The 72,089-nt window shown below is 37.2% G+C and overlaps 2 protein-coding genes and 3 pseudogenes across 2 annotated transcripts; all 5 read left to right on the top strand.

Moving 5' to 3' along the window:
• The first annotated feature begins 25,084 nt into the window (after positions 1–25,084).
• On the top strand, positions 25,085–26,023 carry LOC128103750 (olfactory receptor 150-like). Its single transcript, XM_052728379.1, has one exon. It carries the CDS (start codon positions 25,088–25,090, stop codon positions 26,021–26,023), a length of 936 nt encoding a protein of 311 aa, XP_052584339.1. The 5' UTR covers positions 25,085–25,087.
• A 6,342-nt stretch (positions 26,024–32,365) lies between these two features.
• Positions 32,366–33,203, top strand: LOC128102639 (olfactory receptor 150-like; annotated as a pseudogene).
• Positions 33,204–39,060: 5,857 nt separating this feature from the next.
• On the top strand, positions 39,061–39,587 carry LOC128102632 (olfactory receptor 150-like; annotated as a pseudogene).
• Positions 39,588–46,954: 7,367 nt separating this feature from the next.
• Positions 46,955–47,911, top strand: LOC128102629 (olfactory receptor 150-like). The gene has a single exon (XM_052726573.1). It carries the CDS (start codon positions 46,955–46,957, stop codon positions 47,909–47,911), a length of 957 nt encoding a protein of 318 aa, XP_052582533.1.
• Positions 47,912–64,747: 16,836 nt separating this feature from the next.
• LOC128102626 (olfactory receptor 1537-like) lies at positions 64,748–65,684 on the top strand (annotated as a pseudogene).
• Positions 65,685–72,089: the final 6,405 nt, after the last annotated feature.

Raw genomic sequence — 72,089 nt, 5'->3', positions numbered from 1 at the left:
TGTTTGAGAGCATTGAAGTCTTTTAGATTCCATAATTGGTGTTCCATATTTAGTATCTGTTTTCTAACCTGGCGTTTGTCACTCCACTGTCATCCACATGGACTCCTATGATTCCTTAGTTATCTCACATCTTGCTTTGTAAGGTTGAGTAATACTTCATTATGCATATGAGACATATTTTCATTACCCATTCATCTGTTGATGGACACTTAAGTTGATCCCAGAGTCTGTTACAAATAATGATAAAGTGATCATAGGCATACAGACATCCTTTTGGCACTTCCTTTATATAGTCTTACAAATCTGATAGTGGGATTTAGTGGGATTATTGGATCACATGGTAAATTTACTTTTGAAGAAACTTAACACCGTTTTCAGAACTGGATGCATCTTTTAATTTGCACTCCTACTTGCAGATGTTGCTTTTCCTCACCACATGTGCTACGGTTTGTTGTTTTACCTTTGTCATAATAGCTATTCTTATAGATGGAACATTCATTCATTGTGATTTTTACTTGCATTTCTCACTGTTATCAGACTAAATGCTAGCACTAGAAAAAAAAAGTGGTTGTCCCTTTCCCTCAACTCCCTGGAAAGAAAATAATTTTCAATGACAGTTTCTTTCTCTTTCCCATGTTTGACCCCACATTTAACTTCTTTGCTTGAAAATCCCTATACAAATAAATGATATTAGCACCAACCTTATGAAAAATGAAATGCATTGTGACTAGTATTTTCTACTTGGTCCCATTCCCATTAGACTGCCATTTCATGTCACATGTCTTCCAAACTTCATGTCTTGTTTTCAGCTTAAAAAACATAACTCAGTAGTCCAGGTAGTGCTGCCCAGGGCCATCCACTAGAACAGAGGAAACTGTAGCTTGAGTTTTCCTGCCTGGCCCACAGTCAGGACAAATCTCTGTCACCACAAATCTCTGTCACCTGCCAGTCCCACAGCTGCTCAGACCCAACCAAGTAAACACAGAGACTTATATTGCTTACAAACTGTATGGCCATAACAGGCTTCTTGCTAACTGTTCTTATATCTTAAATTAATCCATTTTTATAAATCTATACCTTGCCAGTGGCTCATGGCTTACCGGCATCTTCACATGCTGCTTGTCATGGCGGCAGCTGGCAGTGTCTCCCTTCACCTTCCTGTTCTCTCAATTCTCCTCTCTGTTAATCCCGCCTATACTTCCTGCCTGGCCACTGGCCAATCAGTGTTTTATTTATTGACCAATCAGAGCAATACAGACCATCACACAGCAGGAAACCTACTAGTGATTGTATCCTCAATAAAGAATGATTCCCCCCAACACACCAAAACAACAACACTCTAACCATTGCTAGTATGAATTGGGCCCTGGAGATCATCTACGCAATCAGTGCTAGAATTTAGAATGACTTGGACTTGTGCAAGTCTTAGGCATGTAACCACAACATTTCACAGCATTCTTCTTTGTCTTCATGCTCTTACAGTCTTTCTATCTCTTCCTTCTGCAAACTTCCCTGATCCTTGGTTGTGGTTGGTTAAGTATAGATGCCTCATTTGGGAGTGAGTTCTGAGTCTCTTCTTTTGAGCACCTGTGCATCTCTCTATTGACAACTGCTGTTCACTACAAAAAAAGAAGCTTTGCAAAACAAGATTGAGAGCAACTCAGGTCTCTGGGTATAAATACAAATATTTAGAGGACACTTGGACAGCATTAGTAGTTAGCAAAATAACAATAGCAGGTTTCTACCCTAGGTAGGTGTCCCTTAGACCTCTTTCTATTCTTTTGACTTCTACATTTGCTCTAAGTTAAATACACAAACAAAACATTTGAAGCTAGTATTACATGTGAGAGAGAACACATGGCGTTTGTCTTTCTAAACCTGAGTTACCTTCTCACCCAGCATAGCTTTCTGGTTCTATCCCTTTAATTTCAAATTTCATTTTTCTTTACAACTGTACAATATTCTATTGTGTATACATGCAACATTTTTTCTAGTCCATTCTTCTGTTAATGGACACCTGTGTTGATTCTATTTCATATCTATTGTCAATAGAACAATGGTGGGTATGGCTATGCAAATGTCTCTGTGTTAGTAATCTACCCACATCACTGTTCTCTTGAGAATACTGAGTTAGGAAATACTAGTAAGACACTCACCAGAGTCCCTGTTACATATTAAAAACTTAAGCAATACCATATGAGTTTTGTTTTGTTTTCGAGACTCTAATAATCTTCAATTACATCTGATAAATCCCATTCCTTTTTAAATAAAGAATTAAAAACCGGAGGCAAGGATTTAAAAACTCAAGAAATTATCATATAAAATTTATCTATTGAAACTATTTTTGAACTATTTTACAAAGTATAATTTTAACTTATGAATCAAAGAATCACTATAAATTGTAAATTAAAACTTTAGTGATTTAGCTGTCTTTTAATAATATGTATCCTTAATTTAGGCATTTATCAAAAAAGCACTACAATATTTAAAGAAAATTCTAAATCCAGGTATAGAGGCTTATGACTATAATCCCAGCCGTCAGAAAGCCATGATAGGATTGCTGTGTATTAAGTTCAGCTTGAGATATATAGTAAGTTCCACAACAGCCTGGGCTACAGTGGGAAACTCTGTCTCAAAAAAAAGAAGAAAAAGAAGAAGGAGAAGGAGAAGAGAAAGAAGAAGAAGAAGAAGAAGAAGAAGAAGAAGAAGAAGAAGAAGAAGAAGAAGAAGAAGAAGAAGAAGAGATATTAGTTCAGCTTCTGTGACATAAAAAAGTGGATATTTATTAATATATATGGGTAAAGGAGAAGAAAAATCCAAGATTCAAGAACAATTATGCATTGTATTTGTATAGGACATTTAAAATTATGAAACATAGGATTAACAAGAGCTAACTTTATTAAATGCTAATGGGCAGATAAATTAAGAGACATAATGATGAAAATTGCCTAGAACCAAGCAAATACAAGAGGCAAGTAATACCTTCTCCTATAATTTATTTCTTTTGCATTATTTTGAGGTAGAGTTTAAGTCATTTTTATTTCAGACAGTAAATGTTCTGGGGTTTGTAGTAACATATTTGTTGCTGAGTATCCTGAAAAAAAAAAATAAATTAAGGAGAAAGTTGGGCTCAAAATTTCTGGGAGGTATAGTTTATCATGGTGAGGAAACCATGATAGCAAATAAGAAAGACATGGTAGCAGGGACAGGAATTTAGATGGTCACATAGCACCTGAACACAGGAAGCAAAAAGTGAATAGAAAGTAGGGCTGGTCCCAGTGATCCATTTCTTCCAGTGAGGCTCAACCTCCTACATGTTCCATAATCTTCAGTGAGGCTCAACCTCCTACATGTTCCATAATCTTTCCAAAAAGTGTCACTAACTGGGCCTAAGCGTTGGAACATCTGAGCATACAGAATGTTCCCCCATTTAAATCTACAACACTGGTAAACTCATAAATCACTGGGAATAATGAAACCTTCATCATTTTGTGTTCATCTATGTAATTGTATGATCAGGAAAAACAAAACACAGACATATGTATACATATAATGTATATTCATGGACCTGCTGACACTTAATTTTAGGAGAACATTAAGATGTACTACAGGTGGAAGTCACAGACATTTTCTTAGCTTTTCCAGTTTGTCCCTGAACTCAACATGTGGAAAGTTCTAGAAATGGAGATTCCAAACCAACCCCTGTTCCTTGTTGGACCATCTATTTATGTTTTTCCTCCCCGTGTCTCTTTGTTCTCTATCAGCAAATTCTTTCCTGTTTATTGTGATATGAAATGCTGTTAACACAAAAATAACATATGGTGCTTCCCCAAAACACACATGAATAAATTTAGAGGAAGTAGGAGGTAGACTTGGAACAACAGTAGAAAAGCTGCTAGACTACCAGACAAAACCAATCTGCTTGTCTCACGATTTCCCTTGAAACAAGAAAATGCCCATCGCTGCTATCTACAGCCCTGACTACAAACGATAATGCTTTTTTGCACACACAGAATTGTTTGTGGTTTCCAAAGTTCTTAAACTCAAATCATTTGGCTTTATTCTTAGGGTGTCAGGTTGGTAAAGTTAAAAAAAAAGATCTTATTACATCATTTTAAATACAGATATTACAGCAAAGTGTTTCCAAATAACTTGGGGAATTTGCTCTGAGATTGTTATTTTATAGTAAATGCACTGTGTACTAGAGAAACAGACACAGTAACTTTAAGAGACCCTCTAGATTCTGATCCTGCAGGAGTTAATGATAATCAGAGGAAATGCATACATTTGTGCAAACTGTAAGATGTCAATCAGAAAGTTTGTAGAGGGTGTGTGTAGGCTGTTCAATTTTGGAACCATATAAAAAAGAGAAAAAATTAAGATAAATATTTACAATTAAGTGTACTATATGCAGTAAGAAAGTTAAGCAAATAAACTGGCAAATGAAAACATTAAATTCTCAAAATAAAGCTTACCTGGATGTAGAGAGGAATGAGAGTTGTTGAAATGTACTTTGTATGTTTTCAGAACTTGGGAATTTATTTATACTGAAATCCAAGTAATAAATGCAGCCACAAATTAAAGCACTGTGTGTAGTGAGTCCCTGACTCTGGTCCAGAGAGTGGGGTGAATGTGACAAAATTTTCACAGATCAGAAACCTGGTGTTTTCTTTGAATGGGAAAAGGAATTTTATGTCCTGGGAATTTTGTGTCTCTAGTTCTGTCTATTTATTGTAGTCCTATTGTTAACTGCATTATTCACATTTTTATTCATCAAAACAACAAATGGTTAATTGGATATAGCTCATCCTAATTTAATGTTTTTCCTTAATTTACTTAAAAATGCAAAATCATAAAAAATCGGGAACCTATTAAATTCTCTATCATTTTTATTATTATTTTTAAATTTGGCTTCTTTAGTCTCTCTGAAAAGAACTGCAATTTGAAGATTTTTTTCCATTTGTGTGATAAATTGAAATTTTGCTCTTCAGACTTACTATATGTAACCAGAATATTTCTTGAACATATATATATCTCCTAGATTAAGAGTAAAGTAACAAAATGGGACTACTATATGCCTCAAGGCAGCACGTTTGATTACTGTTAAATCCACATTTCAGGGGTGGATTTTCTGTGTGCAGAGAAAATTTGGTTTCCAAGACAACAGAGCTGAAGGTCAGATGTCTAGACAGACTAATTCACTGACTTCATTAGTACCGCCTTGTCATCCTTTGGAGCCGCTGCTGGGTTTCTGCTGGCAATGTACCAACATTGGGGGATGAAGGATGAGCCATTATTATGCTGATACTACCGATGAAAAAAATAACTCAAGTATATTAAAGCTGAAAGGACCTGGACTAATTTGTAAGAACCAAATCCAAGCTAAGGTTCCTTATTCCAATTGTATCTCATTAGCAACTAAAGTGCTTTGTGGGCAGAGAATAGACAATGCTGAGTAAAGTTGGAAGCAGCAAACAGAGGCTAGAGAGGATAATTAACTTGAAACAACCTGCAGTAGCAATCTTAAACATTTCCTATACTCCTATTTTATATTAAAGACTAAATGGAATAATGTATCTTTTGTATTAAATTCCACAACAAATCCATTTTATTGTTTTAAAATATTTTCTCTCTAATAACTCTGAGTTACTTCAGACAGATAAACTATGTTAATTCTGCTGCATCAACAATCCCACATACCCCCGGGGCTAAGCATTACTGACATAATATTTTGGAAAATGTATCTGTAGACTCTATTGTTTCCTTTTAATTTAGTGGTTTTGGTTTCTCCTCTTCCTCTAGCTCCCATTCTCCATTTTTAGGAAATCCAGCATTTAGATAGAAGAAGCAGAATTATTTAGGAGTACATGGAGACCAGCAGGAGGGCATGAAGGCACCAGGGAAAGTAATGGTAGAAGAGGTATGGGGAGTAATTACACCATGACAATGTCACAATGAAACCCGTTGTTTTATATATCAACTTAAAATCAATTAACAAAACAAACTAACCATCATGGCAGCAGCAGCAACAACAGCACACCCTTGTCATTTAAAGATGAGTTAGTGCCTGGGATTGTCTTAGATGGTAATGATTGTCTCTGACCCAAAAGTTATAAAGAACCATACAGCTAGGCTGACATCAATCCCAAACACAGGTTTGCTATTTGCTTATTTGTGTCTTTTTCACTCCTGACTTTTGGAGCAGAAAAGGTCCATGCCAGCTTCTGTCTTCAGCACTGAGCCTAACTCTGTGTGTTTCATATGGGACACACACAACCTTCATGATAGAGCTTATCAGAATGGCTACTGCGGACTTTCAAACCCCTGGCCCAAATGTCCCATGTCACACTGAGGTTCCAATCTTTGTCACCCCTCTCCCCAAACACTGCTATAGTTTTAATTTTTCCTAGTAAATTTTTTTTATTTAGTTTTGTTTTGTCCTTCAATTGACTTATTTTATGTCCCACCTCAAATGGATCCCTTCTAATGCTCAGTCAGATTTGTCAATTTGCCCCAAACCTTGTTTCTTGATGCCTCGGAGCCACTTAAGCGCTGTGCATGCTTTGGCATTCTGAAAGCTCCATGGCAATGCTTTAAAAAGTGTGGTGCTCTAATTGACTGCCATGGGGCGGGGGCGTGTGGAAACTATGGTCAGCTGAAGCAACTCACCAGAGTTCTCTTAGAATTGAAGTGGATTCTGACAGTTCTGTTCTTCGAAGAAATGTGAATTCACACCTGGAATGGTGAGCTTACCCATAATGTCTGTAAACCCCTGGTGCGCTCAAAGTCTCACATGTGTAATATGAGATAATTCTTCACAATCCATCCACAGGAGAAGGTAGGTGTTTATGGAAGGAAGTGGTTGGACTGTGGCAAGCCTGACAACCCCAATGCTGCATCCTGGGCGGGGTCATAGGCAGATGTCCACTCTACTGTTGCTTAGAATGCAGCACGAGTCCAGGAAGTAATGAACTAGGGTCTCAGTTTAAGTGAGTGTCCTTTTTTTCTAGTCTTTGTTCACATGGCTGTGGACACAATTATTTAATGTGAGCCATTTACATTTTTGCATAAGTATATGGAAAATTCTTTTTAGGTTAATACTGTATTTTATACAACTTCTATATTTTCTATTTGTCATGAACATTTTCCTGGAGTACCTTGCAAAGGTAAGCTTCTGTATATCAGAATCAGAATTTCAGCATGAGGTTTTTTTTAATCAGTTTGATAGATGCATAGCCTGTTCTAAACAACACCACCCACATGTTGCTCAGGAAAAGAGAAACAATAAAGAAAATGCAATATTGATAAATAGTATTTTAATTAAAATTTAAGTGTCTCCAATTTGCATCCTGCTTAGAAAGAATGAGATGCTTTTCTTATTTTTTTACAAGCCAAATCCTCCATTATCAGAAAGGTGATCCCAGGGCTACTGACGTATGAGTGACAAGGGAAAGTAAAAGGAAGCAGATAAAAGCTCTGGGAAGAAGTGTTGGTTAGTTAATCTGCTCAGTAAAGCTAATTGTGTATCAAGAGTTTCTGTCCAAAGGGAGTTATGGCAAGTATTCAATTTAATTTTAAGCAGTGCTGTGAGATGTATAAGAAAAAATACTTTTCAGTAAAGCAAGTAAGGTGAAATAATTTAAAAGGCCTATTCAAGTTTGCTCAGCATAGGAATAATTAGGATTTAGACACATTCCACTTTCAATTAAATTAAAAATGATAATTATGAGACATGAGAAAGAAACAGGGCATTTTCTAATGTTAATGAAAGAATTAACAAGTCAATGTAGTAGAATAAAAGAAGAAAATATAAATGATTAAATATTAGGTAGAGCAAAAAATACCATATATTTCTCTAAGCTTAGAATAGGTCAATGTTCTTGCTAAGAGCATCTAGAAAATTTATTCACAAAGTTTTAATTTTTGTTGCCATCAGAGATCTGTCAAGATATCTAGGAAGCAAAACTGCCCAACACCAATTAGGTTGCTGTTCTCTGATTCATAATTCCACAATAGGCAAAATTCTCATGATCTCACAAAAGAAGCTAAGGAAACAAGAAAAGTAGAATAGGGTTTTAAAGTTATTTTACTAAAAGTGATAAAATTAAGTATTTATAATCTGCCAAGGATGAAGAATTCAAGAAAATGCAGAATGTTGACAGCCGTGATCTCTGAAGGGATAGAGCATAGAGATGGTTATAAGGTCAGGAGAGAGAATCAGCTTTAGAAAGAATGAATTCAAGACCCATGTCCGCTCATCCTCTGACAGAGTTTGCGTCTACTGTCCTAATGTAACACCAATAAAGAATTGGGTCATTTGTGTTAGAAGAATAATGATGACATTAAGAAAAAGCATAATGGTTTTCCATGACATAATCCAGCATTTATATTACTATTGGAATAAAAAGCAGTATAAGCAAGGCAGAGACAATAAGAGACTATATAGTACTCTATCCTAAATGGATATCTATGTCACATGCCTCTTTTCAAGGCTCAGGGATACTCATGGAAGAGGGAATAAAAAGATGAGGGCCACAGGTTGTGAAGGACTGCCGTGAAAGACTTTTCCAGACATGACAAGGATGTCGAACCTGTGAACCTACAGTGGCTTTGACTGCATACACATGGCCTGCCCCAAACCAGGAAGGCCTAAGTTTCTTTTTTTTCTTTTTCTTTTCTTTTCTTTTTTTCTTTATTAAGAAATTTTCTGCTCACTCCACATGCTATCCACAGACCCTCTCCTCCCTCCTCCCACCCCTCAGCCCTCTTTCCCAAGCCACCCCACATCCCCACATCCCCAAAATTGTGGTCTCCCTTGGGGAGTCAGCAGAGAAGCTCACTGAGCCTAGGCAGTCAGCAAAGCCCAGTACACTGAGCCTAGGCAAGTCCAAGCCCCTTCCCACTGCACCAAGGCTGTGCAAGGTGTCACACCACAGGCACCAGATTCCAGAAGCCTATCCATAGTCCAGGGACAGATCCCGATCCCCCTGCCTAGGTGCCCCCCAAACAGTTTGAGTCAAACAACCATCTTCCGTATCTAGAGGGCCTGGTCCAGTCCCATGGGGGCCCCACAGCCACCAGTCCACAGTTCATGGGCTTCCACTAGTGTGGCCAGTCATCTCTGCACATCCTCCCATCATGATCTCAACGTCCCTCTCCTGCAGTATCTCTCCTCTCTCTCATCAATTTGATTCCCGGAGCTCAGCCTAGTGCCTGGCCATGGATCTCTGTATCTGCCGCCATCAGTCACTGAACAAAGGCTCTATGATGACAGCTAGGTTATTTGCTAGTCTGGACACCAGAGTAGACTGGTCCAGGCCCTCTCTGAACCACTGCCAGGAGACCAAGGTGGAGTCAACCTTGTGGATTCCTGAGAGCCTCACCAGCACCCTGCCTCTTCCTATTCCCATGATGTCCTCATCTATCATGGTATCTTCCTCCCTGCCCTCCCACTCTGTCCCTGTTCCAGCTTGACCCTCCCATTTCCCTATGTTCTCATCCCCCACTCCTTGCCCTCTGCCATTCCCCCCCCCCCCCCAGTTCACTCATGTAGATTTCATCCACTTCTCCTTCACAGGATCATCCATGTGTCCCTCCTAGGGTCTTTTCCTGTTAGGTAGCCTCTCTGGAGTTGTGGGTTGTAGTCTGGCTATCCCTTCCCTCCCATTTAGTATCCACTTATGAGTGAGTACATACTATGTTTGTCCTTCTGAGTCTAGGTTACCTCACTCAAGATGATATTTTCTAGATCCATCCATTTGCCTGCCAATTTCATGATATCATTGTTTTTTACTGCTGAGTAGTACTCCATTATGTATATGTGCCATATTTTCTTTATTCATTTTTCAGTTGAGGGACATCTAGGTTGTTTCCAGGTTCTTGCTATTACGAATAATGCTGATATGAACATACTTGAGCATGTGTTCTTGTGGTAAGATTGAGCATTCCTTGGGTATATGCCCAAGAGTGGTATAACTGGGTCTTGAGGAAGACTTATTCCCAATTTTATGAGAAACCACCATACTGATTTCCAGAGTGGCTGTACAAGTTTTCATTCCCACCAACAGTGGAGGAGCGTTTCCCTTGCTCCACATCCTCTCCAACATAATCTGTCTTCAGTGTTTTTTTTTTTTTAATTTATTTTAATTTATTTTGCAATACAATTCAGTTCTACATATCAGTCACGGATTCCCTTGTTCTCCCCCCTCCCGTCCCCCTCACCATCCCCCCAACGCCCCCCCCCCCCATTCCCATCTCCTCCAGGGCAAAGCCTTCCCCACAGACTGAGGTCAACCTGGTAGACTCAGTCCAGGTAGGTCTAGTACCCTCCTCCCAGGCCAAGCCAAACAATCCTGCATAGGCCCCAGGTTTCAAACAGCCAACTCATGCAATGAGCACAAGATCTGGTCCCACTGCCTGGATGCCTCCCAAACAGATCAAGCCAATCAACTGTCTCACCCATTCAGAGGGCCTGATCCAGTGTGGACCCCTCAGCCATTGGTTCATAGTTCATGTGTTTCCATTCATTTGGCTATTTGTCCCTGTGCTTTATTCAACCTTGGTCTCAACAATTCTCGCTCATATAAACCCTCCTCATTCTCGTTGATTGGACTCCCAGAGATCCACCCCGGGCCTAGTCATGGATCTCTGCATCCAGATCCCTCAGTAGTTGGATGAGGTGCTGTCTTCAGTGTTTTTGATCTTAGCCATTCTGACAGGTGTAAGATGGTATCCCAGAGTTGTTTTGATTTGCATTTCCCTGATGTCTAAGGATGTTGAACAATTCCTTAAATGCCTTTCAGTCATTTGAGATTGTTGAGAATTCTCCGTTAAGCTCTGTAGCCCATTTTTTTAATTGGATTGTTCAGTATTTTGATGTCTAAAAGCCTAAATTTCAATGTGGATCAGGGACTATCTTACCAAGTCCTTCTACCTTAGGAACTACTGTTAGTTTGAAGGCTACTTGGGCAGAGACAAGAAGTTTGACTTTGGGATGCAGGCCCTAGTAGATTGCCCATGCTTCACTGGATGATTCTACAGCCATGGACATACTGTCAGTACTAGGTGGACTCAACAGCTTAATAATCCAATACATGGAGTTGGAAGGGGAAAGTGAAGAGAGTGGTATGGGGGGATTTGAAGGGGAGGGAGTAAGGGGCTATTTTCATCTAACCATATTATATTCATGCATGAAATTCTCAAACAAAAGTTTTACATATCTGAAAAAAGCAGGACCAAATACAAAAATAAATAACTTCAATAGATGCAAATGCAAACAAATCATACATCTATCTGACACAGATTTTAAATAAAATATATTAATATCATTAAATTGAATGACAAAAAAGAGGACATGACTGCTTCCAGGTATGAGTGAAGAGGTTTATTGCAGATATGAGGGAGAAAACAGCCAGTGGCATCTAAAGTGATTCAGAATAAACTTGGCCTTGAGAGCCAGGGGTGGTGGGAAATGAGAGAGGAAGAGAAGAGCGTGGGAACAAGGAGAGAACCTGGGAACCCAGAGATCAAGAAGGCATTTAGCCAAAACCTCTGAGGTTATGTAGGGATCAGAGGCTATGCTAAGGGAAGCCCAGACCCTGGGCTGGAGAGTTTAGGGTAGGGGGAAGGGTGAGAAATGTTGTTTGGAAGAGTCAAAGGAACTGAGTGAGATTTGTCTTGCGTGTCTTTGAGACCTAACATAAATCATAGAAGGCAAAATTTTATTGAAGAACTAATCTTCAAACATACAATATCAACACAAGTTATATATGATTGCTATGGGTGACCACCATAAATTTTTGTTTCCTATTTTATGTTTCAATTTCTTATATTAACTTTTTTCTTAGGTAAGTTCATATACATACATAGTGTATAGTGGCCACTGTCACGCACTATTCTTTCCCATCTCCCAACAACCTCTGACTCTGCCCCTCCTCCTCCAAAATCTTTCTGTCATGTTCCTGTCTAATTGTTTTCATTCCTTAGCTTTAAGCCTGAAAGCTCGAGGTCAAGCACCAGAACCCACTAAAGGTAGAGAGAACCAACAGGGTGTGAGTAGTGCTGCCCACATTCACTCAGATGTGGGGCTGACCTCTGGGGTGTGGGAACTACCAGAGACTATCCTGCTAAGGAAAAGTGACTCTGTCTACCTCAGCAGCCACTAACGACTGTATAACACTAACTATACAGCCCCTCTGCTAAGGGTAGGGCCTCAGGACCCCTCCCTCCTTCCAGGACAGACTTTTAAATTGGTTGATCTTGTGCAGGTCTTATGCATGTAACCATAGCTCCATGGATAATTGTGTACAACAGCCATGCCATCGCCAGAAGACGGCATTAAAAAAAAAAAAAAAAGAAGTCTGAAGGTAAATTTGATAGAAAATAGAAAACACTTCATGAATCTGTGTTATTCTGAAGCACCTTTTCTATAATAGCCTAACTAAACAGCCATCATATTTCCAATCTACATAGCTCCATTCTTGAAATTTCTGTTTCGGCATTTTGCTTAGTTAGTTCATGCACATATTTCTGCCGCATAAATATGTCTGGGTGTTGTCACTCACACTTAAGCGTGGCTTTCTCACTGAGGGCCTCAACAAGCAAGCAGTGGCATGCTGTTGGCACATGTCCTAGGCCCATTCCTTCTTGCTGCAGCACAGCTCATCTTCTATTCTCACTGCCTTGTTTGAGACTTTTAACTTTTACCACTTACTAATGGTAAATAATAACCCTGACTTAGGGTTGCCTTGATCCTTTGCTGATCTCCCAGCCTGATGATCTTGATTTATACTGTTCTCACTGGTTGTTTCTTTAAACTCTTACTAGGTCTTAGAAAACAATTGCCTATCCGAAGTATACCCAGCCCTCTGCTAGGTTCAAAACCATATATAAAAGGAGAAACTTAGCTAGTTTTAAAAGTCATTGTCCTCAGGGCTTGGAATAGGACTCCTTATGGACTAGGTACTCAAAGTAAGTTGACGTTTGCTAGGTAAATGCAGAGTTTTGTTTAATTTTGTTTCACAGAATCCCTTTTCTGGAAAGATATCTGTTGGAAAAATAAACAGTTTATCATGACAACATGTTCAGACATAGATTTTCCATAATATATTTTCTGAGGGAAAGGTCTTATGTATTTCAACCTGGTTTCAAACTCAATATACGATCTTAGATGACACTCTCAGTGCTAAATTACACCATGCTCAGTTTATACAGTATGGAATCTTGAACTCAAGGCTTTGTGCATGCTAGGCAGGTAATCTGGGCTGAGCCACATCTTCAGCCTAATTTCCTACAGATACAAAGCAGAAATATTTGTCTGGTATTAAACTCAAAGACAGCATGACACACCCAGGCCCAGTGCTGCCAAACCCCTACTTCATCTCAGGCAACAACTAAAGTGTCAGTTACTAAAGGAAACTGCTTGGGCAGATTGCCTGAGAGCCTGCTGATGAGCTCTCTGAGAACGTTCAACATGTTTTCCCTGGAGAAATCTAGTAATCCTGGAATCAGATAGCACATCAGGCAAGAAGCCTGCCGGTTGGCGTAGTAGGCTGAATAGATCTTTTCAATGATGTAATGTTCTAATCCTGGAACCAGTGAATGTATTAGGTTACATGGCCAGGGAGAATTAATGATGACTATGGAGTTGAAATTGCCAACCAGTTCAATAAAGAGGTTATCCCAGGTTAGGTTGGGTGCCTCATTTTAATCACAAATATTTTTTCTAAGTAGAATAGGTAGACAAAGGCCATAGAGAAACCAGCTGAGATCCCATTGTCAACAGTAATATTTAGTGTAATGAGGCCCATTGGACTACTAATCTCCTGAACTCTAAGATAATAAGTAGGTAAGTATGAAAGTCTTCATATACATGACAATTTGTTACAGCAGTAAGAAGAAATTAACAAAGTTTCCCTTCTAATCTGTAACTCTTTGGGAACCTTCTCCTTTTCCCCCTCCTCAGCAGAGGTCTGAGCAGCAGGTCTCTATGGGTGAGCTCAGTGCCTTTGGGCATCTAAGCGTTATGAAATAGATTGACATCTCTGACTAGAGATTTTAAGAGGACAGCAGGTGCTCACAGGGACATAGCATGCCCTGGAAAGACATCAGGATTACTGCCCTGTTCCCGTCTGCTGTACATGGGCCTCAGGCAGATGTACCTTCCCCTCATGAATCAATAAATAATTAATGCCAGTGCTCCCAGCTCTCTGAAAATAAGATAATATTTTAGCTAAAAATTCATATCATTAACGTGTTTAGAAGATCCCAAATATTAAGCATAAAAATGAAGATAATAAATGAGCTGTTTAATGAAAATTAGCATGAGAAATCACTTAAAAAAGATCCACAACTGCTCATCACACACATACTCATCACACACACACACACACACACACACACACACACACACACACACACACACACACAAACACACACACACAAACACACACACACACACACACACACACTCAAAATTAGTACGCAGACTACTTTCTTAATAAAGAATTCTGCAACATTTCTAGAATGGGTTTATTTGGTTAATATATAAAACAGTTATAAAGCCACATGTCTATTTTGGGGAAATATAATTGAAGTTAAGATTTGTGGAGAAGTTGGAAAACTTTAATGTCTGACATGATATTTCCTATAAATTTATGAAAAAATAAAAATACTAGGTCTAATATTTGGAAATGGATTTTGTAGGGAAATTTTTAAAACTAAAAATATGTACCAAAGTAAGTGTTCAATAGAGTTCAATCATTGCAAAACAAAAGATAACACAAAACCAGTGGCCCAGCTGAGTAAACTCATCTGTATAAATATACTAATTAATTGTACTAGAAAAGAAAAAGCTGAAGTTGTAGAAAATTATTAACAACCAATTATTTTAGCAACCAAATATTCTACACTTTGTTTTGTGAGCATCTCTGATGGAGGAATATGTTTATCTATGTAACTGACACAGTTTATAACGCACAACCCAAAATAACACTCTTGACGCCTTTTAGAAAATAGGAAGATTAGTGTATGGGGAATGTTTTATGTATGTCTGCATTAGCTTCAAATTTCCTTTCATAAAGATATTCACAGTGGCCGGGCTGTGGTGGCACACACCTTTAATCCCAGCACTCAGAAGGCAGAGGCAGGTAGATCTCTGTGAGTTCGAGGTCAGCCTGGGCCACAGAGTGAGTTCCCAGAAAGTCTCCAAAGCTACACAGAGAAACCCTGTCTCAAAAAACCAAAAAAAAAAAAAAAAAAAAAATCCCAGCACTCGGGAGGCAGAGCCAGGCAGATCTCTGTGAGTTCGAGGCCAGCCTGGACTACCAAGTGAGTCCCAGGAAAGGCGCAAAGCTACACAGAGAAACCCTGTCTTGAAAAACCAAAAAAAAAAAAAGAAGACATTCACAGTGAGGTCCAGGGGTGCTGTTGATGTCACTGGTGGCTGGTGGCTGGTGTACAGAGCACCAATGCAGTTCACTCATCCCATCCAGAGCACTTTCCCAATAGAGAGCTTTCTGCCACTTCTAGAATGCATCCATTTGTTTGAACTTTATAAAAGCATAAAAATTATTCACTCCATATCTGTTTGAGAAACACAATTAAAGCTAAAGGCTATGAAAACGTTGGACTGCTTCTGTGCACCTTATTATTTTAAAAACAGGTTTTTTCCTACCTAGACCCGTCCAGACTTTCCTCACACTCATGGTCTTCCTAGTCTCCTACCTTAGCCTCTCAAGTGAGGAGACTGCAGATGTACAGTCACACCTACCTTCAAATCTCCTTTTCTTTGGAAGAATGGACTACTCCTAACAACTAAAACTTAGAAGAAGAAAAAATGAATACGAGTTTATGAAACTAGGATGACAAAGGATAATATTTATCTATCTGTCATCTATCTATCTATCTATCTATCATCTATCATCTATCTATCTATCTATCTATCATCTATCTATCATCTATCTATCTATCTATCTATCTATCTATCTATCTATCTATCTATCATCTATCTATCTATCTATCTATCTATCTATCTATCTATCATCTATCATCTATCTATCATCTATCATCTATCTGTCTATCTATCATCTATCTATCATCTATCTATCATCTATCTATCTATCTATCTATCATCTATCTATCTATCTATCTATCATCTATCTATCTATCTATCTATCTATCTATCATCTATCTATCTATCTGTCTATTTATTTGCTTATATTTTGTGTGTGTGCTTGTGTGAATGTATGGCTCGTGTGCAGTTGCCCACAGAGACCAGAAGGGTGCATTGGATTATGAGCAGGTGTGAGCCGCCACATACAGGTGCTAGGAATAGAACTTGGGTCTTCTGCAAGCCTAGGAATTGTTCTTACCCACCTAACCATCTCTCCAGCCCCATGGCAAAAACTTCTAACTGAAGGTATTTAAAATGGGACCTCATGGAAATTTATATAAGACTAGAAAATCAGAAAGAATGTTCAAAATAGCTACTGTTTGTTTTCAACAAAACTCAAAAAGTGTTTGATGTCTGCTTAAATCTCTGATAATCAGTTGTATTTGCAATGCAATGGGAACTAAGTATTTTATTGGTTACTCACTCAAAGTGGTCATGATAACTATGAAACCAGGAAGTAGTTCCTACTAGAATGTAGTTGTGTTCATTATGGTTTAAATGAATGCCTCATTTTAGAGAGCAGCAATCCCTTATATTTTTCCTAAGTTCTACTTATATTTATTCTTAGGTCAAAGAAAGTAACAAGCATATAGACTCTACAGATGGAATATAGTCCACTTTTAGCTTGCAATAAAACAGACATTTATTCATGTTTGCAATCCTTGGTCATAAGATGTTTTGGTGCTTTGAGTCTTAGCAACATGGAGAGCAGAGGAACTTGGACATTCCCTAAACAGGCATGCCAGCATGTAATCCTTTCTACTTTAGAGTTCCGTTCCTGTAATGTGAGAAGAGGCATGCTTGCACTTGGCTCTGTCTCATGCAAGCTTTTCCATAGCTCATTTTATCATGACAAAGGAATGTAAAAGCCAAAAGGACAGCTGTCCAGTGGCTAGAGTAACTCCCATGTGTGACCTTCCTAACTAAACCAAATCAAGTCAATGCTTCACTGTTCACATTCTTCCTTGACAGCCCAAAGGGTTTGGGAGGAGGTCTGAGGGAGAACGGACATCTTGGTTTCCCCTTTCCTTCCCCTTTGTGTTGTATTTAGAAAGAATAGGCTCCCTGTCCCTTCAAATCATCCCTGGGTCCTCTGACCTATTTTCTGCTATCTGTCTCTGTCTGCAATAGGAGAGTAACTATGGTGGCCCTCCTCTCTGTGGCTTGCTTTAACAAATAGTGGGCTTTCTCTCTACCTATGTGAGCTATGATGCAGCCTATTAAATCAGTAACCCACAACAAGCTAAGCTTCATCCCAGATTCTGCTCTAGGATATGTGTTCTGTAAATCATGCTTTATTCTCCCCGAGTGGATGTAGAAACAGATCCCATCTCAACACATCAAAGGAACAACTCACACATTTATGTACAAATGTTTTCCTCTGCTATATTATTTATAAGATTTGGGTTCAGTGAAAATTGAATGATTGAAAATAGTTATATTTACTTAGTGGATGAGCATTTTCTAATTTAATTTTTTAAATAAATTAGATGAATGAGTGCTCTTCTATTCATGTAAGAAAATATGTTTAAAATAGGTGATTAAGCTGCTGAAAAAAATTAAATATTTTAAAAATAATTTTTAACTACTGTAAATATCTGATACTTGTTGAATGCTTTAGAATTTGAGTCTACCAATTGACTATAGAGTAAAAATCAAAATTTTACATGCAGTAGACAATTATTTCTACAATGTGGCAAAGTCTTATGCCCAGTCACATCTACTTATTCTATCAATTTTAATACTCTATCATCGTCAAGATGCCTGTTAGCTTACAAAATCAATTATGAAATTTCAATAATATGCTGCTGTGCTAGGGTGCAATTTCATTGTCTGTCAAAATCTCCCTGACTACCTGACTGTACCCCTATAGGAGGATACAGACTATGATCTATGTGTTCCAACTTCAGATGGTGGAAGGGTTAATCTTCAATGTCAACTCAAGCAGGTTAGGAATCAGTCAGAATACAATCTCTGGGTGTATCTGACGGTGTTTCGGAAAGCTTTAAGTGAGGGAAAAGACCACTTTGAGTGTGGGCAGCACTACTTCATGAATGGGAGTCTCAGACTGAATAAACAGTGAGACTGAGGGAGTCAATCTGAACACTAGTGTTCATCTCTCTCTGCATGCTGAATGCCGGCAGGATGTGACCCACTGCTTCTCACGCCTGCTGCACTGCTTCTCACGCCTGCTGCACTGCTTCTCCTGGCAAGATGGATTCTATGCTCTCCAACCATGAGCCAAGCGAACAACCCATCCTCCTTAAGTTCTTCCTTCCAAGAATTCTGTCACTAACAGAAAAACAACTAACGCAGGTGGTAAATATGATGCCACTACAGGCTATACAGTACACTCAGGTACTTAGAGTGGAGGCTGTGTTTCTGATTTCCACACTTACTATATACTAAAGAGACACCATAGATGAAAAAAGCCAGAATCCTTAAATATCCCATGACATTGGTGTATATAATATAAAACAATTAACTATAATAATCATTTATCACGGGTCTTTAGATGCATACAGCCACATTGTATTTTTTTGACCTTTATTTTCCTACTCCTAAGAACTGTTAATTTTTTTCTCTCCTGCTTTTATATATTTAGGTTGGTAGTTATAACAGAAAGTAAGAGCAGATAGTGATTTGTTTTCTTGACCTCCACACTAAGGGATGATTAACAAATAAGGACCAGTACTATGGCTGCATATAGAATTAAAGCAACTATCTCATGGAGTGTATGTGCACATCAGAACTTTACTCCTTGATGAGCAGTCATGACTCTCACTTAAAATGTGGTTTAGATATTTAAGCCATACAGTAACCTGCTGAAGTCTCCAACTTGTCCAAGTTTGCCCACACAGAGGGAATTCTATTATGCAGACACTTCCAAAACTGAACTAATATTAGGACCAATATTAGCTATTGTAGGGAAATTTGTTTACACAATGCAAAAACTCTAAATAGTGGGAAGAAACACACAATCTAATAGCACACACATATAAAAATAAAGGGAAGAAAGAGAATCAAAAAGCCTGATGACAAGGATTGCTTTCTGAGAAATGTTTGATTCTGTCATTGTGTGACTATCATGAAATGTATTTTCGCAAGCTAAGATTCCTACTAACTCACTAGGCATACAATCTTACAAGATCATAATGGAGTGTACTTGTAGGATGCATAAGTATATGCACTGTTTATGTTGTTACAGGATTCACTTTTCTCCAGCAGGGCCTATTCAAATATAGTTTTTTAATGTGAAAGTGTGCTGAGAGATTGGCCCATATGTAGCTGATGTGAGGTGAAAGGTCAGCTCTGACGTTCACAACCTGGATGACCACCTAAGACAAATAATGTCAAGAATCTGCCTTTCTATCAATAACAGGGAAGCAAACAGAGCATGGGCAAGATGCTGAATTCGCTGTATTAATAGATTGATGTGCTGACATTTATTAACACTGTCTAAAATTGAAACTGATTCAAGAACTATAAAAGAATCAAAATAAAGTTAGCATTACTATGTCTTAGGTATTAAAATAAATTAGGCTAAGTATAAATGGACTCTCCTAATTCAATCATAACCCTGGACAATTTAGATTCCATAATTAATATTTTCCCAGTTTCAAAATGTCTATACCTTGAGGTAAATAAAATCTAAGATGTTTATTACTAAATATGACTCAGAGTTATTTTTCCTTAACAACAAACAGCATCCACTAAGAATTCATTTTATAAATGTATGAACATGTCAAGCAATAAGCATTTCAAAAACTGAGCAGTAAAAACGAAAAACAAACACTATTAGTCACCTCTATACGAAGCTTTGGTTGCCTTTACAAAATAACGATATTATAAACCCAAAATACCTGTGGGAGCTGGGTATGTATGTTCCTACTTGAATGTTTTTGTTTCTTATTCATTTGTTTAGCAAACTATAATTATAAGTATATGCTAATAAATGTATTTCTAACTACCTGTCTATGATGTATAAGCACATACTATCCTTTATACATTAGTATATATATATATATATATATATATATATATATATATATATATATATAATATGCATGTACAAACACATCAGTTTATAGGGAGCTTCCTAGTCTCATTTAGTGACCTAAAATTCACCTCTTGTTGTTTATACTTAATTTTTAACTTCCAGACCTGGATCTAACTACCACAACTTCAGGAAAAAAAACTGAGCCAATAACATCACCAACTATTACATTGTCTACATGGTTCACACAGGCTTTAGTCCTAAGATTTCTTCACTTTTTTCTAACTTCTGCAAGTCACTATGTATACCAACAGCCCCTTCACTGAAGTTGTCCTAAATGTATTGAAAGCCAGAAAATGATCAAAATGGAGAAACTGCTAATTTTAGGACAAGACATTAATTCTCCAAGTATATGGAAAAGAATAGAAAGAACAGCTTTAAACTTCAGATTTTTTTAATAGGAAGTTGTTATCATAAAGATATTTAAGAACCGCACTTGATAGCCTTAATTGCTAGTTTTAACGTAAGTATTGCCACAATTTACAACAGAGAGACTATTATACACAAGGGAGTTAAAGATTGTCAAAAGCAACTTTTAATTGCTTTACTTCCCAACAATTCATCACAGATGAAAGTATTTCTCCAGGGAGTTGCCTTCTATAAATAAGTATGGCATTGCTTATATATCAATACTTTTTGTAAAAATAATGTCATTTTGGTGGGTTCTTTGGGTTGAAGCATGAGGAAGCTATTAGATGAATCACATTCGTTTTGTAATATACATGTGAGCAACACAGAAACTGAGATCTGGATTCTGATGCTGAAAACAGAGGGAGCCAGAAGTCTGTTTTGAATTACCAGCACCAGGTTCATCTTGAGCTCTTTGCTTTACAAAGTACTTAGTCTAGCTTATATCTGATCTGGACAGAGTTTTACAAGTAGAGAAAGAGTGAGTATCTTCCTTCCATTTGTCCTATTACTTTCTAACCTCAGTATGTTGAAATACCCTCATGTAGACTAGTGTCCCTACAACCTTGGGGGATTTCCTGACATCACCTGAAAGCCATCACTCACATGCTGCAGGGACCACATAACAATGTGTTCTCTGATTATCTGACCATTTCTGCTTGGCATATCAGTTCTTTCAGTTTTTAATATGCAAGAGCACTTTATAATGTAGTGGCTACAAATCCTTCCTCTGGCACAGTGCATGAAAATACTTTATCCTATTCTGTGTATAGTCTGTTTCACTTGCTGGATGATGTTGCTAAAAATCTAGACCTAGATCTACACTGTTTTCTTCTTTTAAACATATTTTCAACTTGACGCATGACTTTGGACTCTTGTAACTATATGCAATTTGGCAAAGTTTTGTCTGTATTAGGGATTCAACCCAGAACTTCGTCAGTGTTAGGCAAGCACTTTTGCCCAGCTATTCTCAGTCTGGTAAATGTATGTATGTATGTATGCATGTATGTGTGTATGTATAAATCTTATTGATGTCTAGGTTTGAAGAACTTCGGCATATTTGTGCCCTTTTTTTTGAGGTCCATGTGGTGTGTATGTGAAAATTATTGCCTAGGGTGTACAAGGCCCTGTTCCTTTTCCCAGGTCCGTATAAACCACAAGTGGTACTTGCTTGTGCCTGTAATCACTGTAAGATCACACCATAGGTTCAAGGCCAGACTTGATTACAGAACTCATTTCTATTCTATAAATGTGATATGCCTGACAAAACTGATGTTAACATTTGTGTGAATTAAAGGAAAAAAATTTGAAAAAATATTTTCATTAATTCAAAATCCATTACTATGGTCTATCTATCCTGACAGTTTTGACATCTTGTCCAAGATACCATTATCAAAGGTTAAAACCATATAGATTTTCAATAATACTATATTATGCTAGCATTTTCAGGTGGTCTGTTACATGTTTGAGTGAAATTTTATGGTTGTTTTGAGAAAGTGATCTAAAATAATTATTTCCTATGCAGCTATTCAATTAGTCCAGGACTATCTGTTTAAAAAAAAGTTTTTTTTCATTGAATTTTATGATCCACTTTTAAAGCACAATTAATCATTGGGATAACACAATGAATCCTGAAAGTTCTAGTTTCTTAATCTATGTTGCTATAATTATGAAAATGGCTTATAGTATTGATTATTATAACTATAAATTTTATGATGTGGAAATATGAGACTTCCAACTTTATTCTTCGCTTTCAAACTTGAGTTGATTATTCCAGATTTACTGCATTATGATGAGCATTTTAGAATCATCCTGTCAACATATGCAATTACAGGAGCAGGGTTCTTCTAGACAACACATTGGACCAGAAAATCAATTTGAAAAGGACTACGGCCATTTACATGAAGTTGGTACATTTGGTACCTGAACATAGAATTTATGTAAAAAAGCCTCTTCTTCTGTTAACAACATCTTACAGAATTTTTCCTCCTCAATTCTTCCCAGATCTTCCCCACTTCCTCCTCCTCCAAAATCTATACCCTTTCTCTCACTCTTTCATTAGAATACAAAAAGTCATCTAAAAACAATAATAAGATAAAATAAAATAAAACAAACCAGAATAGGACAGAACAAATGAACAGGAAAAAAAGAGCCAAAGGTAAGTTCAAGGAACACATAAACACACAGAGACACACACATTTGTACAAACAAAAACCCTATAAAAACAAAATAGGAAACTGTAATTTTAAGTGAAAGATTTGTACAGGAAAGGGGGTAAATGCCCAGACAAAGCACAGTGAAACAAAATAAACAAATAAAATAAAACAACTCAAAACTCAAAATATAGCATTGTGTTCATTTTCTCTTGGCCATCTCCTGCAGGGCATTGGGCCTGCCCTTAAGTGTAATTTGTACACCCAGTGAGAGTCCATTGGACAAAATTAATTTTTCCTCTGCAAATAGTTATTACTTATAAACAAGTTCTGGATTAGGGATGGGAACTTGTGTCTACCTCCCTATTTAAGGCTCGAGCCCCTTACGTAATAGACTTATGCAGTCCTTGTGAATGATGAGTCTCTGTGAATTCACGTGTGCATTGGTCCTAATGTGTTTAAATGACCTAGTTTCCTTGATATTCTCCATTTCCCACTGGCTCTTATACTCTTTCTGCCTCCTCTTCTGCAGAGTTCCCTGAACACTGAGGAGAGGAATTTTATAGAGAAGTCCCATTTAGGGTTGAGTGTTCCAAGGTCTCTCACCTCTGCACATTGCCCACTTGTGGGTCTCTGTTTTTGTTTCCATCTACTGCAGGAAGAAACTTCTCTGGTGATGACTGAGCAAGACACTGATATATGAGTACAACAGAATGTCATTAGGAGTTATTTTATTGCTTTAGCATAACAGTAATATATGGTTTTCCCTAGGTCCCTGGCCTATCTAGTCTCAGGTTCTTGTCCACCCAGGCAGTGTTGGGCATGGATTCCCTCTCATGGAGTGGGCCAAGTAGATCGTGGTTAGTTACTTCCACAACTTTTGTGTTACTATTGCACCTATGTATCATGTAGTCAGGTAACCATTGTAGTTCACAGAGTTATAGCTGGGTTGGTGTGCGCGTTTCTCTTTTGATAGTACGCAGAGTTCCTTCCAGTACCATGGTAATTCGCAGAGTTTGCAGCTGGGTTGGTGTGTGCATTTCCTTTTGGTAGTATGCAGAGTTCCCTCCGGTACCATGAGTACTAGACAGTAGGAGTGAAGGCTCTAGGTAGGCACCATCTTGGCTTGTCTTTGTTCAATGAGTTGTGTAGGTGTTGTCTTTAGTAATAAGGCCATACCATCAGCTTATGCTGTGAAACCTATAGCCTTGGCAACAGCCTGGGTTGATTGAAGGTTTCCATGGGATCCCTTTGGCCAATAACTTGTTTAGACATAACCTGTCCCTGGCACTGGAGGTTTTGTTTGGTGGCAAGAGCTGTCAAGTTGGGACTTTGTCTTCCCTGTTATTTTCTTATTTCAATTTAGATTTCTTTCATATATGTATATATTTTAAGATGCTTCTACTATGTCATGTTTCCATATGACCTTACATGAAGATCAAACAGGGAGGGCAAGCAAAGAGGGGGCAAGGGGCAGCTAAAACGTCTTACAATTGTAAGTGCACAGCCTTTCATCCAATTCCTTAATTGTTTTTCTATGTAGGTCACTGCTTTCATGTTATTTCAGTTGGGTTGCTTTGTTATTTGTTGCAAGTTTGTAGAAACACCATTTACTTTCAGATTGTTTTGTATTTTGTGACCTTATATAACTCTAATTGTAGGTAATAGTTATTGCTTGTAGATTTGTTGGGATTTAATATATACAAGATATATCATTTACTGAGAGACAATTTTATTTTTCTGTCCTATCAAGTTGCTTATAATTACACCTCATTTCTCCATTGTCTAAACTAGCTCCTATAGTATGAAACTGAAGAAATATGAATAGGGTAGAAAATCTTTTTTAAAAAAACCTAGGGGAGGGGTTAGGCCTTTTAGACTTTCACCATTAATAAGTATGATATTGATCACTGATTTTTATCAATACTGTCATTATCTCAACATGTCAAAAAGCACTTTCTTTCTGCAGTTCTAATATGATTACAAATTGGGCATGGAAATCTACTGAAACACTCCAGTCAAGTTATCAGAGTAATTTTTCTGTGATTTATACTTGGATATTATAAGCCCTCACATAGTCTAGAGCATAAATGATGATTGTCCTGTCTGATATTGGATTACATGCTTCATGTATTTGGGATCCAGGACTCTGACTAAAAATACTGACTAGGATCTTGCAGAGAACTGGAGATATCTGCTTGAGAAGACTCAAATTCTTTTATAAACTTTATTATGTAAAAATACATTAAGTATCTGTCTTAAAAACTTACTTTTCTTTCAGTAGGATCCCAGAAGAAAATGGCAGAAGGAAATTATTCCATTGTGAAAGAATTTACCCTTGCTGGATTAACAGAGAATATGGGACTCCATCTGCCCCTGTTCTTCCTCTTCTTAGGAATCTACGTAATCACAGTCCTAGGGAACCTGGGCATGGTTGTGCTAATCCTGTTCAGTCGTCACCTGCACACCCCCATGTACTTCTTCCTCAGTCATCTGTCTTTTGTTGACCTCTGCCAGTCCAGTGTCATCACACCTAAAATGCTGGAAAACTTTGTAGTGAAGAAGAGTATCATCTCTTATGCAGGATGCATGGCTCAGTTTTACCTCTTCGATGTTTTTGCTGTTTCAGAATGTCACATGCTGGCTGCCATGGCATATGATCGCTATGTGGCCATCTGTAACCCCTTGCTGTATAACGTTACCATGTCCTACAAGGTGTGTTCCTGGATGGTAGTGGGGGTGTATAGTGTAGGCTTAGTTTGTGCCACAGGTGAAACAGTCTGCCTGCTTAGACTGCTTTTTTGCAAAGCTGATTATATAAACCACTACTTCTGTGATCTTTTACCACTACTGGAACAATCCTGCTCCAGTACATTTGTCAATGAAATACTAGGACTGTCCTTCAGTTCATTTAATATTCTTTTCCCAGCTCTGACCATTCTCACCTCCTACTTCTTCATCATTTCCAGAATCCTAGGCATTGCTTCTACTGAGGGCAGGTCCAAAGCCTTCAGCACTTGCAGTTCCCACATCCTGGCTGTTGCTCTCTTTTATGGATCTTTAGCATTCATGTACTTTCAGCCGTCATCAGTTAGCTCCATGGACCAAGGAAAAGTGTCGTCTGTATTCTATACTATTATCATACCCATGCTGAACCCTCTGATTTACAGTCTGAGGAATAAGGATGTCAAAGTTGCCCTGTGTAAGTTTGTAGAAAGAAGACAATTCCTGTGAAATGGAGAACTTTGTTAAACAAAACTTTACAACTGAGGAGGCTTTGGTAAGGATACAGAAGAGACTCAGGGCATCCTTGAGAGTCCTAAAGGATGCAGTGCAGAGATGCATTGTCATGTGTCACAAAGGATATAATGCAGAGATGCAGGGCATCTTCATGAGTCATGAGCTTTACTAGTGTTTGATTATTTTAAATAAAAGTTACCAGGGTGATATTGGACTCTGAGGATGGAGTTTTTCACCTGTCTGGGGTACCCCATATTCTGCCTGCCTAGAAGTAGCTATATCACTTCTAAATATTTCTTAAAGTGTAAATAAATCCATATAGTTGCTTTGCTTTATAAGTGTGGAACACTGTTCTTTTCAGGTGAAATTTATTTTTGTTAAATCAGAGACTAATACTTTTGTCAGTAACATTTAACTTGTTTAATATTTGGGCTTCTTGAAATTTTAAAGTATTATCTTGAAACTATGGCTCTTAAATAAATAATTTTAACCATTTGATATATAAAATGCATAATCTTATTTTTACTGCATTCAAAGAAATATGGTAGACAATATACATGTATATCAATCTATATGAATAATTTAGGTGAGATGTACTGAAAATATATAGACTTTGTATTGAAAGAGAATGAATCCCTTATGCACATAAGGGCAGGAGTTGATGTAGCATTCCCTCTGTTACAGTTTTGGGATTACATCACCATCTCTGTGTCCTAACCATTTTTTAACTTCCCATAACCCAAGGAAAGATTTACTTCTTTTTGTTTTTTTATAATCGTGACATTTATAAAAAGTTTAGATTCAAAAGAGGCATTCTTGTGCTGAAGACATGGGTCAGAGCTTGAGAGCAAATTGTTCTTGCAGAGGACCCCGTGGTGATTCCTGACAGCCACGTTGGGCAAAAAAGTACAATAGGAAAATTATTTTCTGACTAACGACCCCCAAACTTACTGTCCATTCTGAAAACAAAAAGTGTTGATATTTTGAGGAACACGGAAAGAAAATCCCAAATCCTCCCACTCTCCCAAATGAAGCTCTTAGGATGTGCTAGGTGACACCAAGCAGGCTCAGAGATGTGCACCCGGGAAGAACCGTCCCCATCACCATGACCTAGAAGCTGTGGTACCATCCATAGGCCGCTCAGTTGCAAGACCTCCCTTGGTGTAGCAAATCCAAGGTGAATTCTTCAGTCTGTCCATAGAAATACTTCTCAGACTCTTGCATACTATGAACTTCTGTTTTGTTTCTGGGGTATTCTACATAGCTTTTGGTATCTGTGCCCAAAGAATGGACCACATGGTATGGAGTCTTGTCTTCTTGGCTAAATCATCCCTGGATTTTCTGCTTTGTCTGTTGTCTGCCCCTTCGCTAAGACGGCTGCCTTGATTTCCCAGTTCTTATATTTTCAGGTAGTACGTATTTAGTGAGTGGTTTCGAGGTATGATTTTATCTCTTAACAATAAACTGCTGCGCACAGGTCCTGCTGTAGCAATTGTATTTCGCTTACTGTACTCTATCACCCCCTGGTGGACATTAAAACATTTTTCCACCTGAGCACAAGGTAAATAAAAACTGGCATATGGGAGGGGTAGAGGGAAGGAGAGTAAGGGGAAAATGTTGTAATTATATTTTAATTAAATAAAAATAAATAAATTCAGGAGCAACAGAAGGTGAGTTTTAGAACGACACATTTTATCATGGGGAGATTTCGAGAAAGAACAAAGAAACTCTGAGGAGTAGACAGCCTCCAGGAGTGGAAGACTGTTGAGCCTCACTGTCTTGGGTTAATAAGGCTTTACAGGACAAAGGAAGGGAGGGGGAAACGGCCTAGTCAATCAGTCCCCATTCCAGATGGCCTGCGGACTGTTCACCCAGTGGTAACCTGGCAAATTTTGTTCCCCGATGCTTCCAATGTCTGGTCCTGTGACCTTCACCTCTCTATCGCTCTGATTCAGTTTTCAGTGTAGGCGACAGCTAAGATCAGTGACATGCTGTCCTTTTCTCTCCAAACAGCAGCCTCGTGTCCCAAATCTCAGAGTCTGGTCTATAAGGTCTGACCCAGTGCAGAGGGAGTTGGTGGTGAAGTCATGTGTCAAGTGCCCCTAGCTCTTGATAGTTCTTCCTGAGGATGATTTTCACCTCGGTTTCCATCTCTCCCCTGTCTCATTGTCCTGTACTTTTAACCTTCCACTCCATAGAGCCCTCCCATGTGAGTTACAGATTGATACCCTCTCTTTCTCTCCTTGGTATAGAGTAGTCGTTTCTTATCTTCTATCTCCTGCTTCACTAGGTTATACAAAGGCAGCTTCGCATACAAAGGATGCAGTCTCTCGTCTTTAAACTCAGTCCCTCACAAAGCAGAGAACATGGACAAATTTTAGTCAAGTTCTTTCCAGAATATAATATAAATGGCTTGTAGCATAATTACCAATAGAACTAAAGTTTTTTAGCACAGTCGTCCCAATCCACACTTCCATTGGCATCCTGGCATTCTGAGAACATGTCATAATTGCCCTTTAAGCTCTGCTTACAGACTCCTGTGTTTCTGGCCCACATCTACTAACTCCTGTAAATTCCTATTTCAAATCCATTTCAGTGCTCAACAATCATCTGGTAAGGAACTCAGGACGGTTGACCTGCTCTTGATATCTATTTCTTTGTTTTAATTTTATCCCTGTGACTAGAATACCAAACAAACACCCACCCACCACAGGGCATATTCCTTTTTCTTCTCCCAGTTTGAGAAGACATAGTGCATTATGCTCGGCTGCAGTGTTCCTAGGCTCACAATGAAACAAAGTATCATATGGGGACTAATCATCTTGTGTTAGTTAGGGAGTAGAAAGTAAACAACAGAAGAGGATCCAGTGTAATCATCAAAGGAATGTCCCGAATGACACACTTCCTCCAGATATGCCCCACTTCCAAAGGTTTCTACCATCTCACAGAATAGTGAGTATGTCTGTCACAAGCATTTAATACATGAGTCCATGAGGAACAATTCATATTCAAACTGCAATAAATCTTTCTCTATATCTATATTTATAGGAACTTGACCCACATTATGAACTTACTAATGTATAACACAGACACACACATACACACATGCACATATATGGAGGTATTGCATGTATATTGTTCTGAGATGCTTTGCAAGGCTATATGTATTAATAATCATATTGTCCCAAGCATTAAAACAATTTTTAAAAAGCAAAATGATGGGCAATAGACAGAAATTAGTATTCATAAATTTTTAATTTTCTAAGGATTTGTGCATGCATAAAACATTAAAAGTGTTTAGATGAGTATATATGTCAAAACTTTGTAGTCATTATGGGAACTGGAAGATATTACACTGTGAAGATATTAGCACAAACAGCAAATTGATCCTAAAATGCAGATGGACCTCTACCACAAACAGTAACAAAGAAAATAAAGGAGAATAAAAAGTACAAATATATACAGTTATTAAACTCAGTTACAGAAGAAAACAGGCACTCAAAGGTTTTAGTAATCTAGAAAAATGTGATATAGAGATGTATTTTACCAGGTGGCTAATTTTCTCATATAGTGTTTATCTTTCATTTCTCCATACAGACATAAATTTCCAAAATAAAGAAGTCTCTCAATTATAATGAGCACATTTGGGGACCATCAGTAGGTGATTGAGGAAGACTTGGAAAAATAATTTTCTTTCTTTTTTTTTTTTTTTTGGTTTTTCAAGACAGGGTTTCTCTTTGTAATTTTGGTTCCTGTCCTGGATCTCACACTCTAGACCAGGCCGGCCTCAAACTCACAGAGATCTGCCTAGCTCTGCCTCCTGAATGCTGGAATTAAAGGCATGTGCCACCACTGCCCGGCTGGTAAAATAATTTTTATTTATATTTGTTATAATTAGATATAATTGTAAACACATATGAGGATATACAAATACATACTGCATATTGTCTTCAATTAGAAAATAATTCATGTGTTCTATAGTGACTCATAACATATATAATCTCTCTCTAATTTTGTATTATACCTGGCTTGGGTCTTTGGTCTCAAATAATGGCTCCAGATTCAACCTGCATCTGCTACACTTGCTCAAATACAGAAAATAATACTAGTGTTGAACAAAATAGTATTTGCTATATGTCTAAAATAGACAATATTCCTGTAACTACAAAGGTATAGCAGAAATGATTATATCATGCTCTTTTTTTTTTTTTTTTGGTTTTTCGAGACAGGGTTTCTCTGTGTAGCTTTGCGCCTTTCCTGGGACTCACTTGGTAGCCCAGGCTGGCCTCGAACTCACAGAGTTCCGCCTGGCTCTGTCTCCCGAGTGCTGGGATTAAAGGCGTGCGCCACCACCGCCCGGCTATATCATGCTCTTTGAGGAAACAGTAAGTCAATATAATTTTAGATTCACACTTACAGGTTATCTTCATGTCCTATGCCTCTTCATCTAATAGAAAATAATAATAGTGTTGAATAAAATAGTATTTGCTATATATGTAAAATAGACAATATTCCTTTAACTACAAAGGTATAGCACAAATGATTATATCATGCTCTTTGAGGAAACAGTAAATCAATATAATTTTAGATTCACAGTTATAGGCTTATCTTCATGTCCTATACTGCTTCATCTAGAACAGTGGGTCTCTACCTTCCTGATGCTATGACCCTTAAATACTGTTCCTCACGTTGTGGTGACTGACCCCTCAACCATAAAATAAATTTGTTTCCAGTTCATAACTGTAATTTTGCTACTGCTATGAATCATAATATAAATATCTGATTCATGATGCACAGTTGGAGAACTGTTAATCTAGAAGCAATTTCTTGACTTCATCTTGTCTTTCCAACTTTTGCACACACTTTAGTGACTAAATTTTATCTATTTCTCACTAATTCATGTTATAATCAAGGTACATTTTCTGGTTCATTACCTAACTCATCTGATATGAGTTTCAATTTTTGTCCATAGACACTGGACATGTTCTTATTTTCAAAACATGTTAAATTCTGTAAGGGAAAATAGCATATTTCAAACATTGTCCCATAGTTCAGACCTATGTTTTGATATTTGCTCATGGAAAACATCATTCGTGAGGTATATGAATTATTCATTTGCTAAGTATACATTCTTTTAAAACTTAACGTGTAGGTATCAGTGATTTTTAAAAGGCTCTTAAAATGTGTTTAAAGCTATGTGTCTAACAAAAATTTAAGACATTCCAAAAATTTTATTTAAAATTATTATAATTACTATGTCTAAATTTATAGTTCCATTCATAAATATGGAGAAAATGTTAGATTTATCTCAACCCCAAGAAAAAGTTCATATGAAAAATACTTCTGAAACACATTGTTCTTCAATTTTTTTTTTTTAATTTTGAAGGGAACCATGTCTTTGCTTTCCCTTGCTAGTCTGGTTAGGCAGATCTTGTATGTTATTTATTAGCATGGGGGGCAAAAGCAAGCTGCTTTTATTAAACTCTCATGTAAAAACTTTCAAATAATATGAATTTATGAAAATCTCATACTATATAAATACATTTTTGAGTGCAATAAAATTAAAATACTGAAAGATGTAAACATTCACAGTTTCCTTTTTTTTAGATTTTTTCCTTTATGATAAACCAATGTATAATATTCTTTTAGTGTATATTGTTTAAATTTTGAGTGTTTTAGTTTCTTGGTCTTGACATGTCTCACATACATGTATCAAATCCTATTACTACCAAGAACCAGGAATGCTCCCTCTTGACTGTACAAATAAGAGACAGTTTCCCTCCCCACTTTCCAATCTGTCTACCTTTTCAATTTATTTTCATGAATGATTGTCTTAGTGGATATTTTAGTTTAATATAGAATTAAAGTGAACTGATGGCGATCATCTCTTATTCATCATCTTAACTGATCACTATTTTATTCTTTTACAATTTAGTGCGAGTTTTGTAATGAATTTCTTGTGGATATTATTTAACTTTTAACACAAAAATCATTTTTTTAGTAGAAAGAAGAGAGTACTACACATAGGATGTAAAAGTTCTCAGAACAATGAATCATCTGTGTCAGAACTGCTCAAGGCTGGAATAGGTAGTACCAAGAGACTGGGTACTAGTTAAACTCACTGCTATAGCAAAGTCATAAAGGGGAATGCTCTTTGTGATGATTTCTTTGAATGTCTCCTGTATTCAAAGTCTTTGAAAGCAGAAAAAGAAGTTTGCAGATAACTGGAGATGCCCAAGATAACTTCTGTCTCAGACTTCATTGTGGATATGACAACAAATATTAAAATTTTTTCTTCTACATAAAATTATCTTCCCCATATCTTTCCATAAGAAAATGGAAAAAAATCATACCCAAGAGGCTGAGTTTATTCTCGTTAGTTTCACAGGGAACCCAGAGCTCCAATTGCACCTGCTTCTCATCATCCCAGCAGTCTGTATGGCTACAGTTGTAAGAAACCTGGACATGAACATCTTGATTCTGTTTAGTTCTCAACTGCACACACCCATGTATTATTTTCTTAGCAGCCTGTCCTTTACTAACCTATGTCAGCCCACTGTCATTACTCTCAAAATTCTGGAAAGATTTGTAATAAAAAAAAAAGAGCATTTCCTTTACTGAGAATGCATAGTTCAGTTCTACTTCTACTGTGCTTTTGTTGTTGTGGAATGCCACCTGTTGGCTACAATGGCATATGATCCGGATGTGGTTCTCTTTGCTTTACAATGTAACCATGTCCTGTCAAGTCTGTTCTTGGATGATAGCTGGAGTGTATGGTATGGGCTTACCCAGTGCCACAGCTCACACTGTTTTTCTGATAAGAGTGCTTTTATGTAAGACTGATATAACAAGCCATTACTTCTATGATCTTTTTCCATAACTGGAAACAATGATTGTCCCTGATCTGACCATCCTTAGTGTTTACATCTTCATCATTGCTAGCATTCTCTATATTCAGTCCACTGGGGACAGATCCAAGGCCTTCAGCACCTTCAACTCCCACATCTTGGCTGTTGTTGTCTTCTTTGGGACATTAGCATTCATGTACCTTCAGCCATCATCAGTCAGCTCCATGAGCAAAATTAAGGTGCCATTGACTGTTTATACCAATGTTATGTCCATGCAGAACCCCTTGATCCACAGTCTGAGAAGTAAGAATGTCAAACTTCCCTGAATAAGTACCTTGAAAAAAAAGTTTGCAGTGAATGAAAAATAGTGTTCTTTGACAAAGTCTTTTAAGTTATGGAGGACTGGAAAGGTAGCAGCCTAGAGGAAGCCTGAGATTATTCCTAGTTCACTGTTATATGGAAAAAGTGTAATAAAGACAAGGCTGGAGTCTCAGTTTCACACACACAAAGAGCAGGTCCTGACTGGATGCCTGAGTCTAGTAACCAATAATAACCCATGTCTCCTTTTGGAAATGTTTTAAAGGCTTCCCCAGTTGATAATATAAATGTATATAATATATGCATATACATATATACATAAATACATGTACATATGCCTGGCTTTCAAAAGACAAGACTCATTTATGTTATATCAGATAATAAACACATTTATTTCTATATCTTTGGTCTGATCAACATTTCTAAAACTATGATCTCTGAAACAAGTAAGTAAGCATTTGGGATATACAATATGTATCCATAATTCTGGCTAATTATATAAAACTACATTAGAGTACATGAAAGCACAGAATAGATTATATCAAAGTCTGACCCATTAGGATGTAACAATACATGATAAAGAAAGATGATTATAAAATTGTAAAGGAATGGACATGAGGAAAATTGATTCCTAGGAAGAGGAGGAAGAGGGGCACCTGGAGTTCTGGCTTCTCTGAGAGCCCAGCCAAGGAGAACTCAGTCACTGTGCAGTGATTTCCTGCTGCCATGTTTTCTTTTTCTTTCTTTTCTTTTCTTTTCTTTTTTTTTCCGAGACAGGGTTTCTCTGTGTAGCTTTTTGCCTTTCCTGGATCTCGCTCTGTAGACCAGGCTGGCCTTGAACTCACAGAGATCTGCCTGCCTCTGCATCCCAAGTGCTGGGATTAAAGGTGTGCACCATCACCGCCTGGCTTTTTGTTATTTTGTCTTTTTTTTTTTTTTTTCAGAGCTGAGGACCGAACCCAGTGCCTTGCTCTTGATAGGCAAACAGCTCTACCACTGAGCTAAATCCCCAACCCTCTGCTGCCATGTTTTCATTCAGGTTCTGAAGGAGTAAAAGAAGTATAAGTTTGTCAGAGTGACATTATTATTCTTTTCCATGTACACAAAGTCCCCATATAAATTATTTCTGCCTTGGAATGACTTAGAACTCTATGTATTTACTTTAACTGGATCATCTTAGACAAATAAAATTTATCTTGTCATTACTTTTTTTTGGTTTTTTTGAGACAAGGTTTCTCTGTGTAGTTTTGGTGTCTGTCCTGGACCTCGCTCTGTAGACCAGGCTGGCCTCAAACTCATAGAGATCTGCCTGGCTCTGCCTCCTGAGTGCTGGGATTAAAGGTGTGTTTCTTTCCACCTCCCCAATTAAAGTGCCCTCAAGTTATTTTATTTCCCCCTTCATTTCACCTGTACCCTCTTCTTCCCCTCTCTAGAGTAGATGGCCACCCAAGCATCCTTATTTTTCTGGTTTCTGTAGTAACTCTGGATTATATATTCACACCCAAAGATTTGAATCTAGTATCTGCAACAAGAGAGAGCATGTGGTGTTTGTCTTTCTGGCTCTGAGTTACCTCATTCAATATTTTCTAGTTCCATCTATTCACATCCACATTTCAGGATCTTATTTTCTTTACACCTGACCAGAATTCTGTGCATGGGTACTATGTTTTCCTTATTAATTCATGACTCAAAGTTCATTTAGGTCATTTCTATTTCCTAGCTTTTGTGAATAAAGGTGCACACAACATGGCTGAACAGTAATCAGTGGTGTAGAATGTGAACTCCCTCGGGAAAAGGATGGTATTGCATGGTCAAATGTCAATTTATTTACTTTATTTATTTATTTGTTTGTTTGTTTGTCTACTTGCTTGCTTAGAATTCACCACTCTGACTTACAAAGTGGCTGCACCAGTTTGCAATTCCATCAACAGTGAATGAGGTTTTCCCTTTTCCCACATCCTCTCCAAATACGTTGCCTTTTGTATCCTTGATTTTATTCAGACTGGGGTAAACTGGAATCTCAAAGTTGTGTTTTTATTCTTGTTGCTTTCTTCCTTGTTTCTTTTTCTAATTTGATATCTGGACCAACATAGGATGTTCCCAATCACATTCAGAACTAAGAGATAAGAACTTAAGTCTTTATACTGTAGGATAAGAATTGAGATATTCACTGAGTTCATGTCACTGAGATACAATCATTGATATTCACCTATAATGTTCAACTATATCATACAATAAATTATTCAATAAAATCAGGTTACTTTAATACTCTATTTTTTTGTTCTATTAGCCTAGAAAATATTGAGTGGTACCAAAATTCCATGTGTGATTGCTAAAGGTCTTCACTGTTTTCTTTCCATAAAAGCTCAACTTCCCTATAAAGGAATAATGCTGATTAAAAAAGCATTTTAAAATAAGTGTCTACTTTTTCTCTGCATGCTAAGGGCCATGGCAGTATATAGCAGGTGACAACCAGTGTTTGACCAGTCGACCCACCAGACATATAACTCTCTGGTGAGTACCCCCACCTGGCAAAGTCATGGGGTCACTGGCTGTGGAAACCAGTTGCTTTCTGTCTGTAACTTTTTCGGGTGCCACTGCTATGCCTCCCTAATAAGAACAGCTGTGGGGTGCTTTCCACAGCCCTTTGGTAGTGTGTTTTTCATCTCTGGGCACACATTTAGCTGTAGATTTCTGTTTAAGCTGTATAATTCTGATGAACAGAAATATTACCAGAATACTCTTCTTTTACTGACACAGGAAAGTAACAGAATTCTCAGTCTCAAAGACAGTCTTTTACACATTTTGCAAAGACCTTAGAACTAGTCTAAAAAAGACTAAGCTACCCCTATAGAATATACACAAAGACTAATTACCAGGTGTTGTTTATTGCTAAATCAAGGCCAGGGTGTTTACATCTATAGATTAAGAATTTGTATTTGTAAGGATTATGTTTTTCCTATTATGTTTCAGGTAGAGAAAGTCAATGTAATAAAAAGTAAAGGTTTTTCAGTCAAATAGTATAGTTTTCCTTCTTTGTTTCTTGCAGAGACAGAAATGCCACACTTTGTAGAAGAATCTTAATATTTGGTATAAATATAGAGGCACACAGCAGGTGTAAACTTTATGAAAAGGCTCTTTAGAAGCTGTCAATATAATATTTGTGATGAAAACTCTAATGTGGTAAGAATAGCATAATTATTAATTGGTTGAAGTTTTAATTATATAGCACATTTATATAAGTAAAACTGATATATTAAATATCATTTCTCAAGTGCACAATTCATTAATTTTTAGTGTGCCTACAATGCTCATTAGCAAGCTCCATATTCTAAATGTAGAATATTTTAACCACCATTTCAAGAAAAGCCCTGAACCCATTACCAATGGTGCACTAGGACTTCATTTTCCTTAGCAGCTGGCAGGCACTAGCTACTCTATGTTTCTATGAATTTTCTTGTTAGAGATGCTTCATATCATTGGAGCCTACAATGTGTGTTCTCTTCTGTGTGATTTGTTTTCCTTGGCATGGATCATGTTCTTTCAGGCTGTAGCATGTCTCTGTGCTTCATTTCTCATTGTAGTATAACACTCCTTTTCAGGGATATGTGAAGTGGAGCTTTTTATTTACCACTACATGCATGGACAGCTGGTATGTTTCTACTGTAACTATTTCAAGTATTTCTGCCTTGATCATAACTTTACAATTTTTTGTGCGTGTGTGTGTGTGTGTGTGTGTGTTCATGCCTGTATGTCTTTCATTCTTGTGCATATGTACCTAGCATCAAAGATTCTAGGTTATTTGTTAAACCTATGTTTCACAATTTAAAGAACTGTAAAACCATTTTCTTAAAAATTCCTTCCTCTAGGGTGCCCAGCCTCACCTGATAAGTCTACAACACTCATGACTCAGAGAGCGTTGAGGAAGAAGGGAAAGAAAAAGTGTAAGAGCCAGGGGACCAGAGTGTTTGCTGTATGACAGTGTCTTCTATATTCAACAGAGAAGATGCACCTGTGAAATCTCCATAGCACGTGACCTACACCAGAACTTCCCAGTGACAACAGCATCTTACATGCCTATATGGGTGAGGGATATTTCACAGGGCCTCATACCTACATGAAAAGCTATAGGTAATTAATGACTAATTGACTGCTGAGACCTGAGACCTGTGCATACACACACACACACACACACACACACACACACACACACACACACACACACGTATGGACAAACACTGCTGAGACCTGAGACCTGTGCATACACACACACACATACACACACACACACACACACACACACACACACACACACACACACACACGTATGGACACACACATATGTATGTGTTTGTGTAGTGTATCCCAAATACAAAAAAATAGGCCATATATTTTAGGGGAAGTGGAGGACTATAGAAAGAGTTGACGTGTGGTGAGAGAAGGCTGAAATTGACGCAAATGTAGTATTATAGAATGAAATTATCAAAAAAAGTACTTTAAAAAATAGTAAGATTGGATGGTGGTCTACTGTCTCCAGTATTTCCAATGTATTTTGTCAGGTCTTAGCTGGAGCAATTAAAGACACGAAGAAAGTAAAAGAGATACAAACGAATTAAAATTTATTTTTGTTTGCAGACAATAAGATATTATACAAAAAAGGTCATAACCACTCCACAAGAACATTTCTAGAATTGATGAACATTCTAAACAAAGTGGCAGGATAAAAAAAAATAACTAACAAAATTTCAAACATTTTAATATACCAATAGGAAACACACTGAAAATTAATTATGGAAAGACTCCTGTTCACTACAACCTTAAAAAAAAGAAAAAGGAAGAGAAAGAAATCAAACAACAATCCCCACTACTGGAAGTGAAAGATTTCTATAGTGAAATATTTACATCTATGAATAAAGAAATCAAAGAAGTCATCACAAATTGGAAGACCTTTGATGGTCATGAACTGCTAAAGTTCATTTTGTGAATGAGAATCTATCAAAAACCATTTACAGATTTAATGCAGTACCAATCACCATGACATTTGTCACAGAAATAGAAATCAATTTTAAAATTTATTGGTAAGAAAAAAGATTAGCCAAAATAACCCTTAATAAAAATAATAATTCTAGGGTGATTACCAGGCCTGGCTTTAAATTACACCACAGACCCACAGAAAAAGGAAAGCTTTCCTGTTTGTGTAAAGTTTATAAAAATTCAATTGAGCTATTGTGAGAATCTTGTATTCTATTATTTCCTTTTTATTATTTATTCCTAATAGATATTATTAACAGATTCTATATTTTCTATAGACTTAACTATGTTTATTGTATTTATTCATAAGTAAAGATAGTCTACCTTTTCGCTTTCTAATATAGTGCCTTTAAATTTTATTCAACTTTCTAATTGCCTAATCTAAAATTCTAGGATAAAAGAACTAAAGTGAAGAGACACAAAACGGTGCTGTTCATTACCTTAAGTGGAAACTCTTTCCTTGTGGATACTGTTTACATTTTAGCATAAAAACCGTTTTTGCTTCAATGGAGAAAATATTACAATCAGGGCACAAGATGTTATAACATAAAATCACTTGCATTAGTGATATCTGAATTTGTGAATGTGTGGGTAGAATCAATGAACACTCTTGAAGCAGAGGTAAAACATATGTTAACCACTATGAGATGGTTTCTTTTTACAACTCATTTTTTTAGGATTGAAAATTATCTAAAAAAAGAAGGCGATGGCTCCATAGCTCCAGTTGCCCATGATCCTTGTCTTCCTAACAGTCTATGTGATTAGAATGATGGCAAACATGGGAATGATCATCTTGATTCTGTTTAATTCTTGGCTACACACAACTTTGTATTAATTCCTCATATCTGCAACCATTTGCTTTACAATGCAACCATATCTTATCAAGTCTCTTCCTGGATGGTTGCTGGAGTGTATGGTATGGGCTTACCCAGAACCACAGCTCACACTGTCTTCTTGCTAAGAGTGCTTTTCTGTAAGGATGATATAATAAACCATTTCTTCTGTGATCTTTTCCCATTACTGGAGCTCTCTTGCTACACTACTTTTATCAGTGATTTATTAGCGCTGTCTAGTGCATTTAATACCATTGTCCCACATCTGACCACAGTTCACTCTTAGATCTTCATCATTGTCAGCATTCTCCACAGTCATTTTACCGAGGGAGGACTGATCCAAAACCTTCAGCACCTGTAGCTGCCACATTTTGGCTCTCGCTGTCTTTTTTTGGGTTGTTAGCATTTATGTATCTGCAGCCATCTCCCATCATCTCCATAGACCAAGGGAAAGTGTCACCTGTGTTTTATAGCATCTGTGTACCCATGCTGAAGACTATGATTGATAGCCTGAGAAAGCTGTCCTGAAGAAGTTGCTGGAAGAGAAATTTCTTCTGAATATAGTAATATTTTCTATATTCAGAAGAAATTTTTCTATATTAAATATAAATATCTAAATATTTCTATATTAAATAATTCTGGAGTACAGGAAAGGACTATAAGCATGAGTGTCACCAGTCAAGAAGTTATTGCCAGTATATTATCATTTGAAATACATAAAATAAAGGCAGGCAGATGAGTATTTTTAGATTCAACCTGAAAATCACTCCTTTCTGGGATGCCCCAGAGTTCATTCACCCATCATAACTTTTATCACCTCTTAAAAATTCTTCAGCATGCCCTTTTAGGTGGTCATATTCATGTTATTTACCTGGCCTTTAAAAAAATTTGGTCAATTATGCTTATCAATGAGTAAATCATTTAAGTACTTTGATACAGTTTTTGATACTTTATATAGCTGGTCTTCTTTATTAATTTTATTAAGAAGCAAATTTCCATGTATTAATCTGAGGTGACTAAAATAAGCATTTAGAACATACAAATTACACCCCATTCTTCCTAAGTATGTACAACTATATTAGGCAATATGGAAACACAGGATGAGCTCTAAAATCGTTCTCAATCACTAGAAGTTAAAAACATTTTGAATGGTAATGAAAAGAATAAACAGGTTTGAAAGCAATGCATTGCTTGTATTTGCTGGATATATATATAATTTTTCTCTCTTCAATTTATTTCCTGACAAGTATAAACATTTTACCAAGCAGAGAGCATACCAAATGTCTTTTACTTTACTTTCCCAATTAACTTGTTTTTCAAAAACAAATTAATTAATTATTTTGCATCCCTGCCAGTTTCCCCTCCCTCCTCTCCACCCAGTCCCTCCACCTCCATGACCCCTCCATTCCCTACCACCCCCAAATCCACTCCTGTGTTTCTGTTTAGAAAGGGCAGGTGTCCCATAAGTATCAACTAAACATGGCACACCAAGTTGCAGTAAGACTAAACACCTTCCCATGGATTAAGTCTGGACAAAGCGACCCATTGTAAGGAGTAGGGTTCTAAAAACTAGTAAAATATTCTGAGACAGCCCCTGTTCCCACTGCTAGGAGTTCAACAAGAGGACCAAGCAACATAACTGTAACATATATGCAGAGTGCCTAGGTCAGTCCCACACAGACTCCCTGGATGTTGGTTCCGACTCTGTGAGCCTGTTAGCCCAGGTTAGCTGATTTTGTGAGTTTTCTTGTGGTGTCCTTGACTCCTCTGCCTCCAACAGTCCTTTCTCCCCTCTTCTGTATGATTCCCTGAACTGGCCTAACGTTTGGCTCCAGGGCTGCATCTGTTTCCATCAGTTGTTGGGTGAAGCCTCTCTGATGACAATTAGGCTAGGCACCATTCTGATCACAGGAGATGGCCAGTTCAGGCTACGTATCCACTGTTGCTGGGAGTCTTAGCTGCAGTCATTCTTGTAGATTCCTGGGAGATTCCCTTGTACCAGGTTTTCACCTGACCCCAAATGCCATTCCTTCTCCAGTCATCTCTCCCTATCATTCTCTGCAACCTGATCCCTCATGTTCCCATCCCCACCTGCCCTCAGAATTTCTTAATGTTGTTCTTGAAAACAGGGAGGAGTGAACACATATTCCTCCTTTTAGGATCTGATCAGTTTCTTTAGTAAGACGCAGTCGCTCTTGATGTCATCTGCCTTAACTGACACCCTCGTTCCCAAGTCTTCTTCCAGTTCTCCCTTATTAGTCCTATTTGCCACTTCGTGTGCATTGGTTAAAATATCTAAATTTTTATAGCTTGGGTGGGAAGAAAATGGGTAAAATCTTCCAAGTAAGCTGATTTTTCCGGCTCCCTCATACTATCATTTGTCAACGAGAGTTACAAAGTACAAAGAGTTTCAGTTGCTTTCCTTGATATTTAATTTTTTTTTCCTTTTGAAGACAATATTTTTAGAAAATCCCTTTAGTGTATATCTTTGAAGTTTCAGGAATAGTTTAGTGTTTCTTACAGACTTTTATGAAACCTATACTTTAAAAAAATCCTGCCATCGGACTACATTACACACTGAAGAACCACTGGGAAATATATGTTAATTCTGATTGTTGATTTCCCTGAGATGAAACTTGAGGGATGAGACTCTAGAGGGAGATAACTCCCACTGTTCTTTTCTTAATCAATCTCTTGTTGTCTGTTCCCAGCATATAAAATGTTTATACCAACCAACCTTAGTAGAACAACAAATGACTTTGAAATCCAGTTTTGAGGAATAGTGGCTTAACAGATAATTCTGTGTAATCTGCCCCTCACATATTCAAATCCATTTTTTCTTCACGTGTAAAGGAGAAGAAAAGCTTTCAACATTGAGCTGTCTGGGAAGGAGGAGAGGTATGCCCAGATACAAGTCCTTAGCTCCTAAATATCTTAGACTCCCCTACTCTGTTCTATGTTCTTTTGTTATTACACAAGTTTGAGTTTTATCTCTCAAGACCCATTTTCATTCCAAGATCCTCACTCCCTTTTTAAAATAAGTTTGATAATACTGTTTTATTAATGCTTGTTTTAATTTAAAATTATTTTGGGAATTTCACAGATGAATACTCTTTATTTCATTTTCCAAACATTCCCTCTCTCTCCTTAGTTTTTCCTGTTCTCTCTTCCAACAGCTTTCAAATGACTGACTTCTTAAATTGCTGTTATATATACATACATGTATGCTATATATCATATATATATATGTATGCATATACACAAAGAACATGGTGAGTCCATTCAGTGTTACTCATGTGTGTATGTGTTTAGGACTAACCAGTTAGGATTGGATAGCTGTTGTGAACTGAATGTGAATGGCAAAGATAGAGTCATATACTTGAATATTTGGATCCCTGTTAGTGGAACGTTTAGGAAGGATTATGAGCCATGATCTTTTTGAAAGAGATATGGTCTAGTTGGAGATGTGTCATTGGGGATGCACTTTGAGGTTTCAAAAGCCAATGTCAGGCCTAGTCTCACTCTCTCTGCCCCTGTTTGTGTAATAGGATGTAGCTCTCTGCTACTGCCCAAGTGGCATGCCTGCCTGCCTGCCTGATGCCACATTACTGACCATGATGAGGAAAGATTAAACCTCTGGAACTCTAACAAAGCCCTTGCTTTGTTAAAATCCTTGCTTTTTAAATCCTTGCTTCTGTAAGCCTTTTGGCCACCAGATTTCTTCACAGCAATAGAACAGAAAATTGCTGTTACTCTTCATCTGTGGGTGTGGTCATGTGAGATTTCCCCCACTCCCTTGTCATGACAGCTGGAACCAATTAAGATCCAGACCTTTTCATTTCACCAACTTCCATAAACATTCTCCCATTCCCTATAATATAAAATCATAACAAGCACTAATTTTAACTCAGGCATTTTGATTGTTTTACAGTCATTTTGAAGCTATTTATTTACTTAGCTTGTTGAATAATTTTTAATTCATAAATTTAAGGCATGGTGTTAATTACTACAAATGTAATTTAATATGGAAGAAAGTGTGGTTTATGGCTTATAATAACAAATATATAGTTAAGGAATTTCTGACTCTAAATCCAATAAGCATGAGAAATAAGCACAAAATGTACCTGATCCAGTGCATATACATTATGGCTTCAAATTTAGTATTTTTATGGGATGCCCAAGTGTGTAAATGAATGGATCTCTGATTCTTGTTCCTTCTCTTGGGCTCTTTTACTTCTGTTGGTTTGTCTTGTCCTACTTTGATGTTATAACTTTTGTTTTATCTTACTATATATTATTTTTAAAAAATGAATGAATGAATGACAACCTAGGAAACAGGGTAAAAATTAACAATGGAACCGTCATTTATTCCTGCTGGGAGAGGGAAAATCAGCTTTCTCCAATAGAGTGACATGGAGTATATCAACCCCTCCAGGACAGGCCTCATGTTCAAGAGTAGTTGGCCAACATATATTGGACTCCAGAGATTTTTTTTGTGTGTGTGCTTTTATTTGATTACAGATTGGTGGTTTTATTGAGGAGGTACATGATTTTATTTTGTTTTCATGGTTTGGGGAGGTTTTTAATTCTATTGGTTTGTTGTTGTTATTGTTCTTTATTGAGGAAAAAAATTAATGTGGGTAGGGAGTGGGAAATGACTTTGGGGAGTGGAAGAATGTGATCAAATATGTTTAAATTTTAAAATTCTTTTGGTTAATAAAAATATATTTGTTTGAGTTTGAAGATGGTGCTCATTTGCAAGGCTAATATTGCTTTATTGTATTGGTTTTTATGTTTTTCATTGTTGAAAACTATTGAATAAAACACAAATCTTACCTTTAACAGCAACAAATCATGTTAAATAGAATAAGGAGATAAGAGTGAAGCTCAAAGGAAGAGTGCCACCTATTCTGTGTGCACACTCAATGTACTTTTCTGTATCAATCATGCAATGTGATATTTAGGCCAAAAAGAACGAATGTTTTATTTGTATGATTCTCTAAAATACTTTTGTTGATACCGTCACTGAGTGGTGGACTAGCATCATAGTGGCTGTGGTCCTTCCGGATCTTTGTAAATACTTTATTTATTCCTGTGTCTTGTTTGCCGACTAGACTGTAGAATTCTGAAGAGCAGATTATCTCTATTCATTATCTCCCTATCCTGAAGGCCACAGGAAACCATATACTTAACGCATTTAAATTTGTTTTAACATTAGTCCATGCTAATTCGTAATAATAACTATGTGAATCATTATCAGCACATAAGTATTCAATACTATTTATAATAAATGTCAAATAATTTCTTATTTGGTATCTTCCAAATTATTTATATAATGCTATTTCAAGACAGAATTAAACATGCAGAACTAAAATATAACACATTAAGAACTTGCACATTAAAATTAGATATTGCTTGGATTAATGTTACTGTGAGATGCTGTTCTCTATTTTCACCTGTAATTTATAATTATCTCATGTAACAAATGATCTGCTAAAGCTAGTTACTTTATCTATCTCATTCATATTTTCTATTAGTAACTAATGAATAGTGACGATACAAAATGATACAAAAATTGTGGATGTAAATTTCATAGCTCTCAATCTTCACTGTTTCTTTTCTCTATAAGTGAAATTGCACTGATTGAAAACTATTGATGAATCTGGAAGACACTTTACTGTGAAAAATAATCCAGACATAACAGGAAAAAGACTACATGGACCCACTTATATTAATTATTTGTAGCAGTGAAACTCAGTGAGTTGGAGAATACAATAATGATTGTGAGAACTTGGGTGAAGAACATACATAATACATGTGTTCAAAGAGTTCATAGTCTCAGGTATTTCACACAAAGCAGTTCTTCTGAATATCTTCATAAAGATAATCAGTGTAGCAGTGTTTTGAAAGTTTAAAATATATCGTTGTATAATTCAAACTATTTGGTGGTAAATGTTATACCAAATATTCTTATCAAAATACAAAGACAGACACACATTTCTACAAAAAAACTTGAGGAGGTGATATATACATCAGTTATGTTGTTGTTGGTGCTGGTAAGATGGACATTTACAAAGAATAAACTAATGGAATATATGTGTTTCTTTGCATCTCAACTTACTGGTTAAAAAACAATTCTTTGTCAAAAAAGCCTGGTTTTGTAATTTTGCTTATGATTCATTCATATTTAATAGGCATCTGACATAGGGAGCCCATGACAACTGATACAATGCAGGTACTGAGGAACTCTGTGGCAAGGACAAAGGCATACAAATACTCAGGAGATACAAGTGGAGCCCAACAGAAGGCAATGGTATTAAAAGAGATTGCTAGAACTGGGCTGCAGGAAAAGTTAGTAAACGAAATTGGTCAAAGCCCACATGCATATTTAATTCATAAACAGATAATGAGGATTCTGTGACAGAGACCAATATTTCCTGCAGAAGCTTTGCAAAGCATGAGAAATACAGTAAAACCAGCCAATGAATGGACTCAAAGATGTAGAAGGATGTGTGCCTTGCTGTGTTCTTTTTGGTGAAATAGAATGCCACAGGAAGGCAATATATAGCAATCAGATCTGTATTTATCTTGTTATAAGTTTCTTAAGGTTGAGAAGTTCAAGACCAAAAGCCCATATCAAGGGAAGACCTTTTTGGTACATCATGAAATGGCAGAAGGCTGAAGAACAAAAGGAGTACCAATGGAACATATAAAGAAACATATAAACAGTAATAGCACCATGTTATGATCCCACACCTGTGGTAACTAACCCACCCACATAACAGCATTCTTCAATTTGCGACATGATCTATGCTCCATATAATGATTCAGCTTCTTCAGTGTGTTGTATTGGGGCTTATGTTTCCCACACTCACAATCTCGAAGACACATTCTTTCACCGTATATGGTTCTCAGCTTTTATGGTAGAGGTGTACTTAAGAGAAGCATTAACATAGAAATGGGATTTTCTTTCAATATGTGTAGTTTGGAAAACAAGAGTTCTGGTGTTACCATATAAGCAACATCTTTAAATTAACATGAGTTAAGAGTATCAACCTGTAGTTAATATGAAGTTCTTCCTCACAGTTTAGAATTGACCCCAATTGGGGACAGGTGTCCTTTGTGGGGCATGGTCAACCACAACTGATGAGTCTAGGAAAAACAAGGGTCAAACAAAGAACTACAAGATCTCTCCTGGGTTTGTGGTGATTTTCCTAAAATTTCTTCAACTACCCCATGATTTCTGTTTTCTAACATTGACTTGATATACTGGTAATTACATTTACTAGATCTCTTTAACCAATTCTGAATTTTCTAGATGTTCAATTATCTTTATGTACTAGTAGATGTTTTATCTTCTTGATTTCTAATTTTCCTTTTAAGTGCAATCTTTTAGCATCTGATTTCCCCATCTAAATATCTAGAATTAAACGAAGAGATAGACAATTCTCTTGTTCATTATTTTATTGTAAAAGCCTCAATTCCTTCACCACTAACTGTAATTATGGATCTTTTGTGGATAATGTATCTCCTTTACCACATATAAAACTTTTCCAACAAAAGAAAGATGCCATAAATAAGACATGAGAAATACATGCAACATTTAATAGAGGGTGCTAGAATGGTTTGTATGTGCTATGAAACAGGTCCTAGTAAACGTAATTCTTACGACAAAGTCACAAGTATGTAAACATCTGTGTGATTATTTCTTTGCATATCTCCTGATTCCAGGACTGCAATGTCTCTGACCGCTTAGATAGAAAAAAGGATGACAGAGGATTGGAGATACCTGAAAATATTGGAATTCTGTTTCAAAATTTATTGAGTGATAGGAGAATGGATACATAAATTTTTCTTCTATATAAAAATTTCTTACATAGAATTTCCAGAAGAGAATGGAAGAAGTGAATCAAACCTCAGTGACTGAGTTCATCCTCGCTGGGTTAACTGAGAACCCAGAGCTCCAGTTGCCCCTATTCCTCATCTTCCTAGGAGTCTATTTGTTTACAGTTGTGGGAAACCTGGGCATGATCATCTTGATTCTGTTTAGTTCTCAGCTGCACACACCCATGTATTATTTACTCAGTAGTCTGTCCTTTATTGACTGCTGTCAGTCCACTGTCATTACTCCCAAAATGCTGATGAACTTTGTGACAGAGAAGAATTTCATCCCCTACCCAGAATGCATAGCTCAGTTCTATTTCTTCTGTGTTTTTGCTGTTGCAGAATGTCACATGTTGGCTGCAATGGCATATGACCGCTATGTGGCTCTCTCTAACCCTTTGCTTTACAATGTAACCATGTCCAATCAAGTCTGTTTGTGGATGGTAGCTGGGGTATATGGTATGGGCTTACTAAGTGCCACAGCTCACACTGTCTTCCTGCTGAGGGTGCTTTTCTGTAAGTCTAATACAATAAACCATTACTTCTGTGATCTTTTCCCATTACTGGAGCTCTCTTGTTCTAGTACTTTTATCAATGAAGTACTAGCACTGTCCTTCAGTGCATTTAACATTATTGTACCAGCTGTGACCATCCTTAGCTCTTACATCTTCATCATTGTCAGCATCCTCCACATTCAATCCACTGGGGGAAGATTCAAGGCCTTCAGCACCTGCAGCTCCCACATCTTGGCTGTTGTTGTCTTCTATGGGTCATTAGCATTTATGTACCTTCAGCCATCATCGGTCAGCTCCCTGGGCCAAGAGAAACTGTCGTCTGTGTTTTATACCATTGTTGTGCCTATGTTGAATCCCATGATCTACAGCCTGAGAAACAAAGATGTCAGAGTCGCCCTAAATTCGTTACTAGAAAACATAAGTTTCTTTTCAACAAAAAACAGTTTTCCTTAGCAATGGAGTATACTTTCTGCAATTTGGGGGAGAAAATATTCTACAAGAAGCAATTAAAAACACCAGATATGAGACTATAGTTAATACATGATTATTTGAATGAAATGTACCAAAGAGTTTTGGATTCTCAACTTCGTACCCATGGAGAACTGTGCCTCTGGTAAAACCAGAGTTCCTTCACAGATAGCATCCTATATAACTTCCCTGAAATTCTTCAAAGCACTCTTTATGGTTGGTTATATTTGTTTAATTGACCCAGGTCTGTTTAAGCTAGCTTCACTTACATTAATTTGGAAATGAATGTATTCAATATTGTTTGGTTGTCTCAATGTTTTATAAGTGGCCTTCTTGATTGGAATAAACAATTTGTAACTCTGAGATTTGACAAATACATAGAACTATATTAGTGTGTATGGAAGCAAAGGACAGATCCTGTCAAATTCCTACACACAAGTTGATTGCACTATCTTAAAGTAGAGTTGTAATGATAAAAAGAACAGATGCACTATGCATATTCATTGTTATCTGTGCAACATTCTTTATACTGCTCTTTGACTCCTCCTCTATTTCCTACAATTCTAAACTCATAATTCTTCTACATGTAGAGTTATGATTTTTTTGCCTACCTTTCTGTATTTCAGACTTGGAAGTTACACTGCAGCATATATTTGTATCATTATTCACATGGGAAATGATAAACTGGGAAATTTATTTTCTCACCATTGATAAGTGCCATTCAGGAAATCATAATTAATTGGGAAGGAAAAGAATGGGGCAGGAAAGTAGATCAATTTTAATATAAAAGTATTTGCTATTGTTTTATCCTATTATGTGTTAATTGTTAATGGGCAGGAAAAAAGCTGAACAAGGAGATTAGATTCAGAATTTTTGTTTAAAAAAAGTAAAAGAAAAAAGAGAATATAGATATGAGGTAGATCATTGAATCTACTGAGAAAAATGATAAAGAAATAATAGGATAAATGGGTAGATCATTGAATCTACTCTAAAAAGAAAAAGGGGAAGGTATAAAAATGCCAAAAGGTAGATTATTGAATCTATTATAGAAAGAAAAAAGATAGAATATGGATATGATAAGATAAAAAGGTCAATTATTGAATCTACTTTCAAAAAGGAACTACTTGTTTTAAATAGGATAAGTAATGAAATTTTTTTGTCTGAGTTTATCAAATGTTACTGGACTGGACATTGTTAATATATATAATGGAGTCTTTTGTCTGAATCTGTCAAATGTTAATGGACTAGACATTGTTAATGTAATTCTTGACTCATTGTTAATATATATAATGGAGTCTTTTGTCTGAATCTGTCAAATGTTAATGGACTAGACATTGTTAATGTAATTCTTGACTGTATATATTGTATATACTTATTGGATATAGTTTTTCTTGTATTAGTTATAAGCTTTTAAAATTTTAGACAAAAAAGGGGAAATGTGGTGATATTGTGTTCCCCCAAATATTGTGCATCCTAATAAACTAATCTGGGGTCAGAGAACAGAACAGCAACTAGATATAGAGGCCAGAAATGGTGGCACACACCTTTAATCCTAGCATTCTGCAGGCAGAGATCCATCCGGATCTCTGAGTTTAAAGGCACACTGAAAACAGTCAGGCATGGTGACTCACGTCTTTAATCCCAGGAAGTGAGTCTTTAATCCCAGGTAGTGATAGCAGAAAGCAGGAAGGTATATAAGGCGTGAAACCAGGAGCTAGAGCTGGTTAAGCTTTTAGGTTTTTGAGCAGCACAGTTCAGCTGAGAAGCATCCAGTCTGAGGAAATAGGATCAGCTGAGGAATTAGCAAGGTGAGGTGGCTGTGGCTTGTTCTGTTTCTCTGATCATTCAGTGTTCACCCCAATACCTGGCCCAGGGTTGTTTTTATTAATAAGAACTTTTAAGATTCCTGCTGCATTTTATAATTAGTCAATGGCAATATCTTTCACAGATCTTATGAATTTTCTGTTACAGAGTCCTCACACTTCAAAATTCGATAGGTTATACTTTTGAAATATGGAAAAGTACCATTGAATTACAAAAATTAAAGATCCATCTCTAACATAAATTCACACTTAGTAAATAATGTAACATGTAGCAATATAAATTCCCTTTCCTAAAGTCCATGACACCACTAACCCCAAGAATTTGGTCAGGTTTCCAGTACCAGGCTTGATTTCCATTCAACTTAGTGGGACATAAGTTCAACTAGACAGCTGTGGGTAACCACCAACATACAAATTGCCCCTGTAAGGCCATCTTGGTATGCTGGACACTATGTTTCATGGATGTTGCAGTTGGGTAGGACTGTTTAATTTCTTCCCTCCCTTGGAATATTGCAGAGTATATTCTGACACCATGGAAGTTCAACTATAGGAAGGAGGCATTGAGGCTTGATACAGCTCAGATCATCTGAGTCTGTGTTCTAAATGTGTAGTGACTTCAGCAATAGGGTCTATTCCTCAAACTCTGGGGATTCAGAGGAGGGCACATCAAGAGTATATTGTAACATTGTCAGTCTATATTATATTAGGAGTCTCTTGGATTACCTGGACCAAATCATTTAAAAGAGTTTTGTGCCAATGATTGGGAGGTTTGTTAGTCTCTGGTTCTTGTGGGGAGCATTGTCAGGAAAAGTGGTTTAATTTATACACAGACACACAGATGCGCACATGCATGCACACGTGTTATCTAGCCTTATAGTACATACAGATTTTTCTTTATCATCATTTTGTTTTACAATCTTATATGAGTAAGCCAAAATATATTTTTTTAAGCTAGCCAGCCATACAAGACAAGATCCTTGAGTCTAATCTCATTTGTTCAGCTTTTTTTCTTGACCATTACCAACAACAAATTGTAACCAAACCCCCTAAATGATGGCAAATATCCATAACCCACTGAACAACCAAAAACCACTCATTGCACCTCTTTGGAATATGGGCATCATGTTCTTAAAATTACTTTCTGCTCTCTAGAGGCAATGGCATCTTAGGGGATCCTGAGAAAATTGGGATAATTGTCAAGTATCGGGAGAGCCAGCTGTATCATTTGTTCTCCAGTCTCTGTGTAATGGGCTTATCTCAAGTGCTGGCTAGAGTAGTCCCTGAGGCTAGACCACATCAGCTAGCCACCTTAAAATTGTCCAGAGTAGTTTATAGTCCAAAACCAAACTTGGGTGGTGTTTGTCAGCTTAGTGTTGTTACCACAATTCAGGTGGAATCATTGTTGTGTGATCCATTCTCATTTTGAGGACTTCAAAGGTCACCATTAGGAATGGTAATGGTTCATTGCAGAAAACTTACACTTTTTAATGTCATATGCAGCAGATCTTGAAGAGGTTAAAGGACCACAATTTGTTAAGAACATCCAGAGTACTAAAACTTAATTCTTAGTTACCTGATAGAGAATCAAACCTGAAATCATGTACAGGAAGCCAGATGAAGCCCTTTTCTAGAATTAGTTAGTACTCTATATGACCATTAATATCATGCCAGAAAGCATAAAATATAAATATTATAAATTTTATGTATTTATATAAATTGTTAAGATATATGTATATCCTAAGAAAAGTTTTAAAGAGTCGAAATGAAGTCTAATTATGAGATTAGTGGCAATAGAATGTCCCCTAATTTTGGTTTTTCTTCTGTTCTTCTGTCCTTCCTTTTTCATTAGCATTAAAAAAATTTAAAGTTAATGAATCATTGTGCAATCTATCTCTGGGAGGTCTTTATTACCCCTTTTTGTTTGTTAAGCTTGTGTTTTAGAGTGCAATTAACTCTTTCTATAACGCTTGCTCTGTAGGATTGTGTGATATACAAGTAATATGCTTTATGCTGTAATATGTAAAAAATTGTTTCATTTTACTGGAGTCATATGCTAGATCATTGTCAGTCTTAATTTGTATAGATATGTCCTGATGGCCATAACTTCTAATAAATGTATCATTACAGAATGAGCCTTTTCGGAACTGAAAGAAGTTGCCCATTGAAATTCTGAATATGTATCTATCTTATGGTGTACATATTTTTTTCCAAACACTGCAAAATGAAACACATCCATTTGCCAAATTTTATTTCTTTGAGTAACCTTTGGGTTACTTCCTGCAAGTAGTGGGGTTTTGTAATACAAAGAACAAGTAGGACATTTTCTTATAATTTCCTTGACTTGTTGCCAAGTGATGGAAAAATCTTTTTTCAAACTTTTGCTATTAACATGATGTTTCTTATGAAATTCTGAGGTTTGTAGCACATTCCCTACCAATAGCTGATCAATTTCAGCATTACCTCTTGCTAGAGGGCCTGGTAGACCCATATGGAATTTGATATATGTTATCTACAAGGGATGATTTGTATTTCTGATTATTTCTGGTAATGGAATGAATAAAAATTGAATTTGGAATCATCTGGAATAAGTTCAGCAGTTTCAATATATAAAACAACACTTTCTGCATGTTTAGAGTCAGTGACTTTATTAAGAGGTTCTGGAAAGTCTAATAATATCATGAGGATAACATATAATTCTGACTTTTGAGCAGAATTATAAGGGTTTTGAGCCTCTTCACTTAAATTTCCTGATTTAGAACATAACTTTCATGATTTGCTTGCATCAGTGTAGAATTGAGTTGTTAATCCATTTGTAGGCCATAGCCAGTTATTATCTCCCAGCAATTTTTGAAAATCATTAAGAGTTTGTAATTGATATATATCCTGATTTGTACTTTTGGTGATTGAATTTTTTGTAAACATATCTTATATCCTAGGTAAATAGTAAAATCTCCTCTTTGTATTTTTTCAGAAGCAACTTGTAATCCCCAACAAAGAAGAATTTTCTTTACTTCTTCAAACATTTTCGCTAAGGTATCTGCATCTGAATTAGGTAGTAAGAGATCTGTATAAAGATAAATTATAGATTGAGAAAACGTATTATGAATTATTTCCAATGACTGTTGTACAAAATATTGATGCAAAGAAGGGCTGTTTAACATTCTTTGGGGAAGTACTTTCCACTAACAGGTTGTGAATTATTATAAGTAGGCACTGAGAAGGCAAATTTTTCTCTATCCCATTCTTGCAAAGGTATAGTAAAAAAAACAATCTTTTAAAGCAATGAGAGAGATACCATGATAGAGGGAGATATCATGGGGAAAGAGAGAAACCCAGCGCTAGGGAAGTTGCCAAGAATCCCTAAGGATGACCCCAGCTTGGACTACTAGAAATAGTGGAGAGGGTGCCTGAACTGGCTTACCCCAGTGATCAGATCGGAGAACACCCTAACTGTCGTCACAGATCTTTTCTTCAATGACTGATGGAAGCAGATGCAGAGATCCACAGCCAAACACCAGGCAGTGCTCCAGGAGTCCAGTCAAAGAGAGAGAAGAGGGATGCTATGAGCAAATGCATCAGGATCATGATGAAGGAAGCTGTAGAAACAACCAAAGCAAACTAGTGGGAACTCATGAAAGTTGGATCAATGGTATAGGACTGGACTAGGCCCTCTGCATGGTAAGACAATTATGTAGCTTGATCTGCTTGGGGGTCCCCCTGGAGGTAGGATCAGAATCCATATGTGGTGCATGAGCAGGCTTTTTGGAGCCCACTACCTATGATGGGACACCTTGAGGCAGGGGGAAGGTTTTGGGCTTGCCTCTATTGGATGTGCCTCCCCATGGGAGGCCTTGCCTTCTTATAGTGAGGAGTAGGGAGTGGGTTGGGAGGGGGAAATTGTGGGGTAGGAGGAGGGAAGAGGGGAATCTTTGGTTTGTAAAATGAATTAAAACATTTTCTTAATAAAAAATATATATATATAAAAACCACCCTTTAGGTAATAGAGATGGCAAGGGAATTCCAGGCTGTAAAAAAGCCCATTGGCTGAATTACCTTATTAACAGCTCTTAGATCTGTTTTCATTTTCCATATTTTTTAATGACAAATATAGGAGAATTCCAAGGACTGTTGATTCTTCAATGTGTTGAGCATTTATCTACTCCTGTACCAACTGTTCTAATGCTTGCAATTTTTCTGATGTCAAAGACCATTGTTCACCCAGACATTTTGTCAGTTAACCATTTTAAAGGTAGGGCTGCTGGTACCCTTGAAAGATCAGTAGTTTTTGTGCCCTGTTTATGTACAACATGAATGGTCTGTGACTGTTCTTTATAATACCTTTGAATATTTTTCTCAGAAATATATATTAGTTTATTGTTTGTTTCTAAGATTGGAGGAATGTTAGTCTGGGTATTCCATTGCTGTAACAAATCACATCTCCATAAATTCATTGCTGTATTGCCTGTCTCATGTTGATCTGCATTCATTAGTCCAATGTTGGCCTTTAACAAATCTGTGTACTCCAGCAGGCTGGGGCCTTCTGTTTGAATTCTCTTTAGAAAAAAATTGTTCCTAGGAATGCCTTGCCTACAGTCCCTTTTCAGATGACCTGGTTTACCAAAATTAAAAATCCAATCCTTTATTTTTTCTTAAAATTTTAGAAGTCACTTCTCTATTTCAAGTGCTATGGTAAGTATGAGATCCAGTATCTGCTGTATTTCTAATCTGTTCATCTGTGGGTGATCTAATCTGTTCAACTGTGGGTGCTGATCTTGCCTTTAAGGGCCTGATTACCTTTTTATGCTATGAATTATCATTTTCAAAGGCCAAAGATTTAATTAATATTCATCTAACTTCTGGATCTGATAACATTCATTTAAAGCTAAAGTCAATCTTTGTAAAAAAAAAATTAGTGAAGTCTTCTTTCGGGCCTTGTATAATTTTAGTAATTGGCTCAATCTTCTTTATTAATTCTTCAATCTTTTCCAAATCATTCAAAGATGCTCTACAGCATAGGGCCAAAGTGTGATCATCAAATGTAATCTGTCTTTCCACATCAGAATAATGGACCTCATCAAAGATTGGAGCTTATGAAATCTCATAACCTCTAGCCCTACCTTTCTGTTTGATGGTCTTGCTGGTCTCTTTACCAGGTTCTCTACTGTAACTTAGGACCAGCTTCCAATACCTCTGTAACTAAATCTTTCCTGTCTTATTTTGTCTTTTTTTTTTTTTTCAGAGCTGAGGACCGAACCCAGGGTCTTGTGCTTGCTAGGCAAGCACTCTACTGTTGAGCTAAATCCCCAACCCCAATCTTTCCTGTCTTGTGGAATAATTCTGTTCCGAGTAGCCCATGAATTTAACATCTGCTTCACAAAAGGTAAATGTATTCCATACAAAACTATTGTTTTCTTAAATGTCTTCAAATCTAATATTTCTATAGTATCCCAGTTAACTTCTGAATAGCCTTGGGGGTGTCTACCATCTGGTGGCCATTCTTTAATGATAATTGGGTAAATTAAGGTTGGTTTTCTAATAACTTGCAGCCGCTCCTCTTCAGTTACATAATGCAATGGTGTGGCAACTTCTGCTTTAAACTCCTCTGTCTGTGTGTGAATATTTTTCGTAGTTCCATTAATCTGTCTTCCTAAGAATTTTATCTTATCAGTCAATTTTTCTTATTTGACACTGATATCAAAACAACTTTTAGGGATAAAACATGAATTACCAAAATGATAATTGACATTATGTCAATTCCAGCTAAGTTGATTATCCCTTCATTTAATTGTTCCATTTTCAGATCATTCATTGTGGAACTATATGGAGACCTAACTCTGTGTATCATATTTCCCAATTTTAATATATAATTTTTATTTTAAAATTATCTTTCCTTTTACATACCAACCCCTGTTCCCCTCCCTCCTCTTCTCCTGCCCCCCTCACCTACCCTCATTCCACCCCCATCCCCTCCTCATAGAGGGTAAGGCTTCTCTTGGGTAGTCAACACAGGCTGTCATACCATGTTGGGGATGGACCCAGCCCCTTCCCCCTGCATTAAGGCTGAGTAAGACATCATATCATAGCCCCTTTTTTTTTTTCCTAAAAAGCCAGTTTGATTACCCAAGATAAGTCCTGGTCCCATTGCCAGGGGACGAACAAACACATCAAGCCATGCAACTTTCACTCATATTCAGAGGGCCTAGTTCAGTCCCATGCAGGTCCCCTAGTTGTCAGTCCAGAGTCCATGAGCTCTCATTTGCTTGGGTCAGCTATTTCTGCAGTTTTTCTCATCATGATTCCGAACCTTCCCTTGCTCTTAGAACCCTTTCTTCCCCTCTTCAACTGAACTCCAGGATCTTGGCCAAGTGTTTGGCTATGGGTCTTGGCATCTGCTTCCAACAGTTACTGGATGTAGGTTCTATGATGACAATTAGGATAGATACCATTCTGAGTGCAGGGGAGGGCTAGTTCAAGAACTCCACCATTGGTATGAGTCATAGCTGGGGATGATCTTGTGAGTTCCTGGGGGTTTCCCTGGCTACAACTTTCTCCCTATCCCCTTAATGGTACTCTCTGTCAAGATATCTCTTTCATTGCTCTCCTTCCCCATCTCTCCCTTATGTTCCCACCTCCTGTCCACTCCCCTCTATTCTATCCTCTCAGTTTACCCAGGAGATCTTAACCTTTCCCCTTCTCTGGGTGATCCATGTGTGTCCATCTTAGTGTCCTCCTCTTTACCTAGTTTCTCTGGAGTTGTGGATTTTAGCCTGGTTATCTTTTGCTTTGTGTCTAACATTCACTTATAAGTGAGTATATGCTGTGTTTGTCTTTCTGGGTCTGGGTTACCTCACTCAAGATGATTTTTTTTTCTAGTTCCATCCATTTGCCTACAAATTTCATGATGACATTGGTTTTTTTCCCCGTTGTATAATGCTCCATTGGGTAAATGTACCCCATTTTCTTTATCCATTCTTCTGTTGAAGGGCATCTAGGTTGTTTCCATGTTCTGGCTATTACAAATAATGCTGCTATGAACATGGTTGAGTAAATGTCCTTGTGATATGGTTGAGCATCTTTTGGGTATATGCCCAGGAGTAGTATTGCTGGGTCTTGAGGTAGATTGATTCCCAATTGTCTGAGATACCAACATACTGATTTCCAGAGTGGTTGTGCAATATTGTACTCCCTCCAGCAGTAGAGGAGTGTTCCCCTTTCTCTACATCCTCTCCAAAATAAGCTGTCATTTGTGTTTTTGATCTTAGCCATTCTGACAGGTATGTGATGGTACCTCAGAGTTGTTTTGATTTACATTTCCCAATATTTCCCATTTTTAATGCAGAGAAAAACTTTAGTCAGAAGGTTTCTTTGTCCTGCCTAGCCTCCTCCCCCACACTGCAGTTTAGACAAATCTCTCTCACTTGTGGTCCTGCACCCACTTGGAGCCAAGTAAACACACAGAGACTTATATTATTTAGAAACTGTATGGCCTATGACTGGCTTCTTGCTAGCTATCTCTTATAACTTAACACATTTCTATTCATCTCTAAGTTGCCATGTGGCAGTGGCTTACCGGTATTTTCACATCTTGCTTCTCCTGGTAGTGCTGGTGTCTCTTCTCTGCCTTTCTCTTTCCTGTCTCTCTCCTTGGATTTTCTGCCTGCCTCTAAGCTGCCTTTCCATAAGCCAAAGAAGCTTATTTATTAACCAACAGGAGCAACATATATTCACAGTGTACAGAAAGATATCCCCCAACACTTCCCCTATTTGTCTAATCAAAAAGGAAGGTTTTAGCTTTAATATAGTAAAATTATATATAATAAACAGTTATCAAGCAAGAATTACAATTTTAATATCTAGCCTATTTGAATTTGGCAAAATAAAAGAAAATATTTTATAATCTATCCTATATTTGTGAGTCAAAAGTTTCACATCTAATTTATCTTTAATCACAATCAAGGAAAATTATAATAACTATCTAGTATTCAATTACATCATTTTCAGCCTATAGGCCTAGAGTCTCTCAGTTGCTTCTCCCTGTGGCCTGCAGAAAGTCTGGCAGCCTCCTCTATGAAGCAGGAACATGAAGGACCATCTCACCTTGTTTTCGCATATTTGTCTCCGAGTTTTTATTAATAAGACTGTTTAGTAATTTGTCTTACAAAAAAACTAACTCCCCCCTTTAAGAATTCCCAGTTGTCCCATTTGATCTACTGACACTGACATTGAAGCATGAGGAAGGCTGTTGCTGCATAGCATGCCTGGACAGAGAACACAGGTCTGGTGAAGGTCAAAGGTGGAACATCTATCTACTACACTAGTTCATTATCCCATTATTAAAAACCATTCTGCAAATGACAGATATTATTGACACTCTTCATGAAGACAACTGTTTCTTAAATGTTAAAACTATGAATTTTTGTTTTCTAGTACCAATTTGATTCATTTGCAAATCCTACTGAAAGATGTGCTAGTCTTTAGAAGAATCACACATCTGATTAGTATTATCAAATTTAGGTTAAATTTCTTTTTGTATTTTCCCAATCCACACAAATAATTTTAAAAAGTGAACAATGTAGGACATAACAAATATCTTCTGTCAAGATCCTTCTTGTAATTTACAAATGTACATAGTTTCTCAGGTCCTATCAATTTAAACATGAAGTCCAATTTATGTAGGCCATACTCAGTCCCCAGTTTATCTGATGGAAATCATGGCATAAGTGTGAGAGACATCATGTTCATTTTCTAAAGATTGTTCAAATCTGAAAAATAATGCAAGTCTCTCATGCATGAAAAAACTACAAAGGATAAAATGAATATTCTCTGAAAAGCATTAATGTTTCCATTTTCAAGAATCAATGGAACTGTGTGGGAGAAATTGGGACACAATTTTGTGTTGGAATTTTAATGATAAAAATGAGTCAAATGCTGGGCAATGACAACTACTTCTCTTCTCATGAATCTGCTCCTTGCAGAGTGTGGTTGCTTGTTACCTGGTAGCTGGAATTATAAACTCAGGGCAAACCATCAGAAGAACACAGTAGGGACCATTTAAGAGAGCATGAAAGTTGAGTGTATTTGCTACCTTAGAGCTGAAGAAGCCCTTAGGGATGCTGAGCTGTGATTAAAGCAGCTTCAAAAAGCTGAGACTGGTGACTAGGTATTGGCCTTTTTATTCATTTTTTTGCATTTATTTATTTATTCCTTCATTTTTTAAAAATTTAATTTACATCCCCACTGCAATTTCCCCTCCATCCTCTACTCTTATCCCTTCAATTCCCTCCTTTTTGCCCTCCCTATCCACTCCTCCTCTGTTTCTCTTCAGAAAGGGGAAGGCCTCCCATAGGTATCAACAAGGCATACCATGAGAAATTCCTGTAAGACTAAGCACCTCCAGTTCTATTTAGTCTGGGCAAGGCAATCCAGTATGAGGAATAAATTCTCCAGAGCCAGCCAAAGCATTCGGGATTTGCATTTCCCTAATGATTAAGGATGTTGAGCATTTCTTTAAATGTTTCTCTGCCTTTTGAGATTATTCTGTTGAGAATTCTCTGTTTATGTCTGTACCGCATTTTTAACTGGATTATTTTGTTTTTTGATGTCTAGTTTCCTGAGTTCTTTATATATTTTAGAGATCAGCCCTCTGTCAAACGTGGAGTTGTTGAAAATCTTTTCCTATTCTGTAAGCTGTGGTTTTGTCCTATTGGCAGGGTCCTTTGCCTTACAGAAGCTTTTCAGTCCCACGAGGTCCCATTTATTGTCGATTTTAGTGTCTGTGCTATTGGTGTTCTAATCAGGATTTGTCTCCTGTGCTAATATGGTCAAGGCTATTCTCCACTTTTTCTTATATCAGGTTCAGTGTAACAGGATTTATGTTGATATTTTTATCCACATGGAACTAAGTTTTGTGCAGGGTGATAGATATGGATCTATTTGCATTCTACATGCCTACATCCAGTTATACCAGCACCATTTTTTGAAGATTCTTTCTTTTTTACATGGTATAATTTTGGCTTCTTTGTCAAAAATCAGATGTCCATAGGTGTGTAGATTTACATCTGGGTCTTTGATTTGATTCTATTGATCAACCTGTCTGTTTTTGTGCCAATACCATGCTGTTTTTTTTAAAACTATTGCTCCGTAGTGGAGCTTGAGATCAGTGATAGTATACTTCCAGCACTTCTTTATCACACAGGATTGTTTTAAATATTCGTGTTTTTTTTTTTTCCAAATGACCGTTGAATATTTTTCTTTCAAGGTGTGTGAAGAATTGTTTCTTGGCCTTTATCACTGAAGTCTGTAGGATACTAATGACCTGTGATTTCCAATGTCAGAATTTGTGATTTTGCAATTTGCAAGTAAAATTTGGCACTAAGACTTTCAGAAAGAAGGATAAATGTTCATCCCAAACTGTGATGAAAGAGCCTAGAATAATCACTGTGAACAGTCAGGAAAATAATCCCTAATACCTTCAGCTATTCAATCATTCATAACCTTTTCCTTAATGTCCACAAAATTCACCAGCCACATTCCCAGTTCCTGGAGGTTCAGTCAGTTACAATGAATTGGTGAATTTTTGCATGATGCCTTTAAGTGAATTTATAAACAACACAATATTTACTAGACAATGAAAGAATAATATTGATAAGACTCTGTCACTTGCAAATAATAGATTTTATTAGAGAAGAGAGAATTTTTGACCATTGTGAGTTTCTGGTTTTATAATCTTTTATGTCTATCAGTTAGAAAGAGAACATTGAATCATGGGAAATTAAACCCAGTTTTGGTTTAATTCACAAATGAAAATCCCATAAATTTAACTCCATAAAACTTTCTTAACCTTTGTTTTCAACCACAGTGACCATAATTCTGGTAGTGAAGAATAATTGAAAGAGCCCAATAGAAAACTTTAGGGACAATGTACAATGATCTTGTCTTCTACAATGTTACACCTAAATTATATTCTCACTTAAATAGCTTTGTTAAAATGCCAGATTTGGAACAAATTTTAGAAAAGGTGAGATACAGATGTTCCCACTGCCTGGGGGCCTCCTAAACAGTTCAAGCTAAACAATTATCTTGCCTATTTAGAGGCATGTGTTTCCACTAGTTTGGCTGGTCATCTCTGTACCTTTTCCCATCATAATCTCAATGTCCCTTTTTCATAGAATCCTTCCTCTCTCTCATCAGCCTGGCTGTGGATCTGTGCATCTGCTTCCATCCGTCACTAGATGAAGACTCTGTGATGCATGGGCTGGATTTTTGGAGCCCAGTGCCTATGGTGGGACAACTTGTGCAGCCTTGGTGCAGGGACGGCCTTGGACTTGCCTCAACTGAATGTACCAGGCTTTGCTGACTCCCCACGGGAGACCTTGCCTTGGAGGAGGTGGGAATGGGAAGTGGGTTGTGGGGGAAGGCTAGAGGGTGGGAGGATGGAGGAGAGGGGAAATCTGTGGTTGGCATATAAAATGAATAGAAAATTTAATAAAATAAAAAAAATTAAAAAGGGACAGATGCTGCAATATTTTTAGCTTGTTTTTATGATTATTGAGGACCAAATTTCACTTTACATGAAAAGATAATTTTCAAAGTTCTCCAACGATTCTAGGAAGATTGATTACTGTAATAAATCAATAAACAACACTAAATATTGTTTCAAACAATAAAATATAAAATATATTTAACATCATATTATTATTTAGATTTCCAAGCCATTCAAAAAAAAAAAAGAACTCTGTCTCAGTTGTTGGAGACATGCTCAAGTTACAGCAATGCCTATAAGTATTCAATGACATGTACCACAACAACCTTGGTCACTTCTATCATGCTAAGAAAACTGAAAGTACATGTTTTAGCTATGCTTCCTTAGGTTAAAGAAATGATTAAACTATATTTCCCTAAATGGATATGCAAAAGTGAGACCTGAATTTTTTTCTAGTTTTTTTAATGATAATTGAAATTCAAATTTTTAAACATTTTACTAGATATTTGAGTCTCTTTCAGAAAAACTTCCCATTTTGCTGTCAGTTCTTGTTTCCAGTTCTTGTATATATGTAGATTCTATCAACACTTCATGCTTTGAGGATGCTTGTATCTTGTTTTTCTTTTTGTAATATTCTAATCTTTATTTTTTTGTGTGTGTTTGCATGTGAGTACACGCAGGCATGTTCATGCTGATATGTGTATATATGAGTATAGAACTTGGGTGTCAGTTCTCACTCTCTACCCTGCTTGAGCTAATCTCTTTGTTGTTCACCTCTGCATAAATCAGACTAGCTGGCCTGAGGTTACTTAGGGATCCCCCTGTCTCGGCTCCCATCTCAACATAGGAACACTGGATTCCAGACACACATTGCCACTTTAGTTCCTGTATGGATTCTTGGGATTCAAATTCAGCTGCTCACAGTTATTTCACAAGCACTTTATGCTGTGGGCCATCTCCTGAGGCATCATTTAAAATTTTTGAAGAAATCAAAGTAAGCACTTTCTATCCTTCCTGCCTTCACTGTCTTCATGCAGAGACACAGAGACTCTTCCTGGAAGGTATACAAAACTACATAACAGGTCTTCTTTTGTATAGCAGGGATTCTTCAAATACATACTTCAGAGAACCCTTTGGAAAAAATTTTAGTAAAGGGTTATCCATGACAATAAATAATCTCCAATATCAAGAGATTTGAAGAGCACTCTGTGCTGAAAGTGTCATAAATGATCCTAGGTATGAAATTTTGTTATTCAGTTTTTCCTAATGTGAATGACTATGTGATCCTTTTTTTTTAAAAAAGAGCATTCTCACAGAATTTGTCATGAATTGAAAAAATTATAGGCTAGTAGTAGTTGTTGTTAAAAAGCAATAGCAAAAATCTTAGAGTTTAGTCCTTTTTAAAGATTTAAAATTTTAATCTAAATTTAAAATTCTAACAATAAATATTTATGATATAAAAGTGAAAAAAAAACTGTATACTTCTCAGACTTTATTCGTTTTGTATCCTCATATGTCATTATTGTGAATTTTCATATGTTTTCTGTAATTATTTTATTTTTATTTAGTTATCTTTAGTTTTATGTTAATGAGTGTTTTGCCTCCATGTATATATATATATACTTTATACATGCCTGGTTCAGAGGCTAGAATAGGGCATCAGATACACTGCATCTTGGGGGCTGTAAAATTGGTTATCAGGTTAAGAAATTCATCACCAAAGCTGAAGACCATAATTCAGTCCACAGAATTCACATGGTTGAAGGAAAGAACCAACTCCCTACAGTTTTCTCTCTGACCTCAATTGGAGTTCTATTGTCTGAAAACACAAACACAAACACACACACCACACACACACACACACACACACACACACACACACACACACACAAAATCAAAATGTAAATGAAGATTTAAAAATGTACCTAAGTAAATGTCAGTTTAAGTCTGTTGGACATGTAGGTTGAGAGTAACTCAAGATTGGCATGAATAAAGCTCCTGTGCACATTTTTGTGCCCATCTCTCTACAGAAAATTGCTGACATTTGTCCTGTATAAAATTTGTGCTGCATACTGTTCAGTAAATATCTTTAAAATTAAAATAAATAGTGAGGCTATTTTGTAAAGTAGGTGAGCAGTTTCTCACTGCACACAAGACCTGTGTAATGTCTGGCTACTCCTTGCCAACAGTTGGCATTGTCACAGCTATTGTAACTGATTGTAATAAAGGTGTTGAAGGTTGTATCTTTTTTTTCACTTTTATTGATTCTTTGTGATTTCATATCATGCATTCTAATCCCACTTATCTCCACATCTCCTCAAATCTGCCCTCTGCCCTGGCGACCGCGCCCCCCACCCCAATCAAAACTAAATTTAAAAGAAAAACCAAAACTAAAATAAAACAAAGAAAGAAAACAAAAACAAAAATAAGAAGAATCTTGTCATGGAAGCTGTAGTGTGGCCTGGTAAGTCACACAGTTTATCTTTTAGTATATTCATCTTTACTTGCAGGTGTTCATGGCCAGGAGTCATGGGTCTAGCTTGAGGCCTCTGGCTCTGCTACACTACTGTTAATGGGCTCTCAAAGGGGCTCCTCTTGGATATGCTGTTGTTGTCTGGTGTTATGGAGATCTTGCTGGTTTTGAATCTGTAGGTTCATCCTATTCATGTCCTCCTACATTTCATAAATTCAGTGTATACTGGTGAGGGTGAACTCATAGCCCTGTTTCTGACCCTGGGTGGTAGCTCGGTTCGTCAGTTTGCTAGACTTCCCTCACCATCACTACCCAGGTGAGCTCTCTAGAACTGTCTTGGCTTGCTCAATGCAGCCTACAGGAAGGAGTGGGGCCAGTTCTCCTGCTCTAGGGACCCTCAGATCTGGGTTCCCTTCATTCACATCACCAGGGCCAGCTCTAATTTTGCCCAGATGAGATATAATATATTTAGAAATTATACTGATTTAAGAAAGTGACAGTAGTAGATTCTCCTCTAGGACCTTTGACTACATGAGGCATGAGTGGTTGGTTAAGTTTACATTACCAGGTCTATTATTGAGCAGTTCTTAAGTCCCATTAGATAGCTGTTGTTTACCACCATGATATCAATGCCACTACTGCACTCTTCAGGACATTTCGCCATGCTTGCAATTGGTGTGGATCATAGGTCTGTAGCTGGATAGGACTGCAGATTATTTTTTCCCTTAGAAGATTCAATAGCACCTTAGGCTATTAATGAGATATAGACCTCAGGGAGGAGATGTAAGCTTCCAGTGAAGACATTGCTGTGAAGCCACTAAAATGCTCAAAGTGATCAGGGGCAGTATTTATATACCATGCATTTTGAATTAAAAAAAAATGCAAACTAAATATTAAATCAAGAAAGTATACTTATATATATGTTTCTGCAATTTAATTATCATAAAGAGATTCAACTCATTCAGAAATCTGTAAATTTGAAACAATAACAACCACTGTAACTGATACACATTTCTCTCTTTTTCATAATTTGTAAAGAGGATATGGTAGCAGGAAATCATCAAACAGTTAATGAGTTCATCTTTACTTGACTCTCAATGAAGCTAAAACTCCAGCTGCCCTTCTTTCCCCTCTTCCTAAGAATTTATGTGGTTACTGTGGTGGGGAAATTGGGCATGAATACACAGACTGGGTTCAGTTCCTACATGCACACCCCGTGCACTATTTCCTCAGCCGACTGTCCCTCATTGATTTATGCCATTCCATTGTCATTGTCCCAAAAATGTTGGTGAACATTTGACAGCGAAGAACATCATCTCCTACACTAAATGCATGACTAAGCTCTATTTTTTCCTCCTTTTTTTGCCATTATAGAATGTCATATATTAGCTGCAATGGCATATGACCACTATGCTGCCATCTCTCACCTCATGCTTTAAAATGTAACCATGTCCTATCAGATTTAAATTTCCTTGACTTCAGGGGTGTATATTATTGGTGTGGTTTGTACATTAGCCAACACAAGCTTCCTGGTCAGAGTTCAGCTTTGTAAGTTAGATGTGATCAACCATTATTTCCATTATCTTCTTCCCTTCATGAAGCTTGCATGCTCTAATACTTATATCAATGAACTGTTGATTTTCATTTTTGGTGTTGTGAACATCTTTGTCCCAGTTCTCAGCATTATTATTTTCTACATCTTCATCATGACAGCATCCTCCACCTTTGATCCACAGAAAGAAGATCCAAAGCCTTCAGTACATGCAGTTCCCACATCTCTACTGTTGCTATCTTCTTTGGTTCTGCTGGATGCATTTACTTGCAGTCTCCATCAGTGAGTTCAATGGACAAAGAGAAAGTATCAATTGTGATTTATACTACTGTTGTACCCATGCTGAAACCGTTGATCTACAGCCTAGGTATAAGAATGTCAGTATTTCCCTGAAGAAAATAATAGAGAGGAAATCATTCCTGAACTAATACAAGATTTATTAATTAGAACAGAGTCATCAACTGATAGATGGTTTAAAATGCTATTATTCATTTTAACCCATTTGCAGGTATTTTAGTTATGTATTTAGACATTTTGTTATATATCATTTCTATGATCATCATTACTATTTCCTACATAAAAGTTGCCACTTATGCATCAGAGACAAATGTAAAAGAAATGCTGAGGATGACATCATTCTATTTATCATATAATGTCAACCCCATCCACTTTCTCTTTGATTGTAAGGTTGATTAAAAAATCTTTTTTTCTTATTATAAATATAAAATACATATTTCTAAACCTTTGACAATCTGCTCCATCTATGTGAAAGAATTAGACTTAGAAATATGATGCTTGTGGTTTGTAGTTTTGAGACTACCATGGAAAATCTACTTAATTGCTTATTATTCAATGGATCTTATTTGTCTTCTGTCTTTTGTATATTACTTAAGACTCCTGATTGCTATTTTGATATCCATATTATAGACACTTGTATGTGTTGAGCTTGTGTCTGATCCAGTACTCTTGTGGTTTATCCACTGATTATTTCATGTATACTTCCGTGTTGTAGCCAAACTTGATGTGACTTAGACATCCTAGCAGACTTTCTGTTTTTATGACTCATTGTTCTCCAGAGCTTAGAAGAATTCTGAAAATTTATTGCATCCTTAGTGCTTTTTTAATTCCTCTTATGAAATATTAAAGGGAAGCTTCTGGCATTCATACTATTTATATTTGTCAATGGGTTGTTATCATTTCAAGGAGCTACATCTAATTTTAAACTAAATCTAATTCAGTACTTTTATTTTTGTTTTTATTTATTTATTTATTTTTATTTTTTTATTTTATAATTTAATTTAATTTTACATATGAGCCACGGATTCCCCTGTCATCCCCCCTCCCCCCACTTTCCCCCAGTCCACCCCCCAATTCTCATCTCCACCAGGGCAAAGACTCCCCTGGGGATTCAGTTCAACCTCATAGATTCAGTCCAGGCAGGTCCAGTCCCCTCCTCCCAGGCTGAGCCAAGTGTCCTTGCATAAGGCCCATGTTCCAAACAGCCAGCTCATGCACTGAGGACAGGTCCCGGTCCCACTGCCTGGCTGCCTCCCAAACAGTTCAAGCTAATCAACTGTCCCACTTATCCAGAGGGCCTGATCCAGTTGGGGGCTTCTCAGCTATTGGTTCACAGTTCATGTGTTTCCATTAGTCTGGCTATTTGTCCCTGTGCTTTTTCCAATCTAGGTCTCAACAATTCTCGTTCATACAATCGCTCCTGTTTCTCGCCAACTGAACTCCCAGAGCTCCACCTGGGCCCTGGCTGTGGATCTTTGCATCTGCTTCCCTCAGTCATTGGATGAGATTTCTACCACGACAGTTGGGGTGTTTGGCCATCCTATCACCAGAGTAGGTCAGTTCAGGCTGTCTCTCGACCATCGCCAGTAGTCTATTGTGGAGGTATCTTTGTGAATTTCTGGGAACCTCTCTAACACTTTGCTTCTTCCTATTCTCATGTGGTTTTCATTTGTCATGGTCTCTTATTCCTGGTACTCCCTCCCTGTTCTTGATTCAGCTGTGATCTCCTGCTCCCCTAAGCTCTCTTTCCCTTGAACCTTGTCCTTCATTACCCCCATTCACATCCAGGTTGTTCATGTAGATCTCATCCATTTCTCTGTCATTGGGAGATCCCTGTGTCTTTCTTAGGGTCCTGTTTTCTAGGTAGCCTCCCTGGAGTTGTGAGTAGCAGTCTAGTCATCTTTGTTTTACATCTAGTATCCTCCTATGAGTGAGTACATACCATGTTTGTCTTTCTGAGTCTGGGTTACCTCACACAGGATGATTTTTTTTTTGATCCATCCATTTGCCTGCAAACCTCATGATGTCATTGTTTTTCTTTGCTGAGTAGTACTCCATTGTGTATATGTACCAAATTTTATTTATCCATTTTTTAGTTGAAGGGCATCTAGGTTGTTTCCAGGTTATGGCTATTACAAACAATGCTGATATGAACATAGCTGAGCAAGTGCCTTGTGGTATGATTGAGCATTCCTTGGGTATATACCCAAGAGTGATATAGCTGGGTCTTGGGGGAGATTGATTCCCAATTTTCTAAGAAAGTGCCATATTGATTTCTGAAGTGGCTGTACAAGCTTACATTCCCACCAGCAGTGGAGGAGAGTTCCCCTAGCTCCACATCCTCTCCAGCATAAGGTGTCTTCAGTGTTTTTGATCTTAGCCATTCTGACAAGCGTAAGGTGGTATCTCAGAGTTGTTTTGATTTGCATTTCCCTGATGATTAGGGATGTTGAGCAATTCCTTAAATGTCTTTCAGCCATTTGAGCTTCCTCTGTTGAGAATTCTCTGTTTAGTTCTATAGGCCATTTCTTAATTGGACTGTTGGGCATTTTGATGTCTAATTCCTTGAGTTCTTTATATATTCTGGATATCAGTCCTCTGTCAGACGTGGGGTTGGTGAAGACCTTTTCCTATTCTGTAGGCAGTTGCTTTGTCTTGTTGACCGTGTCCTTTGCTCTACAAAAGCTTCTCAGTTTCAAGAGGTCCCATTGATTGATTGTTTCTCTCAGTGTCTGTGCTACTGGTGTTATATTTAGGAACTGATCTCCTATGCCAATGTGTTCAAGACTACTTCCTACTTTCTCTTCTATCAGGTTCAGAATAACTGGATTTATGTTGAGGTCTTTGATCCACTTGGACTTAAGTTTTGTGCATGGTGACAGATATGGATCTATTTGCAGCCTTCTACACGTTGACATCCAGTTGTGCCAGCACCATTTGTTGAAGGTGCTTTCTCTTTTCCATTGTACAGTTTTGGCTTCTTTGTCAAAAATTATATGTTCATAGGTATGCAGATTAATATCAGGGTCTTCGATTCGATTCCATTGGTCCACATGTAAGTTTTTATGCCAATACCAAGCTGTTTTTATTACTGTAGCTCTATAGTAGAGCTTGAGATCAGGGATTGTGATGCTTCAAGAGGTTGTTTTATTGTACAGGATTCTTTGGCTATCCTGGGTTTTTTGTTTTTTCATATGAAGTTGAGTATTATTCTTTCCAGGTCTGTGAAGAATTGTGTTGGTATTTTGGTGGGGATTGCATTGAATCTGTAGATTGCTTTTGGTAAGAATGCCATTTTTATTATGTTAATCCTACCTATCCATGAGCATGGGAGATCTTTTCATTTTCTGAAATCTTCTTTAACTTCTTTTTTCAAGGACTTAATGTTCTTGTCATATAGGTCCTTCACTTGATTAGTTAGTGTTACCCCAAGGTATTTTATTATCATTTATGGCTATTGTAAAGGGTGATGTACCTCTGATTTCCTTCTCAGCCTATTTGTCACTTGTATATAGGAGGGCTACTGATTTTTTTTGAGTTGATCTTGTATCCTGTTATGTTGCTGAAGGTGTTTTATAAGTTGTATCAGTTCCTTGGTTGAATTTTTGGGGTCACTCATATATACTATCATGTCATCTGCAAATAGGGAAAGCTTGTCTTCTTCCTTTCCAATTTGTATCCCCTTAATCTCCTTATGTTGTCTTATTGTTCTGGCTAGAACTTCAAGTACTTTCGTATCCATTCTGTCAGCCTGTGTCTTTTTATAGGTGAATTAAGTCTATTGATATTAAGGGATATTAATGACCATTGATTGTTCATGTCTGTTATTTTTTTGGTGGTAGTGTGTGTGTACTTTTTTTCTTTGGGGTTTACTGCTGTGGTGTTATCTATTGCCTGTGTTTTTAAGGGTGTATCTGACTTCCTTAGGTTGGAATTTTCCTTCTAGTGCTTTCTGTAGGGCTGGGTTTGTGGATAAGTATTGTTTAAATCTGGTTTTGTCTTGGAATGTCTTGTTCACTCCATCTATGATGATTGAAAAGTTTTGCTGGATATATTAGTCTAGGCTGGCATCCATGGTCTCTTAGTGTCTGCATTACATCTGTCCAGGTCCTTCTGGTGTTCAAAGTCTCCATTGAGAAATCAGGTGTTATTCTGATGAGTTTGCCTTTATAAGTCACTTGGCCTTTTTCCTTTGCTGCTCTTAATATTCTTTCTTTATTCTGTACGTTTATTTGTTTAATTATTATGTGGCAAGTGGACTTTTTGGGGGGGTCTAGTCTGTTTCTATAGGCTTCTTGTATCTTCATAGGCATTTTCTTCTTTAAGTTGGGATAGTTTTTTTCTATGATCTTGTTGAATATATTTTCTGTGTCTTTGAGTTGGTATTCTTCTCCTTCCTCTATCCCTATTATTCATAGGCTTGGTCTTTTCATGGTGTCCCAAATTTCTTGGACATTTTGGTTCATGACTTTGTTGGCTTTAGTGTTCTCTTTGACTGATGAATCTATTTCTTCTATTGTATCTCCAATGCCAGAGATCCTCTCTTCTATCTCTTGCATTCTGTTGGTTATACTTGCATCTGAAGTTCCTGTTCATCTACTCAGATTTTCTATTTCCAGCATTCCCTCTGTTTGTCTTCTTCATTTTTTCTATTTCCATTTTCAGATCTTGGACTGTTTCCTTCATCTGTTTCATTGCCTTTTCATGGTTTTCTTTCAGTGCTTTATTGTTTTCTTCTACTTTATTTGTCCTTTCCTCTAGTTTTTTATAGCGTTCTTCCCATTTTTTGTTTGTCTGTTCCTCCATTTCATTTTTGATTTCTTCTTTATAAGCCTCTACCTTCTTCATGATGTTATTCATAATGTTGCTTTCTTCTGCTTCTTCCATTTTGTGATGTTCAGGTCTAGCTGTTGGAGGAGGGCTAGGTTCTGATGATGCTGTATTCCTCTTCATTTTGTTGTATGTACTTCTGCCTTGATGTCTGCCCATCTCCTTGTGGATTCATTCTTGGTCTTATCAGCACTCTTGTTCCAGACAGAGCTGACAGATTCAGGAAGCCTCTGTCTCATCCAGATGGAAGCTCTGGGGTGGATGGGAGCTGGGGGCTGGTTTCTGAGTCTCAGGCAGTGGCTGGCATCTCCAGCAGATGGGTGAGGGGGCAAGGCATGGAGATTGCAGGGCCTGCCGGGGGTCTTGGAGAAGGGGACCTTGCGGGGAGGTCCCACCCTAGGGCCAGAACCTGGGGCCAAGTTGGGCAGGTCTTCCCAGGAATGGCTAGTGCCCAGGGATGAGACCTATGGGTAGGCCTCTCTGGGTATGACCCCAGGCACTCACCTCTGGTCCAGATGGGGACTCCGGGCAGGATGGGAGCTCAGTACTTTTTTTAAAGCTCAGGTTTTAATATAAAACTTACATGATGGCAAAAGATAAAGTAATGTAACCTGTTGATTCAATCAGCCTGTGCAGCTATTCTGACCTAACTTATTTTGTCAACTCCCATCCCACTGCAGCCTCTATTACTTTTCCTTGTATGAGTTTACACTGACAAGAGGCACTATTAGAAAGATATATATGTTATCTAACTCAAAAACCATCAAATAGTGACACTGTTTCCCCCTTCTCTGAAAAAAAAAATCAGCTGTCCACCCTTCTGGACAGAAATGTGATGGCTGATTGTCCAATTTTACTTGGTTTTTGGATGTATTTTGGTAGACAGAAAGCAATCCAGATTGTTAGAGTGTATTGGTCAACAGTTCTTTCAAAATGGGTATATCAGAAATAAATTCTTCAATATCCAAAAATACACTGGCTTTACCCTTAAAATCAAACTCCAGTTTGGCAAGTGTCAGTGGTCATGTGATGAGAGCATCAGGTGGCAATTGAAGTTCAAGGTGTCAGCCCACCAGGATTTAGCTCTGTGATGGGTAAATCTTGGATAGGAAAGGCCTCAAGACCACAGACCCTGGAATGTCTTTTGCTTGTGCTGTGCCTTTACATGTGTGCTGCTATCTTTCTCTAATATGTGCCATGATGTGAATGAGTGTAGGGAGATCCCCACTGCCTGTAATGTAATGTGTTTATCTCACAGAAACATCCTGTTCTACTGGGCATTTATACCTGTGGATTATTATGAAGATGATTCCTTCCTGAGCCGTACTGTCAAATTGATAATAATAATAATAATAATAATAATAATAATAATAATAGTTAGTTTAAATAAAATTTTGATGATAAAAATACAAACAAAACAATGCCACACACCTGGAACAAATGAGTTTCTACTGAGGAGCCATATAGACTGTGACTTAGGTTAATGATTGAGAAAAAAAATTGAGACCCAGTAGCTCAGCTTGCTTAAATTCTTTTAACCTTAATGCTGGAAGATGCTGTCAAAGGTCCTGGTGTGCATCATTAGCTGAAACAAAGCCTTATAATAACTTCAGGTTAGATCAGATGTTTTGATAATAGCTTTGTGGTGAAAACCACAACTAGATAATCTAAATTCTTAGAAAGGCACATAGTTGAATGATGAACTC

The sequence above is a fragment of the Peromyscus californicus genome, unplaced genomic scaffold, assembly GCF_007827085.1.
Source record: "Peromyscus californicus insignis strain IS unplaced genomic scaffold, ASM782708v3 Scaffold_11__1_contigs__length_118956290, whole genome shotgun sequence".
Lineage (NCBI taxonomy): Eukaryota > Metazoa > Chordata > Mammalia > Rodentia > Cricetidae > Peromyscus > Peromyscus californicus.
The sequence above is the reverse complement of the archived record's forward strand: the minus strand, read 5'-3'. Positions and strand labels throughout refer to the sequence as shown.

Bases quoted from the DNA above. Each gene is read 5' to 3' on its own strand.
- LOC128102629 (XM_052726573.1), top strand. From the start codon at position 46,955: ATGGAAGAAGTGAATCAAACCTCAGTGACTGAGTTCATCCTCGCTGGG.
- LOC128103750 (XM_052728379.1), top strand. From the start codon at position 25,088: ATGGCAGAAGGAAATTATTCCATTGTGAAAGAATTTACCCTTGCTGGA.